This window comes from Lissotriton helveticus, chromosome 6 (assembly GCF_964261635.1).
Source record: "Lissotriton helveticus chromosome 6, aLisHel1.1, whole genome shotgun sequence".
Classification (NCBI taxonomy): Eukaryota; Metazoa; Chordata; class Amphibia; order Caudata; family Salamandridae; genus Lissotriton; species Lissotriton helveticus.
The window spans coordinates 1,512,434,213-1,512,506,301 of NC_136067.1; positions in this window are offsets into that span (position 1 = coordinate 1,512,434,213).

Here is a 72,089-nt window from a genome sequence, read left to right on the forward strand (position 1 = left end):
TCATCAGCAGGGATTAGGCTGTGTTCTGGAGTTGCCGGTGGCTGCCAAATATTGCCAGATTTAGTACCACTCAGGCGCGCAGGTGCGGGGTCCCAGGCTCGTCAGCCAACTGCTCGTGGGAGCTTTAACATTACAAATGGGGGTAGGGTTGCAGACTACTCACACACCAGCGGGATCGCCCCTAAGGACTGTGGTAAGTGTAGTTCGTGTTCCGCGATGCATCTTCTTTCGATTCTCTGCTATCTTCGCTATCTTCGCCATCCCTGGACACGTGTTTCGGGGTATTTACCCCTCATCAGCAGGGATTAGGCCGTGTTCTGGGGTTGCCGGTGGCTGCCAAATATTGCCAGGTTTAGTACCACTCAGGCGCACAGGTGTGGGGTCCCAGGCTCGTCAGCCAACTGCTCGAGGGAGCTTTAACATTACAAATGGGGGTGGGGTCGCACACTACTTACACACCAGCGGGATCGCCCCTAAGGACTGTGGTAAGTGTAGTTCGTGTTCCGCGATGCATCTTCTTTCGATTCTCTGCTATCTTTGCTATCTTCGCCATCCCTGGACACGTGTTTCGGGGTATTTACCCCTCATCAGCAGGGATTAGGCCGTGTTCTGGGGTTGCCGGTGGCTGCCAAATATTGCCAGGTTTAGTACCACTCAGGCGCGCAGGTGCAGGGTCCCAGGCTCGTCAGCCAACTGATCGAGGGAGCTTTAACATTACAAATGGGGGTGGGGTCGCACACTGCTCACACACCAGCGGGATCGCCCCTAAGGACTGTGGTAAGTGTAGTTCGTGTTCTGCGATGCATCTTCTTTCGATTCTCTGCTATCTTCCCTATCTTCGTCATCCCTAGACACGTGTTTCGGGGTATTTACCCCTCATCAGCAGGGATTAGGCCGTGTTCTGGGGTTGCCGGTGGCTGCCAAATATTGCCAGGTTTAGTACCACTCAGGCGCGCAGGTGTGGGGTCCCAGGCTCGTCAGCCAACTGCTCGAGGGAGCTTTAACATTACAAATGGGGGTGGGGTCGCACACTACTGACACACCAGCGGGATTGCCCCTAAGGACTGTGGTAAGTGTAGTTCGTGTTCCGCGATGCATCTTCTTTCGATTCTCTGCTATCTTCGCTATCTTCGCCATCCCGGGACACGTGTTTCGGGGTATTTACCCCTCATCAGCAGGGATTAGGCCGTGTTCTGGGGTTGCCGGTGGCTGCCAAATATTGCCAGGTTTAGTACCACTCAGGCGCGCAGGTGCGGGGTCCCAGGCTCATCAGCCAACTGCTCGAGGGAGCATTAACATTACAAATGGGGGTGGGGTCGCACACTGCTCACACACCAGCGGGATCGCCCCTAAGGACTGTGGTAAGTGTAGTTCGTGTTCTGCGATGCATCTTCTTTCGATTCTCTGCTATCTTCCCTATCTTCGTCATCCCTAGACACGTGTTTCGGGGTATTTACCCCTCATCAGCAGGGATTAGGCCGTGTTCTGGGGTTGCCGGTGGCTGCCAAATATTGCCAGGTTTAGTACCACTCAGGCGCGCAGGTGTGGGGTCCCAGGCTCGTCAGCCAACTGCTCGAGGGAGCTTTAACATTACAAATGGGGGTGGGGTCGCACACTACTGACACACCAGCGGGATTGCCCCTAAGGACTGTGGTAAGTGTAGTTCGTGTTCCGCGATGCATCTTCTTTCGATTCTCTGCTATCTTCGCTATCTTCGCCATCCCTGGACACGTGTGTCGGGGTAATTACCCCTCATCAGCAGGGATTAGGCCGTGTTCTGGGGTTGCCGGTGGCTGCCAAATATTGCCAGGTTTAGTACCACTCAGGCGCGCAGGTGCGGGGTCCCAGGCTCATCAGCCAACTGCTCGAGGGAGCATTAACATTACAAATGGGGGTAGGGTTGCAGACTACTCACACACCAGCGGGATCGCCCCTAAAGACTGTGGTAAGTGTAGTTCGCGTTCCGCGATGCATCTTCTTTCGATTCTCTGCTATCTTCGCCATCCCTGGACAGGTGTTTCGGGGTATTTACCCCTCATCAGCAGGGATTAGGCCGTGTTCTGGGGTTGCCAGTGGCTGCCAAATATTGCCAGTTTTAGTACCACTCAGGCGCTCAGATGCGGGGTCCCAGGCTCGTCAGCCAACTGCTCAAGGGAGCTTTAACATTACAAATGGGGGTGGGGTCGCACACTACTCACACACCAGCAGGATCGCCCCTAAGGACTGTGGTAAGTGTAGTTCGTGTTCCGCGATGCATCTTCTTTCGATTCTCTGCTATCTTTGCTATCTTCGCCATCCCTGGACACGTGTTTCGGGGTATTTACCCCTCATCAGCAGGGATTAGGCCGTGTTCTGGGGTTGCCGGTGGCTGCCAAATATTGCCAGGTTTAGTACCACTCAGGCGCGCAGGTGCGGGGTCCCAGGCTCGTCAGCCAACTGCTCGAGGGAGCTTTAACATTACAAATGGGGGTGGGGTCGCACACTATTCACACACCAGCGGGATCGCCCCTAAGAACTGTGGTGAGTGTAGTTTGTGTTCCGCGATGCATCTTCTTTCGATTCTCTGCTATCTTTGCTATCTTCGCCATCCCTGGACAAGTGTTTCGGGGTATTTACCCCTCATCAGCAGGGATTAGGCCGTGTTCTGGGGTTGCCGGTGGCTGCCAAATATTGCCAGGTTTAGTACCACTCAGGCGCGCAGGTGCGGGGTCCCAGGCTCGTCAGCCAACTGCTCGAGGGAGCTTTAACATTACAAATGGGGGTGGGGTTGCAGACTACTCACACACCAGCGGGATCGCCCCTAAGGACTGTGGTAAGTGTAGTTCGTGTTCCGCGATGCATCTTCTTTCGATTCTCTGCTATCTTCGCTATCTTCGCCATCCCTGGACACGTGTGTGGGGGTATTTTCCCCTCATCAGCAGGGATTAGGCCGTGTTCTGGGGTTGCCGGAGGCTGCCAAATATTGCCAGGTTTAGTACCACTCAGGCGCGCAGGTGCGGGGTCCCAGGCTCGTCAGCCAACTGCTCGAGGGAGCATTAACATTACAAATGGGGGTAGGGTTGCAGACTACTCACACACCAGCGGGATCGCCCCTAAGGACTGTGGTAAGTATAGTTCGTGTTCCGCGATGCATCTTCTTTCGATTCTCTGCTATCTTCGCTATCTTCGCCATCCCTGGACACGTGTTTCGGGGTATTTACCCATCATCAGCAGGGATTAGGCCGTGTTCTGGGATTGCCGGTGGCTGCCAAATATTGCCAGTTTTAGTACCACTCAGGCGCGCAGGTGCGGGGTCCCAGGCTCGTCAGCCAACTGCTCGAGGGAGCTTTAACATTACAAATGGGGGTGGGGTCGCACACTACTCACACACCAGCGGGATCGCCCCTAAGGACTGTGGTAAGTGTAGTTCGTGTTCCGCGATGCATCTTCTTTCGATTCTCTGCTATCTTTGCTATCTTCGCCATCCCTGGACACGTGTTTCGGGGTATTTACCCCTCATTAGCAGGGATTAGGCCGTGTTCTGGGGTTGCCAGTGGCTGCCAAATATTGCCAGGTTTAGTACCACTCAGGCGCGCAGGTGCGGGGTCCCAGGCTCGTCAGCCAACTGCTCGAGGGAGCTTTAACATTACAAATGGGGGTGGGGTCGCACACTATTCACACACCAGCGGGATCGCCCCTAAGGACTGTGGTGAGTGTAGTTTGTGTTCCGCGATGCATCTTCTTTCGATTCTCTGCTATCTTTGCTATCTTCGCCATCCCTGGACACGTGTTTCGGCGTATTTACCCCTCATCAGCAGGGATTAGGCCGTGTTCTGGGGTTGCCGGTGGCTGCCAAACATTGCCAGGTTTAGTACCACTCAGGCGCGCAGGTGCGGGGTCCCAGGCTCGTCAGCCAACGGCTCGAGGGAGCTTTAACATTACAAATGGGGGTGGGGTCGCACACTTCTCACACACCAGCGGGATCGCCCCAAGGACTGTGGTAAGTGTAGTTCGTGTTCCGCGATGCATCTTCTTTCGATTCTCTGCTATCTTCGCTATCTTCACCATCCCTGGACACGTGTGTCGGGGTATTTACCCCTCATCAGCAGGGATTAGGCCGTGTTCTGGGGTTGCCGGTGGCTGCCAAATATTGCCAGGTTTAGTACCACTCAGGCGCGCAGGTGTGGGGTCCCAGGCTCATCAGCCAACTGCTCGAGGGAGCAGTAACATTACAAATGGGGGTAGGGTTGCAGACTACTCACACACCAGCGGGATCGCCCCTAAGGACTGTGGTAAGTGTAGTTCGTGTTCCGCGATGCATCTTCTTTCGATTCTCTGCTATCTTCGCCATCCCTGGACACGTGTTTCGGGGTATTTACCCCTCATCAGCAGGGATTAGGCCATGTTCTGGGGTTGCCGGTGACTGCCAAATATTGCCAGTTTTAGTACCACTCAGGCGCGCAGGTGCGGGGTCCCAGGCTCATCAGCCAACTGCTCAAGGGAGCTTTAACATTACAAATGGGGGTGGGGTCGCACACTACTCACACACCAGCGGGATCGCCCCTAAGGACTGTGGTAAGTGTAGTTCGTGTTCCGCGATGCATCTTCTTTCGATTCTCTGCTATCTTTGCTATCTTCGCCATCCCTGGACACGTGTTTTCGGGTATTTACCCCTCATCAGCAGGGATTAGGCCGTGTTCTGGGGTTGCCGGTGGCTGCCAAATATTGCCAGGTTTTGTACCACTCAGGCGCGCAGGTGCGGGGTCCCAGGCTCGTCAGCCAACTGCTCGAGGGAGCTTTAACATTACAAATGGGGGTGGGGTCGCACACTACTGACACACCAGCGGGATTGCCCCTAAGGACTGTGGTAAGTGTAGTTCGTGTTCCGCGATGCATCTTCTTTCGATTCTCTGCTATCTTCGCTATCTTCGCCATCCCTGGACACGTGTGTCGGGGTAATTACCCCTCATCAGCAGGGATTAGGCCGTGTTCTGGGGTTGCCGGTGGCTGCCAAATATTGCCAGGTTTAGTACCACTCAGGCGCGCAGGTGCGGGGTCCCAGGCTCATCAGCCAACTGCTCGAGGGAGCATTAACATTACAAATGGGGGTAGGGTTGCAGACTACTCACACACCAGCGGGATCGCCCCTAAAGACTGTGGTAAGTGTAGTTCGCGTTCCGCGATGCATCTTCTTTCGATTCTCTGCTATCTTCGCCATCCCTGGACAGGTGTTTCGGGGTATTTACCCCTCATCAGCAGGGATTAGGCCGTGTTCTGGGGTTGCCAGTGGCTGCCAAATATTGCCAGTTTTAGTACCACTCAGGCGCTCAGATGCGGGGTCCCAGGCTCGTCAGCCAACTGCTCAAGGGAGCTTTAACATTACAAATGGGGGTGGGGTCGCACACTACTCACACACCAGCAGGATCGCCCCTAAGGACTGTGGTAAGTGTAGTTCGTGTTCCGCGATGCATCTTCTTTCGATTCTCTGCTATCTTTGCTATCTTCGCCATCCCTGGACACGTGTTTCGGGGTATTTACCCCTCATCAGCAGGGATTAGGCCGTGTTCTGGGGTTGCCGGTGGCTGCCAAATATTGCCAGGTTTAGTACCACTCAGGCGCGCAGGTGCGGGGTCCCAGGCTCGTCAGCCAACTGCTCGAGGGAGCTTTAACATTACAAATGGGGGTGGGGTCGCACACTATTCACACACCAGCGGGATCGCCCCTAAGAACTGTGGTGAGTGTAGTTTGTGTTCCGCGATGCATCTTCTTTCGATTCTCTGCTATCTTTGCTATCTTCGCCATCCCTGGACAAGTGTTTCGGGGTATTTACCCCTCATCAGCAGGGATTAGGCCGTGTTCTGGGGTTGCCGGTGGCTGCCAAATATTGCCAGGTTTAGTACCACTCAGGCGCGCAGGTGCGGGGTCCCAGGCTCGTCAGCCAACTGCTCGAGGGAGCTTTAACATTACAAATGGGGGTGGGGTTGCAGACTACTCACACACCAGCGGGATCGCCCCTAAGGACTGTGGTAAGTGTAGTTCGTGTTCCGCGATGCATCTTCTTTCGATTCTCTGCTATCTTCGCTATCTTCGCCATCCCTGGACACGTGTGTGGGGGTATTTTCCCCTCATCAGCAGGGATTAGGCCGTGTTCTGGGGTTGCCGGAGGCTGCCAAATATTGCCAGGTTTAGTACCACTCAGGCGCGCAGGTGCGGGGTCCCAGGCTCGTCAGCCAACTGCTCGAGGGAGCATTAACATTACAAATGGGGGTAGGGTTGCAGACTACTCACACACCAGCGGGATCGCCCCTAAGGACTGTGGTAAGTATAGTTCGTGTTCCGCGATGCATCTTCTTTCGATTCTCTGCTATCTTCGCTATCTTCGCCATCCCTGGACACGTGTTTCGGGGTATTTACCCATCATCAGCAGGGATTAGGCCGTGTTCTGGGGTTGCCGGTGGCTGCCAAATATTGCCAGTTTTAGTACCACTCAGGCGCGCAGGTGCGGGGTCCCAGGCTCGTCAGCCAACTGCTCGAGGGAGCTTTAACATTACAAATGGGGGTGGGGTCGCACACTACTCACACACCAGCGGGATCGCCCCTAAGGACTGTGGTAAGTGTAGTTCGTGTTCCGCGATGCATCTTCTTTCGATTCTCTGCTATCTTTGCTATCTTCGCCATCCCTGGACACGTGTTTCGGGGTATTTACCCCTCATTAGCAGGGATTAGGCCGTGTTCTGGGGTTGCCAGTGGCTGCCAAATATTGCCAGGTTTAGTACCACTCAGGCGCGCAGGTGCGGGGTCCCAGGCTCGTCAGCCAACTGCTCGAGGGAGCTTTAACATTACAAATGGGGGTGGGGTCGCACACTATTCACACACCAGCGGGATCGCCCCTAAGGACTGTGGTGAGTGTAGTTTGTGTTCCGCGATGCATCTTCTTTCGATTCTCTGCTATCTTTGCTATCTTCGCCATCCCTGGACACGTGTTTCGGCGTATTTACCCCTCATCAGCAGGGATTAGGCCGTGTTCTGGGGTTGCCGGTGGCTGCCAAACATTGCCAGGTTTAGTACCACTCAGGCGCGCAGGTGCGGGGTCCCAGGCTCGTCAGCCAACGGCTCGAGGGAGCTTTAACATTACAAATGGGGGTGGGGTCGCACACTTCTCACACACCAGCGGGATCGCCCCAAGGACTGTGGTAAGTGTAGTTCGTGTTCCGCGATGCATCTTCTTTCGATTCTCTGCTATCTTCGCTATCTTCACCATCCCTGGACACGTGTGTCGGGGTATTTACCCCTCATCAGCAGGGATTAGGCCGTGTTCTGGGGTTGCCGGTGGCTGCCAAATATTGCCAGGTTTAGTACCACTCAGGCGCGCAGGTGTGGGGTCCCAGGCTCATCAGCCAACTGCTCGAGGGAGCAGTAACATTACAAATGGGGGTAGGGTTGCAGACTACTCACACACCAGCGGGATCGCCCCTAAGGACTGTGGTAAGTGTAGTTCGTGTTCCGCGATGCATCTTCTTTCGATTCTCTGCTATCTTCGCCATCCCTGGACACGTGTTTCGGGGTATTTACCCCTCATCAGCAGGGATTAGGCCATGTTCTGGGGTTGCCGGTGACTGCCAAATATTGCCAGTTTTAGTACCACTCAGGCGCGCAGGTGCGGGGTCCCAGGCTCATCAGCCAACTGCTCAAGGGAGCTTTAACATTACAAATGGGGGTGGGGTCGCACACTACTCACACACCAGCGGGATCGCCCCTAAGGACTGTGGTAAGTGTAGTTCGTGTTCCGCGATGCATCTTCTTTCGATTCTCTGCTATCTTTGCTATCTTCGCCATCCCTGGACACGTGTTTTCGGGTATTTACCCCTCATCAGCAGGGATTAGGCCGTGTTCTGGGGTTGCCGGTGGCTGCCAAATATTGCCAGGTTTTGTACCACTCAGGCGCGCAGGTGCGGGGTCCCAGGCTCGTCAGCCAACTGCTCGAGGGAGCTTTAACATTACAAATGGGGGTGGGGTCGCACACTATTCACACACCAGCGGGATCGCCCCTAAGGACTGTGGTGAGTGTAGTTTGTGTTCCGCGATGCATCTTCTTTCGATTCTCTGCTATCTTTGCTATCTTCGCCATCCCTGGACACGTGTTTCGGCGTATTTACCCATCATCAGCAGGGATTAGGCCGTGTTCTGGGGTTGCCGTTGGCTGCCAAACATTACCAGGTTTAGTACCACTCAGGTGCGCAGGTGCGGGGTCCCAGGCTCGTCAGCCACCTGCTCGAGGGAGCTTTAACATTACAAATGGGGGTGGGGTCGCACACTTCTCACACACCAGCGGGATCGCCCCAAGGACTGTGGTAAGTGTAGTTCGTGTTCCGCGATGCATCTTCTTTCGATTCTCTGCTATCTTCGCTATCTTCGCCATCCCTGGACAAGTGTTTCGGGGTATTTACCCCTCATCAGCAGGGATTAGGCCGTGTTCTGGGGTTGCCGGTGGCTGCCAAATATTGCCAGGTTTAGTACCACTCAGGCGCGCAGGTGCGGGGTCCCAGGCTCGTCAGCCAACTGCTCGAGGGAGCTTTAACATTACAAATGGGGGTGGGGTCGCACACTATTCACACACCAGCGGGATCGCCCCTAAGAACTGTGGTGAGTGTAGTTTGTGTTCCGCGATGCATCTTCTTTCGATTCTCTGCTATCTTTGCTATCTTCGCCATCCCTGGACAAGTGTTTCGGGGTATTTACCCCTCATCAGCAGGGATTAGGCCGTGTTCTGGGGTTGCCGGTGGCTGCCAAATATTGCCAGGTTTAGTACCACTCAGGCGCGCAGGTGCGGGGTCCCAGGCTCGTCAGCCAACTGCTCGAGGGAGCTTTAACATTACAAATGGGGGTGGGGTTGCAGACTACTCACACACCAGCGGGATCGCCCCTAAGGACTGTGGTAAGTGTAGTTCGTGTTCCGCGATGCATCTTCTTTCGATTCTCTGCTATCTTCGCTATCTTCGCCATCCCTGGACACGTGTGTGGGGGTATTTTCCCCTCATCAGCAGGGATTAGGCCGTGTTCTGGGGTTGCCGGAGGCTGCCAAATATTGCCAGGTTTAGTACCACTCAGGCGCGCAGGTGCGGGGTCCCAGGCTCGTCAGCCAACTGCTCGAGGGAGCATTAACATTACAAATGGGGGTAGGGTTGCAGACTACTCACACACCAGCGGGATCGCCCCTAAGGACTGTGGTAAGTATAGTTCGTGTTCCGCGATGCATCTTCTTTCGATTCTCTGCTATCTTCGCTATCTTCGCCATCCCTGGACACGTGTTTCGGGGTATTTACCCATCATCAGCAGGGATTAGGCCGTGTTCTGGGGTTGCCGGTGGCTGCCAAATATTGCCAGTTTTAGTACCACTCAGGCGCGCAGGTGCGGGGTCCCAGGCTCGTCAGCCAACTGCTCGAGGGAGCTTTAACATTACAAATGGGGGTGGGGTCGCACACTACTCACACACCAGCGGGATCGCCCCTAAGGACTGTGGTAAGTGTAGTTCGTGTTCCGCGATGCATCTTCTTTCGATTCTCTGCTATCTTTGCTATCTTCGCCATCCCTGGACACGTGTTTCGGGGTATTTACCCCTCATTAGCAGGGATTAGGCCGTGTTCTGGGGTTGCCAGTGGCTGCCAAATATTGCCAGGTTTAGTACCACTCAGGCGCGCAGGTGCGGGGTCCCAGGCTCGTCAGCCAACTGCTCGAGGGAGCTTTAACATTACAAATGGGGGTGGGGTCGCACACTATTCACACACCAGCGGGATCGCCCCTAAGGACTGTGGTGAGTGTAGTTTGTGTTCCGCGATGCATCTTCTTTCGATTCTCTGCTATCTTTGCTATCTTCGCCATCCCTGGACACGTGTTTCGGCGTATTTACCCCTCATCAGCAGGGATTAGGCCGTGTTCTGGGGTTGCCGGTGGCTGCCAAACATTGCCAGGTTTAGTACCACTCAGGCGCGCAGGTGCGGGGTCCCAGGCTCGTCAGCCAACGGCTCGAGGGAGCTTTAACATTACAAATGGGGGTGGGGTCGCACACTTCTCACACACCAGCGGGATCGCCCCAAGGACTGTGGTAAGTGTAGTTCGTGTTCCGCGATGCATCTTCTTTCGATTCTCTGCTATCTTCGCTATCTTCACCATCCCTGGACACGTGTGTCGGGGTATTTACCCCTCATCAGCAGGGATTAGGCCGTGTTCTGGGGTTGCCGGTGGCTGCCAAATATTGCCAGGTTTAGTACCACTCAGGCGCGCAGGTGTGGGGTCCCAGGCTCATCAGCCAACTGCTCGAGGGAGCAGTAACATTACAAATGGGGGTAGGGTTGCAGACTACTCACACACCAGCGGGATCGCCCCTAAGGACTGTGGTAAGTGTAGTTCGTGTTCCGCGATGCATCTTCTTTCGATTCTCTGCTATCTTCGCCATCCCTGGACACGTGTTTCGGGGTATTTACCCCTCATCAGCAGGGATTAGGCCATGTTCTGGGGTTGCCGGTGACTGCCAAATATTGCCAGTTTTAGTACCACTCAGGCGCGCAGGTGCGGGGTCCCAGGCTCATCAGCCAACTGCTCAAGGGAGCTTTAACATTACAAATGGGGGTGGGGTCGCACACTACTCACACACCAGCGGGATCGCCCCTAAGGACTGTGGTAAGTGTAGTTCGTGTTCCGCGATGCATCTTCTTTCGATTCTCTGCTATCTTTGCTATCTTCGCCATCCCTGGACACGTGTTTTCGGGTATTTACCCCTCATCAGCAGGGATTAGGCCGTGTTCTGGGGTTGCCGGTGGCTGCCAAATATTGCCAGGTTTTGTACCACTCAGGCGCGCAGGTGCGGGGTCCCAGGCTCGTCAGCCAACTGCTCGAGGGAGCTTTAACATTACAAATGGGGGTGGGGTCGCACACTATTCACACACCAGCGGGATCGCCCCTAAGGACTGTGGTGAGTGTAGTTTGTGTTCCGCGATGCATCTTCTTTCGATTCTCTGCTATCTTTGCTATCTTCGCCATCCCTGGACACGTGTTTCGGCGTATTTACCCATCATCAGCAGGGATTAGGCCGTGTTCTGGGGTTGCCGTTGGCTGCCAAACATTACCAGGTTTAGTACCACTCAGGTGCGCAGGTGCGGGGTCCCAGGCTCGTCAGCCACCTGCTCGAGGGAGCTTTAACATTACAAATGGGGGTGGGGTCGCACACTTCTCACACACCAGCGGGATCGCCCCAAGGACTGTGGTAAGTGTAGTTCGTGTTCCGCGATGCATCTTCTTTCGATTCTCTGCTATCTTCGCTATCTTCGCCATCCCTGGACAAGTGTTTCGGGGTATTTACCCCTCATCAGCAGGGATTAGGCCGTGTTCTGGGGTTGCCGGTGGCTGCCAAATATTGCCAGGTTTAGTACCACTCAGGCGCGCAGGTGCGGGGTCCCAGGCTCGTCAGCCAACTGCTCGAGGGAGCTTTAACATTACAAATGGGGGTGGGGTTGCAGACTACTCACACACCAGCGGGATCGCCCCTAAGGACTGTGGTAAGTGTAGTTCGTGTTCCGCGATGCATTTTCTTTCGATTCTCTGCTATCTTCGCTATCTTCGCCATCCCTGGACACGTGTGTGGGGGTATTTTCCCCTCATCAGCAGGGATTAGGCTGTGTTCTGGGGTTGCCGGTGGCTGCCAAATATTGCCAGGTTTAGTACCACTCAGGCGCGCAGGTGCGGGGTCCCAGGCTCGTCAGCCAACTGCTCGAGGGAGCATTAACATTACAAATGGGGGTAGGGTTGCAGACTACTCACACACCAGCGGGATCGCCCCTAAGGACTGTGGTAAGTATAGTTCGTGTTCCGCGATGCATCTTCTTTCGATTCTCTGCTATCTTTGCTATCTTCGCCATCCCTGGACACGTGTTTCGGGGTATTTACCCCTCATCAGCAGGGATTAGGCCGTGTTCTGGGGTTGCCGGTGGCTGCCAAATATTGCCAGTTTTAGTACCACTCAGGCGCGCAGGTGCGGGGTCCCAGGCTTGTCAGCCAACTGCTCGAGGGAGCTTTAACATTACAAATGGGGGTGGGGTCGCACACTACTCACACACCAGCGGGATCGCCCCTAAGGACTGTGGTAAGTGCAGTTCGTGTTCCGCGATGCATCTTCTTTCGATTCTATGCTATCTTTGCTATCTTCGCCATCCCTGGACACGTGTTTCGGGGTATTTACCCCTCATCAGCAGGGATTAGGCCGTGTTCTGGGGTTGCCGGTGGCTGCCAAATATTGCCAGGTTTAGTACCACTCAGGCGCGCAGGTGCTGGGTCCCAGGCTCTCCAGCCAACTGCTCGAGGGAGCTTTAACATTACAAATGGGGGTGGGGTCGCACACTACTCACACACCAGCGGGATCGCCCCAAAGGACTGTGGTAAGTGTAGTTCGTGTTCCGCGATGCATCTTCTTTCGATTCTCTGCTATCTTCGCTATCTTCGCCATCCCTGGACACGTGTTTCGGGGTATTTACCCCTCATCAGCAGGGATTAGGCCGTGTTCTGGGGTTGCCGGTGGCTGCCAAATATTGCCAAGTTTAGTACCACTCAGGCGCGCAGGTGCGGGGTCCCAGGCTCGTCAGCCAACTGCTCGAGGGAGCTTTAACATTACAAATGGGGGTGGGGTCGCACACTTCTCACACACCAGCGGGATCGCCCCTAAGGACAGTGGTAAGTGTAGTTCGTGTTCCGCGATGCATTTCTTTCGATTCTCTGCTATCTTCGCTATCTTCGCCATCCCTGGACAAGTGTTTCGGGGTATTTACCCCTCATCAGCAGGGATTAGGCTGTGTTCTGGAGTTGCCGGTGGCTGCCAAATATTGCCAGATTTAGTACCACTCAGGCGCGCAGGTGCGGGGTCCCAGGCTCGTCAGCCAACTGCTCGTGGGAGCTTTAACATTACAAATGGGGGTAGGGTTGCAGACTACTCACACACCAGCGGGATCGCCCCTAAGGACTGTGGTAAGTGTAGTTCGTGTTCCGCGATGCATCTTCTTTCGATTCTCTGCTATCTTCGCTATCTTCGCCATCCCTGGACACGTGTTTCGGGGTATTTACCCCTCATCAGCAGGGATTAGGCCATGTTCTGGGGTTGCCGGTGGCTGCCAAATATTGCCAGGTTTAGTACCACTCAGGCGCGCAGGTGTGGGGTCCCAGGCTCGTCAGCCAACTGCTCGAGGGAGCTTTAACATTACAAATGGGGGTGGGGTCGCACACTGCTCACACACCAGCGGGATCGCCCCTAAGGACTGTGGTAAGTGTAGTTCGTGTTCTGCGATGCATCTTCTTTCGATTCTCTGCTATCTTCCCTATCTTCGTCATCCCTAGACACGTGTTTCGGGGTATTTACCCCTCATCAGCAGGGATTAGGCCGTGTTCTGGGGTTGCCGGTGGCTGCCAAATATTGCCAGGTTTAGTACCACTCAGGCGCGCAGGTGTGGGGTCCCAGGCTCGTCAGCCAACTGCTCGAGGGAGCTTTAACATTACAAATGGGGGTGGGGTCGCACACTACTGACACACCAGCGGGATTGCCCCTAAGGACTGTGGTAAGTGTAGTTCGTGTTCCGCGATGCATCTTCTTTCGATTCTCTGCTATCTTCGCTATCTTCGCCATCCCTGGACACGTGTGTCGGGGTAATTACCCCTCATCAGCAGGGATTAGGCCGTGTTCTGGGGTTGCCGGTGGCTGCCAAATATTGCCAGGTTTAGTACCACTCAGGCGCGCAGGTGCGGGGTCCCAGGCTCGTCAGCCAACTGCTCGAGGGAGCATTAACATTACAAATGGGGGTAGGGTTGCAGACTACTCACACACCAGCGGGATCGCCCCTAAAGACTGTGGTAAGTGTAGTTCGCGTTCCGCGATGCATCTTCTTTCGATTCTCTGCTATCTTCGCTATCTTCGCCATCCCTGGACAGGTGTTTCGGGGTATTTACCCCTCATCAGCAGGGATTAGGCCGTGTTCTGGGGTTGCCGGTGGCTGCCAAATATTGCCAGTTTTAGTACCACTCAGGCGCTCAGATGCGGGGTCCCAGGCTCATCAGCCAACTGCTCAAGGGAGCTTTAACATTACAAATGGGGGTGGGGTCGCACACTACTCACACACCAGCAGGATCGCCCCTAAGGACTGTGGTAAGTGTAGTTCGTGTTCCGCGATGCATCTTCTTTCGATTCTCTGCTATCTTTGCTATCTTCGCCATCCCTGGACACGTGTTTCGGGGTATTTACCCCTCATCAGCAGGGATTAGGCCGTGTTCTGGGGTTGCCGGTGGCTGCCAAATATTGCCAGGTTTAGTACCACTCAGGCGCGCAGGTGCGGGGTCCCAGGCTTGTCAGCCAACTGCTCGAGGGAGCTTTAACATTACAAATGGGGGTGGGGTCGCACACTATTCACACACCAGCGGGATCGCCCCTAAGAACTGTGGTGAGTGTAGTTTGTGTTCCGCGATGCATCTTCTTTCGATTCTCTGCTATCTTTGCTATCTTCGCCATCCCTGGACACGTGTTTCGGCGTATTTACCCCTCATCAGCAGGGATTAGGCCGTGTTCTGGGGTTGCCGGTGGCTGCCAAATATTGCCAGGTTTAGTATCACTCAGGCGCGCAGGTGCGGGGTCCCAGGCTCGTCAGCCAACTGCTCGAGGGAGCATTAACATTACAAATAGGGGTAGGGTTGCAGACTACTCACACACCAGCGGGATCGCCCCTAAGGACTGTGGTAAGTATAGTTCGTGTTCCGCGATGCATCTTCTTTCGATTCTCTGCTATCTTTGCTATCTTCGCCATCCCTGGACACGTGTTTCGGGGTATTTACCCCTCATCAGCAGGGATTAGGCCGTGTTCTGGGGTTGCCGGTGGCTGCCAAATATTGCCAGTTTTAGTACCACTCAGGCGCGCAGGTGCGGGGTCCCAGGCTTGTCAGCCAACTGCTCGAGGGAGCTTTAACATTACAAATGGGGGTGGGGTCACACACTACTCACACACCAGCGGGATCGCCCCTAAGGACTGTGGTAAGTGCAGTTCGTGTTCCGCGATGCATCTTCTTTCGATTCTATGCTATCTTTGCTATCTTCGCCATCCCTGGACACGTGTTTCGGGGTATTTACCCCTCATCAGCAGGGATTAGGCCGTGTTCTGGGGTTGCCGGTGGCTGCCAAATATTGCCAGGTTTAGTACCACTCAGGCGCGCAGGTGCTGGGTCCCAGGCTCTCCAGCCAACTGCTCGAGGGAGCTTTAACATTACAAATGGGGGTGGGGTCGCACACTACTCACACACCAGCGGGATCGCCCCAAAGGACTGTGGTAAGTGTAGTTCGTGTTCCGCGATGCATCTTCTTTCGATTCTCTGCTATCTTCGCTATCTTCGCCATCCCTGGACACGTGTTTCGGGGTATTTACCCCTCATCAGCAGGGATTAGGCCGTGTTCTGGGGTTGCCGGTGGCTGCCAAATATTGCCAAGTTTAGTACCACTCAGGCGCGCAGGTGCGGGGTCCCAGGCTCGTCAGCCAACTGCTCGAGGGAGCTTTACCATTACAAATGGGGGTGGGGTCGCACACTTCTCACACACCAGCGGGATCGCCCCTAAGGACAGTGGTAAGTGTAGTTCGTGTTCCGCGATGCATTTCTTTCGATTCTCTGCTATCTTCGCTATCTTCGCCATCCCTGGACAAGTGTTTCGGGGTATTTACCCCTCATCAGCAGGGATTAGGCTGTGTTCTGGAGTTGCCGGTGGCTGCCAAATATTGCCAGATTTAGTACCACTCAGGCGCGCAGGTGCGGGGTCCCAGGCTCGTCAGCCAACTGCTCGTGGGAGCTTTAACATTACAAATGGGGGTAGGGTTGCAGACTACTCACACACCAGCGGGATCGCCCCTAAGGACTGTGGTAAGTGTAGTTCGTGTTCCGCGATGCATCTTCTTTCGATTCTCTGCTATCTTCGCTATCTTCGCCATCCCTGGACACGTGTTTCGGGGTATTTACCCCTCATCAGCAGGGATTAGGCCATGTTCTGGGGTTGCCGGTGGCTGCCAAATATTGCCAGGTTTAGTACCACTCAGGCGCGCAGGTGTGGGGTCCCAGGCTCGTCAGCCAACTGCTCGAGGGAGCTTTAACATTACAAATGGGGGTGGGGTCGCACACTACTCACACACCAGCGGGATCGCCCCTAAGGACTGTGGTAAGTGTAGTTCGTGTTCCGCAATGCATCTTCTTTCGATTCTCTGCTATCTTTGCTATCTTCGCCATCCCTGGACACGTGTTTCGGGGTATTTACCCCTCATCAGCAGGGATTAGGCCGTGTTCTGGGGTTGCCGGTGGCTGCCAAATATTGCCAGGTTTAGTACCACTCAGGCGCGCAGGTGCAGGGTCCCAGGCTCGTCAGCCAACTGATCGAGGGAGCTTTAACATTACAAATGGGGGTGGGGTCGCACACTGCTCACACACCAGCGGGATCGCCCCTAAGGACTGTGGTAAGTGTAGTTCGTGTTCTGCGATGCATCTTCTTTCGATTCTCTACTATCTTCCCTATCTTCGTCATCCCTAGACACGTGTTTCGGGGTATTTACCCCTCATCAGCAGGGATTAGGCCGTGTTCTGGGGTTGCCGGTGGCTGCCAAATATTGCCAGGTTTAGTACCACTCAGGCGCGCAGGTGTGGGGTCCCAGGCTCGTCAGCCAACTGCTCGAGGGAGCTTTAACATTACAAATGGGGGTGGGGTCGCACACTACTGACACACCAGCGGGATTGCCCCTAAGGACTGTGGTAAGTGTAGTTCGTGTTCCGCGATGCATCTTCTTTCGATTCTCTGCTATCTTCGCTATCTTCGCCATCCCTGGACACGTGTGTCGGGGTAATTACCCCTCATCAGCAGGGATTAGGCCGTGTTCTGGGGTTGCCGGTGGCTGCCAAATATTGCCAGGTTTAGTACCACTCAGGCGCGCAGGTGCGGGGTCCCAGGCTCGTCAGCCAACTGCTCGAGGGAGCATTAACATTACAAATGGGGGTAGGGTTGCAGACTACTCACACACCAGCGGGATCGCCCCTAAAGACTGTGGTAAGTGTAGTTCGCGTTCCGCGATGCATCTTCTTTCGATTCTCTGCTATCTTCGCTATCTTCGCCATCCCTGGACAGGTGTTTCGGGGTATTTACCCCTCATCAGCAGGGATTAGGCCGTGTTCTGGGGTTGCCGGTGGCTGCCAAATATTGCCAGTTTTAGTACCACTCAGGCGCTCAGATGCGGGGTCCCAGGCTCGTCAGCCAACTGCTCAAGGGAGCTTTAACATTACAAATGGGGGTGGGGTCGCACACTACTCACACACCAGCAGGATCGCCCCTAAGGACTGTGGTAAGTGTAGTTCGTGTTCCGCGATGCATCTTCTTTCGATTCTCTGCTATCTTTGCTATCTTCGCCATCCCTGGACACGTGTTTCGGGGTATTTACCCCTCATCAGCAGGGATTAGGCCGTGTTCTGGGGTTGCCGGTGGCTGCCAAATATTGCCAGGTTTAGTACCACTCAGGCGCGCAGGTGCGGGGTCCCAGGCTCGTCAGCCAACTGCTCGAGGGAGCTTTAACATTACAAATGGGGGTGGGGTCGCACACTATTCACACACCAGCGGGATCGCCCCTAAGAACTGTGGTGAGTGTAGTTTGTGTTCCGCGATGCATCTTCTTTCGATTCTCTGCTATCTTTGCTATCTTCGCCATCCCTGGACACGTGTTTCGGCGTATTTACCCCTCATCAGCAGGGATTAGGCCGTGTTCTGGGGTTGCCGGTGGCTGCCAAACATTGCCAGGTTTAGTACCACGCAGGTGCGCAGGTGCGGGGTCCCAGGCTCGTCAGCCAACTGCTCGAGGGAGCTTTAACATTACAAATGGGGGTGGGGTCGCACACTTCTCACACACCAGCGGGATCGCCCCAAGGACTGTGGTAAGTGTAGTTCGTGTTCCGCGATGCATCTTCTTTCGATTCTCTGCTATCTTCGCTATCTTCGCCATCCCTGGACAAGTGTTTCGGGGTATTTACCCCTCATCAGCAGGGATTAGGCCGTGTTCTGGGGTTGCCGGTGGCTGCCAAATCTTGCCAGGTTTAGTACCACTCAGGCGCGCAGGTGCGGGGTCCCAGGCTCGTCAGCCAACTGCTCGAGGGAGCTTTAACATTACAAATGGGGGTGGGGTTGCAGACTACTCACACACCAGCGGGATCGCCCCTAAGGACTGTGGTAAGTATAGTTCGTGTTCCGCGATGCATCTTCTTTCGATTCTCTGCTATCTTTGCTATCTTCGCCATCCCTGGACACGTGTTTCGGGGTATTTACCCCTCATCAGCAGGGATTAGGCCGTGTTCTGGGGTTGCCGGTGGCTGCCAAATATTGCCAGTTTTAGTACCACTCAGGCGCGCAGGTGCGGGGTCCCAGGCTTGTCAGCCAACTGCTCGAGGGAGCTTTAACATTACAAATGGGGGTGGGGTCGCACACTACTCACACACCAGCGGGATCACCCCTAAGGACTGTGGTAAGTGTAGTTCGTGTTCCGCGATGCATCTTCATTCGATTCTATGCTATCTTTGCTATCTTCGCCATCCCTGGACACGTGTTTCGGGGTATTTACCCCTCATCAGCAGTGATTAGGCCGTGTTCTGGGGTTGCCGGTGGCTGCCAAATATTGCCAGGTTTAGTACCACTCAGGCGCGCAGGTGCTGGGTCCCAGGCACTCCAGCCAACTGCTCGAGGGAGCTTTAACATTACAAATGCGGGTGGGGTCGCACACTACTCACACACCAGCGGGATCGCCCCTAAGGACTGTGGTAAGTGTAGTTCGTGTTCCGCGATGCATCTTCTTTCCATTCTCTGCTATCTTCGCTATCTTCGCCATCCCTGGACACGTGTTTCGGGGTATTTACCCCTCATCAGCAGGGATTAGGCCGTGTTCTGGGGTTGCCGGTGGCTGCCAAATATTGCCAAGTTTAGTACCACTCAGGCGCGCAGGTGCGGGGTCCCAGGCTCGTCAGCCAACTGCTCGAGGGAGCTTTAACATTAAAAATGGGGGTGGGGTCGCACACTTCTCACACACCAGCGGGATCGCCCCTAAGGACAGTGGTAAGTGTAGCTCGTGTTCCGCGATGCATCTTCTTTCGATTCTCTGCTATCTTCGCTATCTTCGCCATCCCTGGACAAGTGTTTCGGGGTATTTACCCCTCATCAGCAGGGATTAGGCTGTGTTCTGGAGTTGCCGGTGGCTGCCAAATATTGCCAGATTTAGTACCACTCAGGCGCGCAGGTGCGGGGTCCCAGGCTCGTCAGCCAACTGCTCGTGGGAGCTTTAACATTACAAATAGGGGTAGGGTTGCAGACTACTCACACACCAGCGGGATCGCCCCTAAGGACTGTGGTAAGTGTAGTTCGTGTTCCGCGATGCATCTTCTTTCGATTCTCTGCTATCTTCGCTATCTTCGCCATCCCTGGACACGTGTTTCGGGGTATTTACCCCTCATCAGCAGGGATTAGGCCGTGTTCTGGGGTTGCCGGTGGCTGCCAAATATTGCCAGGTTTAGTACCACTCAGGCGCGCAGGTGTGGGGTCCCAGGCTCGTCAGCCAACTGCTCGAGGGAGCTTTAACATTACAAATGGGGGTGGGGTCGCACACTACTCACACACCAGCGGGATCGCCCCTAAGGACTGTGGTAAGTGTAGTTCGTGTTCCGCGATGCATCTTCTTTCGATTCTCTGCTATCTTTGCTATCTTCGCCATCCCTGGACACGTGTTTCGGGGTATTTACCCCTCATCAGCAGGGATTAGGCCGTGTTCTGGGGTTGCCGGTGGCTGCCAAATATTGCCAGGTTTAGTACCACTCAGGCGCGCAGGTGCAGGGTCCCAGGCTCGTCAGCCAACTGATCGAGGGAGCTTTAACATTACAAATGGGGGTGGGGTCGCACACTGCTCACACACCAGCGGGATCGCCCCTAAGGACTGTGGTAAGTGTAGTTCGTGTTCTGCGATGCATCTTCTTTCGATTCTCTGCTATCTTCCCTATCTTCGTCATCCCTAGACACGTGTTTCGGGGTATTTACCCCTCATCAGCAGGGATTAGGCCGTGTTCTGGGGTTGCCGGTGGCTGCCAAATATTGACAGGTTTAGTACCACTCAGGCGCGCAGGTGTGGGGTCCCAGGCTCGTCAGCCAACTGCTCGAGGGAGCTTTAACATTACAAATGGGGGTGGGGTCGCACACTACTGACACACCAGCGGGATTGCCCCTAAGGACTGTGGTAAGTGTAGTTCGTGTTCCGCGATGCATCTTCTTTCGATTCTCTGCTATCTTCGCTATCTTCGCCATCCCTGGACACGTGTGTCGGGGTAATTACCCCTCATCAGCAGGGATTAGGCCGTGTTCTGGGGTTGCCGGTGGCTGCCAAATATTGCCAGGTTTAGTACCACTCAGGCGCGCAGGTGCGGGGTCCCAGGCTCGTCAGCCAACTGCTCGAGGGAGCATTAACATTACAAATGGGGGTAGGGTTGCAGACTACTCACACACCAGCGGGATCGCCCCTAAAGACTGTGGTAAGTGTAGTTCGCGTTCCGCGATGCTTCTTCTTTCGATTCTCTGCTATCTTCGCTATCTTCGCCATCCCTGGACAGGTGTTTCGGGGTATTTACCCCTCATCAGCAGGGATTAGGCCGTGTTCTGGGGTTGCCAGTGGCTGCCAAATATTGCCAGTTTTAGTACCACTCAGGCGCTCAGATGCGGGGTCCCAGGCTCGTCAGCCAACTGCTCAAGGGAGCTTTAACATTACAAATGGGGGTGGGGTCGCACACTACTAACACACCAGCAGGATCGCCCCTAAGGACTGTGGTAAGTGTAGTTCGTGTTCCGCGATGCATCTTCTTTCGATTCTCTGCTATCTTTGCTATCTTCGCCATCCCTGGACACGTGTTTCGGGGTATTTACCCCTCATCAGCAGGGATTAGGCCGTGTTCTGGGGTTGCCGGTGGCTGCCAAATATTGCCAGGTTTAGTACCACTCAGGCGCGCAGGTGCGGGGTCCCAGGCTCGTCAGCCAACTGCTCGAGGGAGCTTTAACATTACAAATGGGGGTGGGGTCGCACACTATTCACACACCAGCGGGATCGCCCCTAAGAACTGTGGTGAGTGTAGTTTGTGTTCCGCGATGCATCTTCTTTCGATTCTCTGCTATCTTTGCTATCTTCGCCATCCCTGGACACGTGTTTCGGCGTATTTACCCCTCATCAGCAGGGATTAGGCCGTGTTCTGGGGTTGCCGGTGGCTGCCAAACATTGCCAGGTTTAGTACCACGCAGGCGCGCAGGTGCGGGGTCCCAAGCTCGTCAGCCAACTGCTCGAGGGAGCTTTAACATTACAAATGGGGGTGGGGTCGCACACTTCTCACACACCAGCGGGATCGCCCCAAGGACTGTGGTAAGTGTAGTTCGTGTTCCGCGATGCATCTTCTTTCGATTCTCTGCTATCTTCGCTATCTTCGCCATCCCTGGACAAGTGTTTCGGGGTATTTACCCCTCATCAGCAGGGATTAGGCCGTGTTCTGGGGTTGCCGGTGGCTGCCAAATATTGCCAGGTTTAGTACCACTCAGGCGCGCAGGTGCGGGGTCCCAGGCTCGTCAGCCAACTGCTCGAGGGAGCTTTAACATTACAAATGGGGGTGGGGTTGCAGACTACTCACACACCAGCGGGATCGCCCCTAAGGACTGTGGTAAGTGTAGTTCGTGTTCCGCGATGCATCTTCTTTCGATTCTCTGCTATCTTCGCTATCTTCGCCATCCCTGGACACGTGTGTGGGGGTATTTTCCCCTCATCAGCAGGGATTAGGCCGTGTTCTGGGGTTGCCGGAGGCTGCCAAATATTGCCAGGTTTAGTACCACTCAGGCGCGCAGGTGCGGGGTCCCAGGCTCGTCAGCCAACTGCTCGAGGGAGCATTAACATTACAAATGGGGGTAGGGTTGCAGACTACTCACACACCAGCGGGATCGCCCCTAAGGACTGTGGTAAGTATAGTTCGTGTTCCGCGATGCATCTTCTTTCGATTCTCTGCTATCTTCGCTATCTTCGCCATCCCTGGACACGTGTTTCGGGGTATTTACCCCTCATCAGCAGGGATTAGGCCGTGTTCTGGGGTTGCCGGTGGCTGCCAAATATTGCCAGTTTTAGTACCACTCAGGCGCGCAGGTGCGGGGTCCCAGGCTCGTCAGCCAACTGCTCGAGGGAGCTTTAACATTACAAATGGGGGTGGGGTCGCACACTACTCACACACCAGCGGGATCGCCCCTAAGTAATGTGGTAAGTGTAGTTCGTGTTCCGCGATGCATCTTCTTTCGATTCTCTGCTATCTTTGCTATCTTCGCCATCCCTGGACACGTGTTTCGGGGTATTTACCCCTCATCAGCAGGGATTAGGCCGTGTTCTGGGGTTGCCGGTGGCTGCCAAATATGGCCAGGTTTAGTACCACTCAGGCGCACAGGTGCGGGGTCCCAGGCTCGTCAGCCAACTGCTCGAGGGAGCTTTAACATTACAAATGGGGGTGGGGTCGCACACTATTCACACACCAGCGGGATCGCCCCTAAGGACTGTGGTGAGAGTAGTTTGTGTTCCGCGATGCATCTTCTTTCGATTCTCTGCTATCTTTGCTATCTTCGCCATCCCTGGACACGTGTTTCGGCGTATTTACCCCTCATCAGCAGGGATTAGGCCGTGTTCTGGGGTTGCCGGTGGCTGCCAAACATTGCCAGGTTTAGTACCACTCAGGCGCGCAGGTGCGGGGTCCCAGGCTCGTCAGCCAACTGCTCGAGGGAGCTTTAACATTACAAATGGGGGTGGGGTCGCACACTTCTCACACACCAGCGGGATCGCCCCAAGGACTGTGGTAAGTGTAGTTCGTGTTCCGCGATGCATCTTCTTTCGATTCTCTGCTATCTTCACTATCTTCGCCATCCCTGGACAAGTGTTTCGGGGTATTTACCCCTCATCAGCAGGGATTAGGCCGTGTTCTGGGGTTGCCGGTGGCTGCCAAATATTGCCAGGTTTAGTACCACTGAGGCGCGCAGGTGCGGGGTCCCAGGCTCGTCAGCCAACTGCTCGAGGGAGCTTTAACATTACAAATGGGGGTGGGGTTGCAGACTACTCACACACCAGCGGGATCGCCCCTAAGGACTGTGGTAAGTGTAGGTCGTGTTCCGCGATGCATCTTCTTTCGATTCTCTGCTATCTTCGCTATCATCAGCAGTGGATTGCGGGTGCGCGAGTTATAGTTAGTACAACTAACTATAGTGGGGGAATTTCAATGGTTTTATACAAGTGAAATGTCCAGCTAACTATAACACCCCTGAAACCTATGTTTTTTTCAATGAATTTCTAAGGTTTTTTCAATGCTAATTCCTAACTAAAACTTATCTGAAACCCATGTTTTTTTTAGTGAATATGTATATATATATATATATATATATATATATTGATCACCAATTGTCCGAAAGCTGTTTCGGAGGGTCACTCTGCCAAAGGATCACCATCTGGTTTAGCTTTTCCTGCTCCCAACCGCGTTCTTGAATTTTTGTCTGCCTTACGCGCTTCGATGCACCTCGCATCTCATCAGAGGCTTGCTGTCACAATTCAGAGGAAGAGGCTCTCTTTTATTTCCATTAAGAAACTGGCTTGATTGGTTCAGCCCTCCCCCCACATAGCATGCTGGGAGTGGTAGTTCCTTGAAAGATTGCCTCATTATTTTCACTCAGTGGGTACCTTCTGAAGTTGTGTGATTGTCTGCTTAAATTTCGGGCAATTGGTGATCAACATATCAAACGGCGGCCCGCGTCGTGGAGGGAGCACCTTCTCTTAGAAACAAATTGATCGTCCCCCTGATGGTCAACTGAGAAGCGGCACCACAAGACTAACTCATGGAAGGCAGCGCCGAAGGACCGAAGTACGGTGTCTCTCCAGCTCGGGACTGATCCTACTAAGGAAATTTAAGCAGACAATCACACAACTTCGAAACGCGTAAGGCAGACAAAATTCAAGAACGCGGTGGGGAGCAGGAAAAGCTAAACCAGATGGTGATCCTTTGGCAGAGTGACCCTCCGAAACAGCTTTCGGGCAATTGGTGATCAATATATATATATATATATATATATATATATATATATATATATATATATATATATATATATATATATATATATATATATATATATATATATATATATATATATATATATATATATATATATATATATATATATATATATATTTAGTCCAAAGGCTCAGCTTTCAAAGGATCACTCGGCAGCAGGTCAGTTAAAAACTGTGATTTATTGCATTCCAGGATGAATACCAGTCTCCGTCATTTCTTACAGTCCGCCCAACGCGTTTCAGTGCACTTCGCACTTTCCTCAGGGGCAATTGGCAAAACAGTGTTAGAGGCAGTTCTAGCTAACATTTAAGTAATGCAGCTTGGGCGCTTTGTAGCACGTGATCCCCAAACACTTATGGGAGTTGTAGTCATTGCTGCCATTTAGTGAAACCCACAGTGGGTCCTGTTAGTCCAAAGCAATTTAAAGACCTTCACAGCGCTATTTAATGTTCATGCGCTGTGTTTTAAAAGCACTTCAGTGTGCTCCGGTTTCTGGATTCTCCTGCATTGGTAGCAGTCTGTTGTCGCCATTTTCATCAGGGATAGTACCTGCAGACCGGCCCCTCTACCTTCCTGAGGCGGTGCTCCTTTCACGACGCAGCTGTTATGGTAAGAAGTTATGTCTCTGTACTACACTTATCCTCAAGGCCAAATCGTGTACGAGCCATTAGAACTTCTTGAAATTCCTCAGAGCACATCCCGAGATTCTTTCCCTAAAATGTTGGTTTTAAAAACACCAGGTAAGAGTTTTTAAGGTCATACGGCAATTTTTTTTTGAAAATTAAAACAGAATCATTGCAGAACGACCAGCCATTTCTACACTTTAAATAAGCTGTATAATGTCCTGATGTTATTGAAGGACCATCATGATATATAATTGCTACAGTTACAAAAGTCCTTCCTGACAACTGTGAAGCCACAACATTTTTTATTAAAGTTGTCAATTTTGTACCATCAGGCCTACATCGTTGGAACATTAAAATGACATACTGGCCATATGTTCGTATAAATAATGTGGACATCATTTCAGATTTACATTGGCTACACTCCATGTTGTGATCAGCTGCTTTTACTAGCTTATTAAAAGAGACTGATTTACTGTCTGGCAAAGTTAAATATATAAATCTTTCTGAGTCTACACTAGTAGTACTTGATACCCTACAGTTCTCGCAGTCATGCTGCCATTGATAAGAAATCCCAAACAGGTGATCTACATCTACACCTTCATCATGCAATACATCAAGCATATACATTAAAAACTCCTGACAATCTTGCTGACTATTTTGAGAGAATTGTGTTTGGCCTGAACATCTGTCTAACAGATTTCGAATTTCAGACACACTTTCTATGTTTGTTCTATCAGTGCTACATTTCTCTAACACAGAATTTAACAAACTGCAAAATCTTTGATCAGAATTGACCACAATCTCTTCTTTTACATTTTCTAGAGAAAACAAAACATTAACCACTACATTAGCATAGCAGTTGACACCAGAACTGTTTTCAAATTGAAAACCAACAACATCTTCAACAGAATCCTTTTTGTTTCTGCTTATAATTTCAGGTTCATCGACTTTTCGTCGTTTTGCTACAACCTCCCCAGTATTGGTCACATTTCTTCGTTTCCGGCCTACCACACGTTTCTCAAACAAAGGATACTGAGGCAAATGTGGCGCATACTCTCTTCTTAACCTATTGTATTCCTTAACACAATCTAGATCCGCACAAATGTTTGTGACATCACACTCAATCAAGTACAATCCCGATAAAGTTCTAACTCGTGACAATGCCACATATGCCATACCCTCCTTGAACACAGAACTGCCAATATTCACCAATGCACAGTCTACACTTAAACCTTGCGATTTATGGATTGTCACCGCATATGCCAAGCAAACAGGAAACTGCTTACGACGAACATATAAGTCTATTACAAGCAAAAATCTAGCAGAACAACGAGCAATTAGCTGTACTTCCTCAATGCCATCAAATTTAATTTTTAAAAATTCAATTCCATCTCTATTTCTGTATTTCACAAAATCAACAACATTACCCATTGATCCATTTACCAGACCTCTTTCAACATGTAAATTCCTTCTTAAAATTATACGGCAGTTCAAGCACACATTCAGAGTCTTTTCAAAACCCGCAGTTTTAGATATACTCTTCTCTAATGAATCCAATTTTGTTTTCAGATTCTCAGACAAAATAATTGTTGATCCCATATGCTCTACTCTGTCAATAGCTTCCAGTTTCACAATCTCTTGCTTTTCTAAATGCAACATTTTGTTGTTGAATTTGGCACATTCTGCAAGAGTTGGCATCAAACATATTCCAGATTTTTTCTCAGTAACTTTCTGAAAAATATTCTCAGGCACAACATCTTCGTCTGGATATAAATTTGTCAGTAATCGTGCATGTAAAGCTTCTTTCCCATGCTCGGTCACTTTTCCAATTCTAACATCTTGTAGAATAGTCTTGTAAACTTCATCCTTTGCCTGACGCATATTTTCATGCAGTTCAGCATAATTGAAGTTTAACCATATATTGACGTTGCCAATGCTCCCTAAGCACTTCCTGGTATCTTCATGCGTGAGCATTTTGAACACAGGTTGCCCTTTCACTGGTGTCAGCTGCAGAAGATCACCGAAAACAATGATGTGTTTCACACCAAATAACACATCATACTCTGTTTTGAGAACTTCTTGCATTCTCAAATGCACAAAGGCAAGCATGACATTGGAAACCATGCTTACTTCGTCAATGATAAGAAGTTTAATTTTCCTCAAGACTCTTGAAACTTCAAAACAAGCATCTCCAGATAGCTTGTGATATTCTAATTTGTTGTCATGCTCCACTGGCAGCATCAGTAAACGATGTAAAGTAATCCCTTTAATGTTATGTGCTGCCAGTCCAGTTGGAGCGGTGACAACACAAGACAGCGATGACTCTGTCCTTTCCTGCAAATAACATGAAATTGCTTTAATAAGGAAACTTTTTCCAGTTCCTGCTTCTCCACTCACATACAGTCGGACAGGCTTCAACGACGTATATGAGCACTCTTTCTTGTCATGACTTAATCCATGATCAATTTGCATGGTAAGTTCGTCATATATTTTCCTCTGCTCAACGTTGAGTTGTCTTTCCAACTCTTCTAAGTTAACCGCATCCTCCTGAGCATGTGCCATGGCTCTTTCCACTTCATTCATAGCAGTGGCAGCTTCATTTTCGATAAGAGGTCCTCCTAGTGGATCCTGACTCAATGAAGCAGAACTCTGACTGTCCTGAGAACTGTCTCTGGCAATCTCGGCTGCAATCGTTGCTTCCTGCTCAATTTCCACATTCAACATTTCTACATATTTGGGAAAAGCAGGACATTCTATGGTCTCCTTGGCAGCATTGAATGAGTCTTCGTAACAAAGGAAATCTCCAAGCAGTTCCTCTTCTGCACGCCATGGCTTAAAAAGTTGCAAAAGTGCTAAATAGAAAAACTCCTTTTTTTCAGGAGATTCGCCACTCAATTTTCGATGGTTTATCAAGTGGCATTTTCTTTGCTTGACCAGACATCCCTCACTTCCTATTACAGCATACACTCCTTTCTCAGTATCTTCTTTGATGTTCCTCTTGAATATGTAATTTTGCAGAACCTCATACAGACAAACATTCTCGAGGTGACTGCTTCGATTTGGATAATATGTATCCAACATGTTGCTCTTCAAAATGTCGGTACTGTTTGGCTCCTTTTCCGCCAAATACTCAATTTCCCGCACAGGTTTCAGAACTCGATTACGCGTTGCAGCAAGACCAACACTCGCCCAAACGATACTCCTGGACTTGGCATAGAGACTTGCTGAAGACAACCGGTCAGAACATTCGTAAGCTCCGATTTCTAGATGCGACAACATGTTCAGACTGAAACTGTACAACTTCTTGCTGAGGCTCTTTTCATGGGAAATGTTCTCCCACATATCCTTCAATTCTGTCTTCTCTTTTTTGGTGATGTAAGATGTCACATACCGAGCCACAGCCATACAGTTATCAGCCACAAACTGTATATCCATGTTAGCATTCCACATGGACAAAATCACCGGGTTGTAGTCGTTGATGTACTTGGACTCTTCGTTCCTCTTCAAATTGTATGTGTTTTTAGGTGATTTCTTCATCACATTATGTCGCAGCAAAGACATCAAACTGTTTACTCTTCCTTTAGAAATCACCAGTCGTGGAAAGCCGAAACGACATTTGGTGTAGAACTTGTCCTTGTTTCGGAATTTACGACGGCAGTACTTTCCACATCGATGGCTTTGGAAACGCAGAACTTTTTCTCTTAGGCTTTTCTTCTCCTTTGCGTTTGGAACAGCACACGTAGAATACTGTTGGATGAAACTCATCACTGAGTCTTCTGGATCCGTTCCAAATTTAGGTGCATCCTTGATCCACAACAACATATGTATATGAGGAGCACCTCTTGCTTGGTACTCCTTTCTCCAGAAGAAATCCAACACCTCTCCAAGAGGTGGATTCTTCTTATTCATGATGAAAGACATCATAGCTTCAAATCTATGATTGAAGTACCTACATACATTGACTGGATCCAAAGAGCACAGTTCTCCGGGTGTCTTGAATTCGATGTTATCTACGTTAGCATTTGCCTCTCGTAGAAATTCAAGTAAGTCTTCCCAGCCATACTCGGCACAGCTCAGAGTGAGGAACCATGTGGGAGTACCTAAGTTCCTCAGCATACATTTTAAATCACCATGACGACGGTACCAGTACTCATTAGTACCACGCTGACACGCCATGAGATTAATCAGGTGAGAATCCAAAATACTGTCTTGGACATTGACTTTATCCATAAAGTCACTTGCCGAGATGTTTTGCATGTGTATACCACTTTTCAAGATGTGGTTCACTGCATATGACAGTCCAGACAGATCGCTTTCAAACAGGAGATGAAACAAATAAGGAATGCATTGTCGAAACCTAGCATCTCCTGCATACAATCGCAAAGTCCGGTATTCAGAAGCAGGAATTTGATGAGGTCGCTCATCATATCTTCCTCCCTGACCTGTTGGAAAAAGCTGTGGGAAACACCGAGCTTCCAAACTTTCCTCCCAAACACTAATGGGACTCCCTTTGGCTTGTTTCTTTTGAAACAACTCAATAGCATTCCCCATGACTTCCTTGGAATGCAAAGGATGAACACTATAATGTTCATATATTTCTTCACTAGTAGAGGGTTCTACTTTCTCAATTTGACCAGCACACAAATCGCTATCCTCTTCCTCACTTACTTCCTCTTCTGCAACATATACATTCTTATAGAATTTATTATTTTTTTTCAAATACAATGTTGCCTTTTTAACTTTCCTAACATCTACTAAATCTTGCCATATTTTCTTATTCTTTGTCGGAACCCCATTAACTAAGATAACCAGAGGTTCCTCGTCCACTTTTTCTACTCCAATTGTGTTAATGTTTTTCTTCAAATCTAGAGGCAAATAAACAACTCTTCCCTTTAATCCTCTCTGTAAATCTGATGGAGGCAATTTCCCTGTCTTTGGCTCCATACGTACAATAGCCTGAAAGGGATGGATACTTTGAATCAAAATAGATTCATAAGTATTTAAATCCTTCAATTCAGAAGGAATCTCAATCAATTCCAGATTATTATGAACTGCTCTAGCAGGCATCTGGTTTTGATTTAATTTGTTACAACAATAAGTATACACACGTTGATCCAATCCCAAATCAAAACAATTTTCTACCATCAAGTATGTTGTGAAATCCTTCCATTCACTATTATTTTCCCTTTCACTTTTTGCATATAAATCCACTAACTTAGTCTGATTCTTATAATAAGTGCGTCGACAACACACACAAGTGAAATTTGGCCTCTCACTTGATTTGACCTGAAACGTCGCAATTTCCCTCTGGAAATTATCTGTACTGGAAACCTGTACACTATCTTCCACATTACCCGCTTCTTCTTGGTCAATTTCAACATTCTCCTCTTTACTTCCAAAGTAACAAAACTCAATTTCTTCACATATATTCTTCACATCTATTTCAGAACCATGCAAAAGAGCAGCGCATAATTGTTTAAGCATAACTGCTGGACTCTTAGCATAATACAACATTCTAACTAATTTCCTCACTTTATTATGATGCACTGCTAGCATCCTGAAATGATGAAAAACACTCTGGCATACTCTCCTGGAAAGACAAGCCAGTGAATGACCATGCAAACCTGTCACTTCTCTCACTCTGCAAGGATCTAATTCTTGCAACAACATCATTTTCTGCTTCAAACTTTTCTTATTAAATGACCGTACAAAATCACAAAGCAAATTGATGGAATCCTGTCGCACACTACAAATACTACTACACTTCCAGGTGTACACAGGACCCTTAGCACGTCTTCCTAAAACCTCATTACCTAACACCTCTTCTGCCTCTGTTGTCACAAGTTTTTCTTTTTCAACTGGACAACCATCTTTCACTTCATAAGCACGACCACTGGTGTCAACTGCATGCACCAAATCATTATCCTGGAAATAACTCTCCTCATTAAAAAATGCCTCAGAGCTTGAACTATGCATCCATTCTCCAGAAAAAACTTCACAAAAATTACTACGATTAACTATTCTCTTCCATCTACTATTTCTTTTGAAATCATAAATTGCCTTCTTTAGCTTCCTAATTCTATTGATTATCAAAATAAATAACTTACGTTTAATTTCAAATGCCTGATCAATAACTTTCTCAACTTTTTTTTTTCTCTTATAAAAAACCACTTTCTGTTGACCTTTCTTAATATTTTTTAACAAATTGCCAATTATCCTGTTGCGGAACATTCGTTTACGAATGTCCCTAAACTGTTGTTTCCTTCTACTATCATGCACAGAGTTATCTCTTGCTCTAGCAGTAAAATTTTTGATTGGCCTTTCCTTTCCATTTGAATTGCTTCTCTTTTTATGGACTGAAACATTTTCTGTAGTAATAGTTTTTTTTACTACACATATTTCTTATGAATGTTTTTGTACTCTTACCCGGTGCTTTCTTCATGACTTGACAAATCTTTTTGTTAGAGGACTGCTGCTTCTTTTGATTGGCCTGCTGTCTTTGACGTTTTGCAGCCTTTCTCTCTCTTTCTTTCGTTGGCATGGTGAAATGTTGAAATGATCTGCAGATGAATCTGTGGTAAAATATATTAAAACATTTTATTAACCACTATTACCAAACAGTAAATCAATAACAGTGATCAAAAACTTAACACACTACTTGACATTTTAAATAGAAGATTTTTTAGTCCTTGGCAAATTTACAATACAGAAATAGCAGAAAAGAAATGGAATTTATATTCATGTTACCTGTGCTATTTTATATGTGAATCTGATCTAATTTTATGAGCATATTTTAATATTTTATTGAAGACACTACACATAACCTGTTTTTGAAGGTGTCTTTATTTTTAAATTAAACGGTTTACACTTTTACTTTTTATTTATAATACATTTTAAAAATAAATGTTTATAGTTCCATAGGCTCAAGCAGGTCAGCTTCCCACCCTATGTCATATAATTCGGACAAATCTGCATCCTCATCACGCTCTTCTTCATCCTCAGGATTTAAATCATCCAAGGGATCAACATCCACTGATGTTTCAATTACAAGTTCAACGATGAGGTCAAAATCAACTGATTGCAGATTGTCGCTCATGTTGATGTTGTCTTTATCTTTAAAGAAAGATAACAACAATGAGATGTTGCAGAGTAAGAGACAAATCTCAGAGATTATAATAGTAAAATTGTTTAACAAGAGTAACATTATGCAGCTATTATTTAGCCATGTCCAGCGATGCTGAGCAGGTGAAGCCTATGTCTAATTTTTCAGTGAACAGGACTCATCTCTTCTTAACCTTGGATAAGCCTCACCAACTCTGTGTCCCCTGCACATACTTAAATGTAAAGGGGCAGATTTATGTTAAATGGCACATCCCCAGGCATGCACCAGTTAACGTGCACCGCTGCTCTGCCACCCATGGTGTGCCGTATTTACAATCAGATAGGAGAAAGCTGCGTCAAAACCCTGCGCCTGCTTTAAGCAGGCATAGGTCTTGATGCAACATTGTGGAGATGGGGCACCCCTGAGCCTTGCTTGAGCTGCATCGCACTTGCGATACAATTCCAGCAATGCGCCACCTTTACAGCACAGATACGTCACGCATCTGTGCCATTTTTGCCCCATGCTGTGCCGCATTGTAAATGCAGCACACCATGGGTGGCGGAACAGCGGCGCAAGATGACTGGCACATCCCTGGTGATGCGCCAGTCATCATAAATCTATCCCTAAGCTTCTTATCTTGTTACAGATGAACCGCCATATGTACCATCAAACTATTTTGCATTTCCTAAATAGCGAATTTTAAGGAATAAATAGCAATTCTTTACCATTCCTAATTTGCAATGAGCAAATTGCTAATTGCAAATTACCCATTCATTTCCATGGGCTAGGAGGCTCTTAGGAATGAAGGTGCAATTTGCGATTAGCAATTAGCTCATCGCAAATTAGGAATTTTTCCAAGGGTGCATGGGTGTCTCAAGAACACCCTGCTGCACCCCTGAAAAAGAAATTTGGGGGCATATGGCGCACATACATGCCCTAAGGGCATGTATTGGCGTCATGTGGCACCTTTTGTTTTTTTTAAAAAAAATCTTTTTGAAAAGAATTCGCAAATTACCACAAACTAGAAGTTGGTGGTAGTTTCCAAATCCTTAATGTCATTTTTTACATATTTTTTGTTTGATACATTGCATTTAAGAAATCGCAAAATTTGCAAATCCTTCAGTGCAATCGCAAAATAAGGAATAGCAAATTTTGAATTAAGGACATTTTAAGTCATTTCCACATGTGCAGTGTTTTGAAATTATGATTTGAAAATCGTTTTTGGGGAAAAGGAATGGTTTGCAAATTTATGACAAGGACATAATGGTGTATGCTTCTCTATAAGGCATTTCACTGTCTCTGATGTCATTTTTCCCATATTACATTATAAGACCTTTCCCCATGGAGCACATTCCTTGTAAATATGCTCCCACCTGTGCATGGTGAATTTAGATTTTGACTGTTTGAGTCACATAGCCATGTTAAAAGTGACCCAAAAAAATTGCAAACGCTTTAAAAAAACACATTCATGTGTCTTAAGCACATTTTAAGTCATTTCCCCGTGGACAGTGTTTTGTAAGTGGCGCAAAAGAGGCATACACCTATCATAAATCTGTCCCTAGCATTTTAAATGATTAATTCATGATGACGATAAGGTGTGGCCTATCCAGAGGTTTGTTTAAGGTGAGGCCTACTCAGGATTGCAGATTAAAGTTACGCTTGATGAAGAATACAGAGGACATAATACATGTAAAGCTCTACCAATGAAGTAAGTAATGTCCACTTCATTGCGCCAGTCATCATAAATGTATCCCTAAGCTTCTTATCTTGTTAGACATCAACCGGCATATGTATCATATAACTATTTTGCATTTCCAAAATAGCAAATTTTAAGGAATAAATAGCAATTCTTTACCATTCCTAATTTGCAATGAGCAAATTGCTAATTGCAAATTACCCATTCATTTCCATGGGCTAGGAGGCTCATAGGAATGAAGGTGCAATTTGCGATTAGCAATTAGCTCATCGCAAATTAGGAATTTTTCCAAGGGTGCATGTGTGTCTCAAGAACACCCTGCTGCGCCCCTGAAAAAGAAATTTGGGGGCATATGGCGCACATACATATTAACAACATTCCATTACCTCAAAAACGATTTTCAATTCATAATTTGAAAACACTGCCCACAGGGAAATTACTTAAAATGTTCTTAAGACACATGAAAGTGTTTTTTGAAAGCCTTTGCAATTTTTTTGGGTCACTTTTAACATGGTTATGTAACTCAAACAGTAAAAACCAAAATTAACATGCACAAGTGTGACCATATTTACAATGAATGTGGCCCACGGAGAAAGGTCTTTTAATATAATATGGGAAAAATGACATCAGAGACACAGAAATGCCTTATAAAGAAGCATACACCATTATATCCTTGTCATAAATTTACAAACCATTCCTTTTCCCCAAAAACGATTTTCAAATCATAATTTGAAAACACTGCACATGAGGAAATGACTTAAAATGTCCTTAAGACACATGAAAGTGTTTTTTGATTGCCTTTCCAGCATGGTTAGGTCACTTTTAACATGGCTATTTAACACAAACATTCAAAATCTAAATTTGCCATGCACAGGTGGGAGCATATTTACAAGCAATTTGCGCCACAGAGAAAGGTCTTACATTAAAATGGGAAAAATAACATCAGAGACAGTCAATTGCCTTATAAAAAAGCATACACCATTATGTCCTTGTTATTAATTTTAAAAACAATTCCTTTTCCCCCAAAAACGATTTTCAAATCATAATTTCAAAACACTGCACATGGGAAAATTACTTTAAATGTCCTTAAGACACATAAAAGCGTTTTTGATTGCCTTTGCAGCATGTTTGTATCACTTTTAACATGGCTATGTAACACAAACATTCAAAATCTAAATTTGCCATGCACAGGTGGGAGCATATTTACAAGCAATTTGCGCCACAGAGAAAGGTCTTACATTAAAATGGGAAAAATAACATCAGAGACAGTCAATTGCCTTATAAAAAAGCATACACCATTATGTCCTTGTTATTAATTTTAAAAACAATTCCTTTTCCCCAAAAACGATTTTCAAATCATAATTTCAAAACACTGAACATGGGAAAATTACTTTAAATGTCCTTAAGACACATAAAAGCGTTTTTTGATTGCCTTTGCAGCATGTTTGTATCACTTTTAACATGGCTATGTAACACAAACATTCAAAATCTAAATTTACCATGCACAGGTGGGAGCATATTTACAAGCAATTTGCGCCACAGAGAAAGGTCTTACATTAAAATGGGAAAAATAACATCAGAGACATTCAATTGCATTATAAAGAAGCATACACCATTATGTCCTTGTCAGAAATATTATAACCATTCATCTTCCTCAAAAACGATTCTCAAGTCATAATTTGAAAAGACTCCACAGCTCCTATGCAGAAAAACACCCTGTCAGTACTAATACTTCACATTTTCTCCAATTACATTTTCTCAAAGAAACAAAATCTATTTGTAAAACACTTGAGACAAAGCAACATTTGAAAAACACAACTTTCTTCATAATTTTCTCCTTAAAGCACACTATTCTCTATCTAAATTAAAGAAATATTTTCTCACCTTAGCAAATACTTTGAGTTTGAAAACAGTCTCAGAAACACACCAATTTGTCTTCAGCAGAGCAAAAGGTATGCACTCCAGAGTCTGCAGCTATCAAAAGCACAGAAATGCTGTAATTCTTCACACATATCTCTCATGTCACCCAATCAAAACTCTTCCCTCACTTTTTTTCAAATGAAAACCCTTCCCCCCTCTGCCATTTCATGCCTTTTCTGCATAGCAACCACCTCTTGCAAGACCTCTGGTGTTTGCAAGTTCACACAACAATGTTGCAATTGAACTCTGAACTCCCAGTGCACCTGCGTATCCACTGCAATCTTTCATTTAATGATTATTTATTGACCATTCAAAATACATCTTTCAAAGAACTCACCCATGCACCCTAACTTTCTGTTTTCAGCAATCAAAATCCACCAATCACTGTTACTGCTTCATTAACACAGAAACTCCACAGTTTTTTTCATTTTAAACTCTCATTTTTTCAACTGCCATTTCATTGCCACACTTCATCTGACTGCAGCAGAACCTTCTCTCACCATGTTTTCTGTCTGGATTGTTGGACATAGTTATATCCACTGGGCTCACAGGTATGCTGAGAACAGAAAATTACCTAACCTCAATTTACAAGATTGTGGAGAAGTGTGGCTCAGGGGTTAGAGGCGGCAGACCCGGAAGCTGAGATCGGCCCTGGACCAGGGTTCAATTCCCTGCCTCGGCGGGTCTTGGGCTCATAAAAATTCCACGGACTCGATAATTCTCGCTCCGGTGCCTTCTCGACTCACGGGTTCACACTCTGCGACTCTGGGCAATAGCTTGCTTAATCTCCACAACGGCCCCTCGCGGCGGGATGCCTGGCTTTCACCTTGTGGATACCCTGCCGGGGTTATCTCACAGGGGAATACCAGGACGGGTTCCCTAAGCAAGCGCTTAGATACCGACCTCGGTCAGTGATTTGCGCTATATAAATACATGTACATTTACATTTACATTTACAAGATGTGGAAATTAAGTGGTTTGGCCACAGAGGATTAAAATGTCACCAATTGATACCATTGGTGAAAACCTTTATGCATTTGCCCAAACCTGACCTGTTAATTGTGCACTGTGGAGGTAATGATTTGGGCACTTTGACTGGGGTAGGTCTGGAAATGCTTTTAAAGGACACCTTTGAGCAATTGATGGCACTTTTTCCTCAGACTGCCTTGGTATATTCAAATATATGCCAAAGACAGAAATGGAGGTGGTCAAACCAATTTTGTCCACAAATTGAGAAGTCGAGGAAGCATGTAAACAAATCTGTTTCAGCTTACATGAGAGACCATGGAATGGGCTCCCTGTACAACAATAACTTGCGTTACTACATGCAAGATATCTACAGAGGAGATGGAGTTCACTTCTCAGATGAGGGCAACAGAATTTTCATTCTGAATTTAAGAATGTGCATTGGTACCTACTTATAAGTACCTAAATGTACCATAAACCCAAAAGCTCTTCTCAGAGCTACCCTACATCTGATCACTCACAATTATTATTTTACTCTAACTTTTTTCACTAATTTTCAACAAAGTACGCTCCCCGGGGCGCTACCCGGTACGCGAACCGGGAGCTAACCTCGCAAAATTTTTAAAAAAAATGTTTTTTTTCGCACATATAAGCCTCCTCAGCCATCCTCACAAAACCTAGGGGGTCAAGATAAGTCTACCGTGCCCCCTTCTACCCATTCTGAACATTATTTGCCCTCCATTTTGTATCTTAATTCGACTGAAACACAAAATGGTGGACTCCCGTAACGCTTAAGGTTCGCGGACCGGGCGCTACCCACGCAAAAAAAACAAAAAAAAAATTATTTTTTTTGCCCCGCGGGGCCCTTTTAAAACCTCCACATTAAACCTAGGGGGTCAGGGAGGATCTACTATGCCCCCTTATGGTTATTTCCCCTTTGTTTTGGCCTCCTCTTGTCTCTCAATCCTACCGAGAGACAAGATGGCGGCCGCTACGGACTGTTTCGAATGTTGACAGACTCCCGTAACGCTTAAGGTTCGCGGACCGGGCGCTACCCACGCAAAAAAAACAAAAAAAAATTATTTTTTTTTTGTCCCGCGGGGCCCTTTTAAAACCACATTAAACCTAGGGGGTCAGGGAGGATCTACTATGCCCCCTTATGGTTATTTCCCCCTTTGTTTTGGCCTCCTCTTGTCTCTCAATCCTACCGAGAGACAAGATGGCGGCCGCTACGGACTGTTTGGAATGTTGACAGACGCCGGAGAACCAATCAGCTTCGCTTCACAAAGCTCCGTTGCGCGAAAAGTCCGCGAACCGGAGCGCTGCCCGGTCCGCTGTTACAGATATATATCTTTTTTTAAACGTTAATTTCTCAAAATCCACTGGAGCACATATATTGAGACCTACAAAAGGCACATCGGGCTACCAGTCCCTACAATTTTGCCAAGTTTCGTGCAAATCCATTCAGCCGTTCGGGCTAAAAGTGAGGCCAACCGCCCTATGGAAAACTCAATGTTAAAAACACGTTTTGGGACCCCCCTTTTTTCTCGGCTTCCCCTTGACGAACCCCCCCCAAATTTTCAGGGGCTGCTCAGAAACAAAATGTTCCATTTTCCTGAAAATTTCAGCCAATTCCGTCCACAAACGCCAAAGTTATTAGACATAGAATTTTCAAAAATCCCATAGAGAAAAAATCCTAACTATATATACCTACTGGCGACCGCCAGTAGGTAATATATATATATATATATATGTTAGCACTCAGTGCCGGTAATCCGGAGCTCTAGCAATGCGGCGGTCCCTCCCAAAAAAACGGCGTTTTTTACCAAAATTATTTCAGCAAACTTCCTGCGCACCATCCAGTCACAGAAAAGGTAGGAACACTCCAGGATGCTTCAAATTCATTTAATGCAGCAACAGTTACAAAAGCCGACGCGTTTCGCCATTAGGCTTGGCGCGTTTTAGTTTGGGGAATTAATTCCTCTTCAATCCTGAGGTCCCCTGTGAGCCAACTAGCCCACCAGGTACCTCCAGTTTGCGCCAGGGAGCTGCGTTGCAGAGAGGTTTTCAAAGGGCACGTCCCCTTTTGGTTTACATTGTTTACAGTGCTGCCACTCTTTCTCAGAAGGGATATACTGTAACCATTCTCCAGCATCAGATCCCAGCTCTAACATAGCCAAAATTGTAAAACAAACATAGCACTTCCAGCAGGCTTGCTGGTTGTCAAACTCATTTTCTAGCATGTCAACCCATCTTCATAAAGGCAAGTAGAGAACTTTGTTGCAACATAGTCTCCCTGGAGGCTTTATTCCCTATTCAGGCAAGCCTATCTCTGAAGGATCTGGGTGAGGTCTGGGTGATGAGAAATGTATGCTGCTGGTGGTATTTACAGACTTCATTCCTCTTTACCCCAATAGTCGCCCCTAGATCTGCCTTTGCACATAGTGCTTTTGGATTAATTACTGGTCAACTACATTTTGCACATATGTGATTTTCAAGGCACTCTAAATGCAAGTGAAACTTTCATTTACGCAATTATTCACAATGTCTACTTCCAACAGCCCTGAATGTACTTCTGCCATGGAGAACGCAAAACGAATAGGGACTTTCTCCAAATCTAATAGACTGGCCAATATTATTGAGATAAATGGCTCTAATAAGGAGAGTGTTACTATAGAATAAATGCATTTGCCAATTAATAACAACATCCTTGCACCCACATGGACAGTCAAAATGCACATTGCATACTTAGTTCTACCCACTATCTAGACATGCAACACATCAGCTTTAAAAGGAAGTATTGCCCCAAATTCCATAACAGAGCACTGCCCTTCAGAAGAATGCAAAATACTCATGCTAAGTAAACATAGAATATTTCAAACCAAAGAAATGTCACTAAACAAGAGAGCTTTTCAATAAGCGTGATTATTGAAAAGAAACTTCAATCTAATGAAAGCCTGAAGAGGTAGGAATAGCCCAAAGATAACACCAACATCTTGCCTATGATCAAATATTCAGTTTAATTATTGGATCTTGATGATGACATCCATGAAATCGAAATCCAGAGGTGTAACAAACTAAATTTGGGGTTTGGAAAACATCTCCACAGGCTTTTAATATCTCCAACCTACACTCTGCCTCTGAGGTGGATTTTACAGAGAAAAGAACAGTTTAAAGAAAAAGGTCTGAAATGAATTTCCATCATTGTGATGAACTTGCTTTTTTAAGTTTAAAAAGCTTTATTTAGAACAAAAAACAATTACAAAATAGTAAGCCAAATAAAATGTCTTTGAGTAAGTAACAACAGATGAGAAGGACACACTGAAGAAAGTAGAAAGTTGTTTACAGTTTTACATTATCAAAGGGAGGAAAGGGGTAAAGGATGTAATATAAATCACCAACTGAAGATCAAGTAACAATGAGTAATAAAAATAAATGAAGAAGTAATTAACATACCAAAAAATAGTATTATAATAATAACTAATAATCAGTAAAGGTAGAGAAATAACATCTTACGGAGGTCTTACATTTTCAGAATGTATGGAAGATATAACTTCTTTTTTTTTGTTATTATTAAACAACTCCAATTATTACATATAGAAAAATAGAGATATATGTCAGTAAATAAATATATAAATATCTTCATGATTCATAAATCTAGCAAAAAGGCACTAAGTCTAGGATTTTACAATTCTAGAGAAAAGCACAGACAATTAAAAAAAAAAATAAGAAAGAATACACAATTCATTACATTAATTCATTACATTACAAGACATCAATAATATACATATTATAGAGGGAACGATTTTTCTTATACCCTTCTTACATCCCTACTCCAGGCCGTGATTGGAGACCAGATCTTACTGCCACGTATTCTAGAATGTCTCCTCTAGTGGAGTAGATGTTTTTTTCCTGGTTATACACCCCCAAAAATCGTGCTAGCCACATTTGAAAACTTGGAGGATTCACGTCCTTCCAGCGAGCTGCAAGTATTATTCTATAAACTGCAGTCCCCACAAAAAGAAATGATTCCTCCCCCAGACTAAGCCCCAGAGTGCTATCATAGCCAAGAATATGAAGAGTAGGTGATTCCGCCACCTTATGCACGAACACCTCCTCCCAAAATTCTGATAGCATCTTTTTAAGTGATGTTAATTTAACACATTCATAAAACATATGTGATAGGGTGGCTGGGCCCGCTCCTCATAGTTTATTCTTTTACCCCATGCATACAGCTTAGCAGGGGTATAGCACAAATTAAAGATGCTCTTATACAACTGGGCTTTTAGGTTAGAAGATAAGAGTAAACGTGATGTTAAAAATAGGTTCATGTCAATATCAACATTGGGCTTAGCAAGTTTACCAGCCCATGATGACTCTGTATGTTCCAAAACGGTACAAAAGGGGGGTAGTGATGGACGGAGCATCTGAACCAATCAAACACTCACACCTAGTAAAAAGATCTGGGTTTGATCCATCGCCGTTCTTTAGCCCACTCTGCCACCCCAGTTCAGACATGGCCATATGCAAATCAGTCTGACCCTGTGCCTCATGGGAACAGTCCAGCCCGAACTGCCAAGCCAAGCCTTCCCTGGACCGGAAAAAAGCTTCCGAGGACCGGTTTCTGGCATTCCAGCCGTCTTCAGCCCGGCTTGCTTGAATCCAGTGGCAAAGTGAGCAAGGGACTCACGTCTGAGCATACTCTGCCACACTTATTGCAGCCAAAACGGTACAAAAGGGGGGTGGTGGTGGACGGAGCATCCGAACCAATCAAACACTCACACCCAGTCAAAAGATCTGGGTTTGATCCATCACCGTTCTTTAGCCCACTCTGCCACCCCAGTTCAGACATGGCCATATGCAAATCAGTCTGACCCTGTGCCTCATTGGAACAGTCCAGCCTGAACCGCCAAGCCTTCCCTGGACCGGAAACAAGCTTCCGAGGACCGGTTTCTGGCATTCCAGCCGTCTTCAGCCCGGCTTGCTTGAATCCAGTGGCAAAGTGAGCAAGGTACTCACGTCTGAGCATACCCTGCCACACTTATGGAGGCCAAAACGGTTCAAAAGGGGGGTGGTGATGGACGGAGCATCTGAACCAATCAAACACTCACACCCAGTCAAAAGATCTGGGTTTGATCCATCACCGTTCTTTAGCCCACTCTGCCACCCCAGTTCAGACATGGCCATATGCAAATCAGTCTGACCCTGTGCCTCATGGGAACAGTGCAGCCCGAACTGCCAAGCCAAGCCTTCCCTGGACCGGAAACAAGCTTCCGAGGACCGGTTTCTGGTATTCCAGCCGTCTTCAGCCGGCTTGCTTGAATCCAGTGGCAAAGTGAGCAAGGGACTCACGTCTGAGCATACCCTGCCACACTTATGGCGGCCAAAATGGTACAAAAGGGGGGTGGTGATGGACGGAGCATCTGAACCAATCAAACACTCACACCCAGTCAAAAGATCTGGGTTTGATCCATCACTGTTCTTTAGCCCACTCTGCCACCCCAGTTCAGACATGGCCATATGCAAATCAGTCTGACCCTGTGCCTCATGGGAACAGTCCAGCCCGAACTGCCAAGCCAAGCCTTCCCTGGACCGGAAACAAGCTTCCGAGTACCGGTTTCTGGCATTCCAGCCGTCTTCAGCCCGGCTTGCTTGAATCCAGTGGCAAAGTGAGCAAGGGACTCACGTCTGAGCATACCCTGCCACACTTATGGCGGCCAAAACGGTACAAAAGGGGGGTGGTGATGGACGGAGCATCTGAACCAATCAAACACTCACACCCAGTCAAAAGATCTGGGTTTGATACATCACCGTTCTTTAGCCCACTCTGCCACCCCAGTTCAGACATGGCCATATGCAAATCAGTCTGACCCTGTGCCTCCTGGGAACAGTCCAGCCCGAACTGCCAAGCCAAGCCTTCCCTGGACCGGAAACAAGCTTCCGAGGACCGGTTTTGGCATTCCAGCCGTCTTCAGCCCGGCTTGCTTGAATCCAGTGGCAAAGTGAGCAAGGGACTCACGTCTGAGCATACCCTGCCACACTTATGGCGGCCAAAACGGTACAAAAGGGGGGTGGTGATGGACGGAGCATCTGAACCAATCAAACACTCACACCCAGTCTAAAGATGTGGGTTTGATCCATCACCGTTCTTTAGCCCACTCTGCCACCCCAGTTCAGACATGGCCATATGCAAATCATTCTGACCCTGTGCCTCATGGGAACAGTCCAGCCCGAACTGCCAAGCCAAGCCTTCCCTGGACCGAAAACAAGCTTCCGAGGACCGGTTTCTGGCATTCCAGGCGTCTTCAGCCCGGCTTGCTTGAATCCAGTGGCAAAGTGTGCAAGGGACTCACGTTTGAGCATACCCTGACACACTTATGGCGGCCAAAACGGTACAAAAGGGGGGTGGTGATGGACGGAGCATCTGAACCAATCAAACACTCACACCCAGTCAAAAGATCTGGGTTTGATCCATCACCGTTCTTTAGCCCACTCTGCCACCCCATTTCAGACATGGCCATATGCAAATCAGTCTGACCCTGTGCCTCATGGGAACAGTCCAGCCCGAACTGCCAAGCCAAGCCTTCCCTGGACCGGAAACAAGCTTCCGAGGACCGGTTTCTGGCATTCCAGCCGTCTTCAGTCCGGCTTGCTTGAATCCAGTGGCAAAGTGAGCAAGGGACTCACGTCTGAGCATACCCTGCCACACTTATGGCGGCCAAAAAGGTACAAAAGGGGGCTGGTGATGGACGGAGCATCTGAACTAATCAAACACTCACACCCAGTCAAAAGATCTGGGTTTGATCCATCACCGTTCTTTAGCCCAGTCTGCCACCCCAGTTCAGACATGGCCATATGCAAATCAGCTTCAAGTCATCTTGAAGTTTATCAAGAAGCAAGCCATATATTGTTCCAATTCTAGTTGAATGTTTACTTATAATATCAAGAATGGGATCTTTTCCAATGTCATTCTTGGAGTTTTTAAGTTAAGAATAGTATTAACTTGAATACATTTAAAATAGTCAATTTTAGAAATTTTAAAATTTCTCTGTAAACTCAAAAACATGGTAATTGATTCACTTCCCCAAAAGTCCCATATTGTTGTAATCCCCATGCTTTCCCATTTTTTAGCAATGTCATTGTTAGCCTGTACAGGCAATAGAGAAGAATGCCACAAAGGGGTATATCTATAAAATTTTGGGATTGCCATATATCTAGAAACCCTCCTCCAAATTTTCCAAGCACTACTGATAACTTTGAATTTAACTTTTTTATAGTAGCTTGGCTCTAGTTGTCTCAGCAGGAGCCCTTGAGCTTTATTTCCAATTGATAATTCATAGATAGATGGTATTTACATGACCTCTGTATTCTCAGTAGCAGCCGTGGTATTAAAGAGTGGTACCATTTGATGGAGAAGGGCAGCCCAATAGTATTTATTTATTTATTTATAAAGTTTTATATAGCGCGAACTTGATCCCGAAGTATATCAGAGCGCTTTACAATTTGATGCAAAGGTAACAAATCAGAACATTATATTATCATTAATTCTACAAAACACACAAAAAGGCATGAGTAGGGTGACAGGGCCAGCCAAAAGACGACACCCCATGCACAACAGTCCCAAGGGCCAGAGTGCAGAAGGGCGCCTCTCCCAACCTGCAAATTCTCTCCACCCGCGAAGCCCGCAAAGCCTCCCTTTACTTTAGGGGCGCCACCACCCTGATCTGACCTCTGCTTTATGACTGATTTATTCACTAATCCTGAATAATATCTGGTTGTGTTTAAATATTTCCTGAATTGTATTCTCAGCTTCATGCTGTTCCTTGATATAAAAGACTAATTGACTGGCTTTTACCCATTCTCTTTGCAGCCTGTGATGGTTGTAACCCTCAGTAAACCTTCACAATTGTATTACAGTATTTGTCCCATTTTTATTGTAAAGCTTATTGTGCTTTACAGCTCATATTATAATTTTGCTGACTAGATCTTGTTGAGGAGCAACAACATTATTGGTGGATTAACACTGCTCCCGTCAAAAGCGCTTTAAATTCACATAATAAAGAAAGCGCCATGCACTCCTCCTGCTCCTTAAGTCCAGATATTCCACCCAGCCTCAGCCCTGTCCTGCATCCCTCCTGGTGCTCCAGGCTACAGCTTCCACCCAGCCTCAGCCCTGGCCTGCATCCACCCAGCCTCAGCCCTGCATCCACCCAGCCTCAGCCCTGGCCTGCATCCACCCAGCCTCAGCCCTGGCCTGCATCCACCCAGCCTCAGCCCTGGCCTGCATCCACCCAGCCTCAGCCTGGCCTGCTTCTACCCAGCCTAGCCCTGGCCTGCTTCCACCCAGCCTAGCCCTGGCCTGCTTCCACCCAGCCTAGCCCTGGCCTGCTTCCACCCAGCCTAGCCCTGGCCTGCTTCCACCCAGCCTAGCCCTGGCCTGCTTCCACCCAGCCTAGCCCTGGCCTGCTTCCACCCAGCCTCAGCCATGCCGTCCAAGGTATTGATCTTGAGGTAGAGTTGGGTATCGTCTGCATACATGTGGAATTGCACGTTGGATGTTTGTAAAAGATCGGTGAGTGGTTCCATGAAGAGGTTGAAGAGTGTAGGGGATAATGAGGAACCTTGTGGGATTCCTAGCGTAACAGGAACTGGTTTGGACAGTGTGTTGTTGATTTTGAATTTTTGAGTCCGGTTTTGCAGAAAGGAGGTGAACCAGTCGAGTACTGGTCCTGAAAGACCCATTCTGTGTTTCAACAGATCTATCAAGTGTTCGTGTTTGACTGTGTTGAACGCTGAGGAAAGATCGAATAGGATGAGGAGACATGCTTCGTTACGATCAAGTAGTTGAAGTGCATCATCAATGATGTGTGTCATGGCTGATTCTGTGCTGTGATTTGCACGGAAGCCGGATTGGTGTTTGTTTAGGAGGTATCATATTGGGGATCGCTAGGCCACCCCTGTTTTGTGGTAAAGATAAATATTTCAGAGACCTCCTAATTTTTCCATATTGCCAGACAAAATTAGACATTTGTGATTCAAGTATTTTAATAATATCATCTTCTATAATTAAGAGAGTAGCTTGAAACAAATATAGTACCCTAGGGAGTACATTCATTTTTAGAAAGTTTCCCCTACCAATGATTGATAAATGCAAACTATTAACTCTTGTAAGATATTTTCTTATGTCCCTCATTAGGGGTTCATAGTTCAATTTGTTAATGTTTTCGACCCACGGGCTTAGACATACCCCAAGATACGTGGCTTTTTCTGCTTTTGTAGGATCATCATAGTCAATGTTATCGGTGCATAAAACAATTGTTTTATCTCTATTAAGAGAGTATCCAGAGTAATAATCTCTATTTCTGCAATTGCCTCAGTGGGGTTTGGTCTTAATACTGCCACATCATCGGCATAAGCGAGTATTTTTGTTTCATACGCACCAACAGTGATTGGTTTTATTTCCTGGGTCTGTAATAGTTTAATAATCAGAGGGTTGATGTACAGAGCAAACAATTTCAGGGAGCAGGGGCATCCCTGCCTTGTTCCTCTCAATATAATAATTGGACGAGATTCAATACCCATTACTTGGAACCTAGCTCTTGGTTCTTGATACATTGCTCTGATAAGTCCAGGCCCAAAATTATTGGACTAAAGCACACCCCAGAGAAATTCCCATGACACCCGATCGAAAGCTTTCTCAGCACCTAGGAGGATCATAGACATCTGCCCCCCTGTCCCGGACATGATATCGAAGAGCGAGATAACTCTACGGATATGATCCGTTGTACCCTTACCAGGGATGAAACCATGTTGCCAGGGGATGACCAGATGTTCGATGACCCTTCCGAGCCGATTAGCCAAGATCTTTGTGTAAAGCTTAGAGTCAGAATTGATCAGCGAAATAGGACGGTACGATGATGGAAGCTTGGCAGGTTTGCCCTTTTTAGGAAAAATAATTATATTAGTCTCTTTCCACGATTCTGGCGGAGTGCCGCTCCATTGTATCCCAACAAACAGATCCAATATGAAAGGTAGTATTTGTTCTCCTAGTATTTTATGAAGTTCTAAGGGGATTTTGTCGAGCCAGCTGATTTCCCAGAAGCCAGACCAGATAGGGCTAATTGCAGCTCTGTAATACTGATCTCTTTTTCCAAGTCCTCTCTAGTTATAGTATCTATGACCTTACTCCACCCAGTGTCAGTTACAAATTCCCTTAGAAATTTTCTAATTTCATCTGAATCAGCTATAGTATCACTTTGGTAGAGCTTTTGGTAGGAATGTTGAAATACTTCGACAATATCCCCTGGTTTTGTATATTCCTGACCTTTTGCTTTAATAGAAGTTATCATGTTATTTGAAATCTTCTGTTGAGTGCGCAAAGCCAACTGCTTACCCACCCTCTCTCCATTTTCATAGATACTACTTTGGTGCGACTGAAAGGTCTCTGCATCTTTCTGGGTCAGCCCGCTGTTTAGGTCTGGTTTTAGAACCAGCATTCGGCGCATGGTATGTATTCCATCTTCACCGTGAGCTATTGATGCAACATGTTATTCCTCTGCTCTAACCAGATCTTGCATCAATAGATAATTTTCCCTATCATTCTGTTTTTTTAATTCTAGCCACATAGCTAATTGTCTCCCCCCTAAGGGCAGCTTTAAAACAGTCGCAAACAACCCCCCTGGGAGCGCTAAACTGATTCATATTGAAATAGCCTTGGGCCCAAGCAGTTATAAAGTTTATATAATCTCTATTTACCAAAAGTTTCCTTTCGAATGTCCATTTTGGGCGTTGTCTGGTAAAATTGATTATGTTCATTGTAAGAATTAGGGAATTATGGTCTTAAATTATTTTAGGACATTTAATAACTTCTGCTTGGTTAGCCAGGTCCCTTGTCACTAATATATAATCTATTCTGACATATTTGTTGTGAGGGTGTGAAAAGTACGTGTACCCAGGATCTAATTGATTTTTAGCATCCCAAATATCCACAAGATCATAACTATCTCTAAGTTGGCTGATAGCTCTAAATACCCTTGGTTTACGGCCTGAATATCTTTCCAATTCAATCAATTCAATTTTTTATTTGTTAAGCGCACATACGCCCGAGGGCTTCTTGGCGCTGGAGAGAGTCAAACATAACAGTATATAAAAGACACAAGTCGCTACTTACAGTAAACCTGAGAAAAAAGAAGAGTTTTAAATGTCTTCCTAAAGGTGAGGAGGTCCCTGCTGTGTCGCAAAGTCAGGGGGAGTGAATTCCACAGCGAGGCAGCTAAGAATTGAAAACTGCTGCCTCCCTGCCGTTTCCTTTTAAAACGGGGGACCTCAAGTAGGTCTTTGTGGGCAGATCTCAGGCTGCGTGAAGGTTGATATCTACGCAGCAGTAGTCTAAGAAACATGGGACCCTTGCCCTCCAAAGCCTTAAACACAATGCAACCCACCTTAAACATTACTCTCTGCTCCACAGGCAGCCAGTGCAAGGTCTGCAGTCCATGTCTAATCGATTCCCACTTCGGGACTTTACAGATAAGTCTCGCTGCTTGATTTTGCAAATATTGCAATCTTTTCAACTGGCCAACAGGAGCCCCCAAATAGAGGCCATTTGAAAAGTCAATGTGGGAAAGGACGAGAGCACTGACTGTTTGAATTAAAGCCAAACCTGTGAGGAGATGTGCTATTTTCTTGATCTTCCTCAGTTGGAAAAACCCCGTAGAGACCACTGTTCCAACTTGGGTTTCCAAGGAGAGATCCTGACTGAGAGTCACTCCCAAACTTTTAGTTGTACGGGATTTTTTAGGAGGCGAGCCCATGTCCGATGGCCAAAAACAAGGGTTCCAACTGACCTCACTCTTCCCAGGTAGAATGAGCTCCGTTTTTCCCGGGTTTAGCTTAAGGTGGTTTAAGGACATCCACCTTTGAATAAAAGACATGGTTCCAGACTCTGTTTCCTAAATGCAGAACCCAAGGAAATATTGAGATCACCACACAAAAACAGCGATCTTGACCAAGAGACAAGCTTCAATTCAAGATCCTCAAATATTTGTGGGCCGTCTTGGTTTGAACCGTAAACTGAACAAATAGTTATACCTGATGACAATTCTATGATAACCCACCTCCCTAGGGTGTCCACTGCCTTATGTATAGCTTGTCTTAATGGTATTTTGGCTAGAATAGCTACCCCACGAGTATTCGACGTTTGTGTGGTACAGGCAAGCAAATTGTAGCCACCAACCTTTAACAAATCTTTTTTTTCCCAGGGCAAATGTGTCTCTTTCATTATTTTGCTTAGACGGGTTCTCTTACTTCTATCATTAAGGCCTGCCATGTTCCATGAGCAAATTGTTATCTTCCCCATTACAGTTTATTAGTTAGTTTCGGAGAGCCTGCCACCCCAATCCCAAAACCCTGACAGGCTTTCCAGACATCTCGTGCCTTTTGTGTATCTTTTAGCAATATTATCCATTGAATTGTATCGGTTACTATATCAGTATTATTATTGGAGTTGGTTTTTTTTCTGCTTTTACCCCCTGCCCTCCCACCACCATTCCCCCACCCTTCACAACATCACCCCCGCACCCATTGTGAGGCATACAGACTCCATTAGAGTCTGTTTGTGATGAGCATGCAACACATGACCAGAGCTCAGTCAAACGTCTTACATATATATATACATACAAATACCGAACTACTCATATATATACATACACATACCGAGCTACACAGTTTCCTATATAATTTCTCATGTCTCATTTTTTGTTTTATGTCTTTTCTTTCTTCATCTTTTTTCACTTCCATATTTGTTAGTCTAAGCTTAATCTAGCTTAACCCTTCGAGATATTCTTTGGCCTTTATTTTGGAGAGTAAGAATTTAGTTTGACCCCCATAAATCACTTTAAGCTGAGCGGGGTTGTTAAGATAGGCCTGCACTTTTTTGTCTTGAAATGGCTTAATTAGCTGGCGCAGCTTCCACCGCCTTTCGACGGTGGAGTGGCAAAAATCTGGGTGCACAAAATAAGAAACCCCATTTCTGGTGCGCTTAGACTCAGGTCTGGCTTTTTCAAAAACCGCCTGACGGAGTAGAAAAATGCCAAAAAACACAAGAATGGCACGGGGATATGCCCCGGGTTTCGTTGGTTGTTTTAGAGTGAAGGGCACGCTGAACTTCAGCAGCCCAATTCCAGCCAGAAAGTTCCGGCAAAGAGTCACGAAGAAGGTCTACCACATATGAGAGAATGTCTTCCCCCTCCACCGCCTCGAGTACCCCTAAAATGCGTAAGTTATTCCTCGCTGGCGATTTTTGAACTCCTCTAGTTTCCATCTGACATCTGCCAGCTCAGCTTCATGAGATTCAACCCGTTCTTGGTTCATAGGGATCACTGATTCATTAGAAACAATTCCTGATTCCAGTTCAGTCGGTCCCCAAATGTACTACAGGTCCTGGTCAATTTACGCACCACCCCTTGTACCTTACGTAGGGCCGCTTGAGCTTTGCGCCCAGCCTGAGATGTTTCCTCGCGATGTGATGGCTTGGAGAATAGTATCCAGGGTTGGAGCAGCTGGATCTAAGTGTACCGGTGATCAGGTTGTTGTACTGAGTTTGCCAAAAAAGAGGAGTTAGTAAGCTGGTTAGTCGGGGTTTAGTCCCAGGTCAAATCCATTCCCCATGGTGGATCTTCTAGCTTTTCAAAACAGTTTTTAGTTTCAGCCCAGGATCTTCTATTTTTTACCCACTTCCACTCTCATCAGTCAAAAAAGAAGCAGTATCATCGGACCATTCAGCTTCATCAGAGAAGGAAAAAAAGTCACTGGGGTCCTTCTCTAGCTCCAAGTCAATGTTATTCGTATTAATCTCATTATCATGACCAGTGTTTATTACTGTATTAGGGTCATTAATTACTAATTGAGGTGTTTGGGGTTTGTGAGCTGGACTACATAAAGTATGTGACTGAGCAGCCCCCCCCGGATTTAGTGCCAATATCCATGCTTGACACCCCCACAGCGTCTCCCCGGCCGGCGTCAATGTCTATCATCAGGGGGTAAAATGGTGGAAGCATACCTTCATTTTACAGTCTTGCAAAGGTCCCTCGCACTTAAATCTGACATTGTTAACGAGCCGCTGTCTTCTCCGACCCCTGCCGGGGTCAACGTTCCAGGGACATCAGTACCATCGGGTAGCGTGCCCAAAACACCAGGGCACTTGTCCACAGTCAGCACGGCCACAGCGGTAGTTACTCCATCGATGTCTCCAGTCTTGCTCTTCCCTTCCTGACCCGGAAGCAATCTCGCCGGGGTCTTCCGCAATAGATCTGCCACTGAAGGGCCGGTCATACTCACCTTCCATGCAGCAGCGCCTCCACGTTTTGGTGTCTTGGAGTCAGACGCGGCCCCCTCCGCAGCTCCTCAACTTGTCTTGTTTCCCGGCTCGATGATCTCTCGCTGAGCCAGCCTCGCTGCCCTTGCCTTGGCAGCCGCCGATGCTGCAGCAATCTTAGGAGCCATGAATAGGTCAGCCCCAGCACAAACCCCAAAGTGAGTTCTAGTACCAGCTCCTTCTTTTGCTTTGGGATACCCCTTCCACAGGTAGCGAAGAACAGCGAGGCCAATTATGGTGCCTAATGTTACTAATTGGCTTCTAGCCGGTTTTACTTCTTCCAGGCAGTGTTCCATTATCATTTCCTCTCCTCTGCTCTGCTCTGTTTTCTTCTTTCTCGTTGTGGCTTAAGTTTTTTAACTTTTAGCCCAGCATTATTGGCACATTTGTTTTTTCCTTGAGAGCTCTGGTCAGCGTGTGCACTGCGGTTTCACACAACCGCCATCTTGCCTCCTCCCCCCATGATATATAACTTATTTTTTTGCAACTTTGTTTGAATAATTAGTTAATGGTAACCAATATAAGTCTCTATTGGCAAGTGGATTGTGTGAGGAGGCAAGCGCAATGTCTAATTTATGATAATGGCAAATATTATTCCACCATAATTTAACTGAGAGTTTAGTTGAACATTTCCAGTATAATGTGATTTGCTGAAAGGCTAAAGCCAACATAAGATCAAGTAATCTTTTTTCATGCGGGGATAAAACCAAAGACTCTATTAAACTACCTGCAAAAAGGGTATCATTGGCCAGGGGTATATGTAAGTTAAAGATTTTAGATATGAGAGATCCGATATCCACCGAGAAGGAGGCTACATTGGGACATAAAAATAAAAGATGCAACAAATCAGCTGAAGGGAAGTTGCAAGACCAGCAAGAGTCATTAATCATGTGAGAAAATGTAGCTATTGATAAGGGAGTGAAATATAGTCTATGATATAGAAAAAACATAAATTGAGTAATAGAAGCAGACCTAGAGATTTTTAATGATCTTGCCTAGATCTTACTCCAGAAATCAAAGCTCCATGCACAACCCAAATCTGCTTCCCAAGCAAGCTCCAAATTTGTTTTAGAGTGAGTAGGATCTGGCGTGGAGAGGTGTTTATAGATCTAGGAAGCCTTTGGGAATAGCAGCAGTAATTAAAAAAAATAATCAGTTAAAGGTGGAGAAACATCAGAGGGAAAGGAGTAGAAGAGAACACGAATAATTCCCTTTAGAATCGAGAATGTCTGCCAAAAAGAGCGTGGGCAATTTAAAGAAGTTTGAAAATGAGGAAAAGAACAAGGGGTCATACCATCAAACATGTCTCGGACCCACGATACCTCGAAGTCTCCAAGATTTCCAATATAGAGGTCTATTATTAATAGTATTAAGTCGATTATACCATAAGGGAGATTGCAGAAAAGATTCCCCTATAGACATTTTTAGTTGGCAATAAGGTCTTAGCAAAGAACAAGTGTGACAAAATAGTGGGAAAGACTTAACGGTTGCCTTTTCAGCAAAGAAAAGAACTTCCTTTATGGAGAAAGGAGCGATTAAGGATCGTTCTATTTTAATTTCAAATGTTTTTATTGAGGATCGTTCTATTTTAACCCATAAAGGTGTGTGAGGTGTGTCAACTGTAAGAAGCCATTTGGAAGCATGTTTAAGGCAAAAAGCTGTATGATAGAGTCAAAAGTCAGAAAACCTTACACCTCCACTAGCTTTTGTTATTTTGAGAAGTTTCAGGGAAATTCTAGGTTTTTTATCATGCCATAGAAATTTGGAGAGAAGGGAATCAAATCTTTTGAAATATATAGAAGGAATACGGATGGGTATCATTAAGAGAACATATAGTAAGATAGGAATAATCATCATTTTGATAGAATCAAGACTGGCCAACCATGAGAGGAAAAGAGGATTCCAGGAAGAAAGAAATTTAGAGAGGTGGTCAAGAGTCTCCTTCATATTGAGTTTAACGGAGTTTAAGATTGAATTGTTAAACCAAATTCCTACGTATTTATATATTAAAATTTGGTGATGGGCTAGATTTTTGTCTTATCAGAGTTGATTTTGTATCCAGAAGTCAAAGAAAAATCTAAAAATTGTTGCAAAAGAGAAGGAATAGAGGTTTCAGGATTGGAAACAAAAAGCAAAATGAATATCATCTGCGTAGGCTGACAATTTCAAATGGGAGTCTCCTTAAGAAAAAACAGTAATAGAAGAATTTTGACGAATACGAGACCAAAAGGGTTCAATGGATAGAACAAATAAAAGAGGGGACAAGGGGCATCCTTGACGAACCCCCCGTTGCAAAGGAAAAAATTGGGAGATAAGGCCATTATCTAAAACAGAGGCGATCGGGTACAAATAAAGTAAAGAAATAAGGGAAATAAATTTGGGGCCAAAACCATGCCAGTTTAAAGTTTTGAATAAAGATGACCAGTCAACTCTGTTGTAAGCCTTCTCCTCATCAATAGTAATTGCAGCAAGAGAGTAAGAGAGAGTGGAGGATTTATTCAGGACATTAAAAAAAATTCAGGAGTTATGAGAAATTAATCCTACTTTAACTAGGCCACATTGTTCTGGATCGATTAGAGCAGGCAAAAGAGGTTTGAGACGTAAGGCAAGCAATTTAGCAACATTTTTATAATCCATGTTTACGAGGAAGATCTGGTGATAATTCTTACAAAACTTTGGATCTCGACCTTCCTTATGGATTATACACATTGTAGCTTCTTAAAACGCACCTTCTGCTTTGCCATTGTTACAAAAGGGTTGGAAGAGGTGTAGGAGTTTAGGGAGTAACAAGCTTGAGAAGTAAAAATAAAATTCTACCATGAATCCATCTGAACCCAGAGTTTTCTCTTTTTGTGTGAATTTAGAGATTTAGATATTTCTATTCTTGAAAGCTCTGATTCTAGAGCGTCAAATCAAGATTTCCACAGGGAGAAGGGGTAATTTGGGCAAGGTAAGTATCAATCATTGAAGGGATTCCAGTGTATATAAGGAGTTATAGAATTTCACAAATTCTTCTAATATATCCTGTTCTTTAAAAATATGTTTTCCCTCTGGAGTTTTAATGGAATCGATTTACATATGTTCTTTTCGAGCTTTAAGGTAGTTAGCCAGAGGCTTACCTACTTTTTGTCCGCCATAGTAGCAGGCACTACTACGTAGAAGAATAGACGAAGCATTACCAGTGGTTAATTCGTTGAACTCTAATTTTGCACAAACAAGCTCTTGTAAATTAGACCAAGAAGAGGAATAATAAAATTGATGTTCTAGTCATTTAATGTTAGCTAATAAAATCTTATGTTGAGCATGTGATTTCTTCTTTTTCTTGTAGATGAAATTTATAATAAAACCACGGGCAGTAGCCTTAAATGTATACCACATCAATGAAGGAGAAGAATTTGGATGCTCATGCAATAGAAAAAATTCTTCAGAAAAAGAGATGAAGGCAGAGGAAAAACTTGGGTCTTGTAAGAGAAAATTGTTGAATCTCCTTCAAGAAGATCTGGGTTGTGGTCGGAACAAATACAAATCTGCAATCACTGGGGCGTGATCAGAAATCACAATAGGTTCAACTGAAGAATAAATACGAATTTCAGATAGGTGTTTAGAGATGAAAATGTAATCTAACCGTGTAAGAGAGCCATGAGGAGGGGAGGAAAAAAGAAAATTCTGTTACATCTGGGTTGCATAAATGCCAGACATCAATAAGGTGTGACTGAGAAATGGTGTTATGAAATTGTTTATGAGTTTTATGGGGAATAAAACGAACTTGGGAATTGTGGTCTGTAAATGGATCTGTAATCTGGTTGCAATCACCTCCTAGAATAAAAAAATAATCTTTACCTTGGATACATTTTTTTGTAATATTAGGAGGAATAGTCCTATTGAGTTGGACCATAAACAGTAAAAACAGTCAATGAAATATTATTAACAAGTAACTTAACTAATAACCATCTATCTTCCGAGTCCATGTCTGGAGAAACAACAGAACAATGTAACCTTTAGTGACATAGGATAATTACACAATTTTTCCTATTGGAGTTAGGAGAAACAAGGACTAAGCCAACCCAACTCCGTTTGAGCTTTAAATTCTCCACTTCCATCAAATGGGCCTCCTGTAAAGAACTAAATCTGGGTCATAGGAGGCTAGATGAGAAAGTATTCACTACCTTTTTATGGCGTTAATAAAACCTTTCACATTACAGGAAATAACTCTGAATGAAAATAAATTGAACAGTATATGAAACAACACGACCAACCATAGTAAATGAGGAGAGGTAGAAAATTAAAAAGGTGAAGAGAGTAGAAAAAAGGAAAATAGTAAAAAAGTAGGAGAGGAAAAAGGAAGGGATGATAGAGAAGACAATACGAGAATACAGTAAATGTCAATCACTGAAAAGGAAGAGATATATAATTATAATGAGAGTAAAGAAAAAGGACTGAAGACTGTATTACGTACCTTTAGTGGAGAACATGAAGAAAAATACAAGGAGTGGTGACACACAAGTAAAGACGGCACATCCAATCAGGAAGAATGCACCACAACAGAGAAGCATATAAAACGAGCAGGAAACAGATAAGTAAGGATATTCCAAAGACAAATTCCGTAAGAATCTGAAGTGGAAGAGAAAAATAATAATAACATGTTATAAAACAGATATCAACAAACAAACTGCAAGACAAAAACAGCAAATTAATTTTCATAGATCAAACAGGGTTACAATAAGAAAAAGACAAGTCAAGGTATAGAAGTTGCAGAAGAAGGACCAGCACTTTCCATTGACATTGTGGAATGTGAGTGAATGAATTTCCTCAAGTCTATCGGGTCTTCAAAGATGGAAGTTTTGTTTTGAAAAGTGACCTTAAATAAGCATGGATGAAATAACCCATATCTGGAGCCCAATGTGCATGGAGCAGAACGAAGGTCAAGAAATTCCTTCCGACATTTGGCAGTGGCTGAAGAAATGTCTTTTGAGATGAATGATTTAGAGCCAGACCATATAAGTTGTTTTTTTTACTTTAGCTGCATTCAAAACTTTAAGACTGTCAGTAAATTCCAGAAAAAGAAAAATCACACCCCGTGGCTTTGAAGGAGCTAATGTAGAGGTCAAACGAGGGCCCAGTCTATGAGCCAGTTGGATACTTAGGTTTGTTGTTGGAGGATGGTCTAGAAGCTTTGGAAGAAAGGTAGTGAAGAAATGAACGAGGTCATCACCTTCCAAGCCTTCTGGAAAGCCATATAAACAGAGAAGAATATTGCATCTGTTTCTATTCTCAAGATTTTCAGCGGATTTCTTTAACAGGAGGACCTCCTTCTCTAAGGTAACAACCTTGACAGACATGTCTTGTAACTCTCCAACATGTTGTTCCACCACAGAAATACGAGATTCCATAGAAAACCATTTATTATCCAAGACTTGCAGATGAGAATTTGTTACCTCAATAAATGGACATTAGACTCATATTTCACCCAGAACAGTGTCCAAAGATACAGGAGAGACAGACTTCGGTGGAGAAGGAGGATTCTGTTCAAGACGTTTGTTGGCAGAAGATGGAGTTTGCAGTTTGATTGAAGAAGTTGGCGAAGCCACTGGTCGCGGAGAACTAGATTGTGCCATCTTGCAGGTATTATGTAATGAGTAATAAGTATGAGAAGAGCAGAATTCAGGAGCGCTAACAGTAGACTGCTTATTAATAAAAAGCTGTTTTTACTCCTTCCCATAAGTAAATAATAGAGAAAAAACCAGAAGAGTATAGGAATTAAGGAGTAGACTTTCTCACAATGTATAATCATTTTTGTAAGTTGCGCTTCAAGAGAAAAAAGGCACAAGATTAGTGCTGAGAATTATAACTGCTTAGAAACCGACAAATTAAACAAACTCAGAATCCACTGTTCCAAAATGCAAGAAGATAGGTAAGCAAACAACTATTTATGCAAGAAAAAACATGGTATGCAGAATTATACTGAAAGTCTCTTCAAACATAATACTGTTGAGGAGAAAAATGCCATCGCGGGAAAACCAAAATGGTGGCCGAATATGAGGAGTTATGGCTTCTTTAAAATATCTCAGAACAGGAGAGCAAATGAGTCATACCAACATTTTTTCCATCTCTTCAGATCCTGTGATATCAAATTGTCTTATATCAATGGAAAAGACATTACACCGCTCACCACAAATAGAATGGGTAGTGTAATGTCTTTCCTCTAATCAGGCCCAATCAAGTCAAGCCATCTGAGGAATATTTCCATCGATGGGGCCAATGGGGGGTCCATCAATGAAACAATCAAGGTCCACCACCTCTAAATGAGGCGGAGGGAACAATGGTTTGGCAGCAGTGTAACCTGTTCTATAGAATGAATTAGCTACAAAATTTGAAAAGCACCCTTTCTGACGAAAGTCTACTGTCATTTCAAGTTTAGTGTAAATCTTTCCATGCTTTTGGTTGTAACTGTATTCAAATATTCAGAAATGAGTTAAAACGGGAAAACAATAGGAGCATTTCTAAACTTTAATTACAGGTTGGTGACTGAAGGACACACATATATGTATGCCATTGCAGAGACAATAAATGTGGTATTAATTTCTAGAGTGCAAAGGTAAAATTCAAATTTATTTCTGCAATACTGTAAAACTGACATGAGAAAAACACTGTTTACTGCCTCACAGACAGCATGACAAAATACACAGGGAAACAACTCTCCTGATAGACACAAGGTCACCAATATGATTTTACCATAGTACACAAAATTAACCCCTTGCATCCTGGTTTCAGTTAAATACCTTTTGTTAAAACATGTACACATGCATGAAAATACACAATGGCATAAATCATATATTGTTAGGTGCAGAGAATAATTTTCTATGTATTATCATTGTTTAGGGAGGGGGGCACCACAGCTCACTTGAGGCTAGTAAATAGCATACTACACTCTACACTCTAAACATCTGCATACAAGGTATATATATACCGAAACGCGTCATCTCGTCCTTCTTTTGCGCTGATGAAAAACATAAAATAAAGAATTACTGCAGTCAGCAGTGAATTGAATTGCAAAGTGTCCGTTTGCTCTGTGTGGTGGATCTTAGCACCTGGAGCGGTAATTGGATATATATATATCGGTGAGCAAGGCTACCGGGATCGCCGAAACGCGTTTGTTAGAGGGCACAGCAAAGCACTGTTTAAATGATTCAAAAATAAAATTACCAGTGGCTGCTGCTGATTTGAAGAGTCCGTCTCTCTCGTCTTCTTTGGCATGGGGATCACTGCGCAGAGAGTGGAAATTGGATATATATATATACATATACTCATGAACACACAAGACAGCACTCTCACGACACAGAAATGAACGCACTCTCAGGACACAGAAACATTGCAGTATGTATTTCTAATCCATCATGTCACTACTTTTTTCGATTGCCATGCAGTCTTGATCACTTGAGATACTCCACCAATACTATGCATATACATATCTATATGTGAAAACATCTACAAAGGACACTTCAAACAAGAGACAAGATCAATCCCAGCATCCCCACTTGACCAAATTGTGTGATCATAGGCAATTATTTTATTTCACTTTACCTCCTTTTTCTTCATTACAACATGTGAGAGCACCTTGAAATAAATGAGTTCTGGATGGTGTTGTACCAAACTTTCTCTTGCATTTCATTTAAAATTCTAATCTAATACTATAATATTGTTTCAATTATAATAGCAATGTAAGCCACACAAAGGGTGCACCTTACAAATGACATGCCTCCTGGTTCACTAATGGCGTTGTTGTCAAGATGGGGTGGCATCAATGTTTATAAATTCATGTTTGAAAATTATCACTTCTAATAAATGCCTCTCAATGCAGTGATTTAACCTGATGTGCTAAGGTGAAACGCTTTAGCATGTTAATGAAATGCACTTTAAAATTTGAAGAGATTTTCTCATATTTTTGCATGATTAGTGCAAGATGTCTTTAAAAATCAAGGCGGTTTTAAAGTAAGTTCTGCAGGACACATTTATTTTCTGTTTCTTTAGTTAAGGTGCAAATAAACGTTTGCCTGTTTAATAGCTTTTATGAATATTCATACTCTGTCAAGTAAACAGCAGCCCAGAGCTGCTGCTCACCAAGTGACCACATATATGGGAGGGGCCCCATGCGCTCCAAGGCCGTACTTTGAGTATCTCTGCTCTAAGACATCAGTTGGTGTTCTTTTATAATGATAGCCTTTATCAGAGCATGTAAACACTTATCTGACTCTATAGTAAGAATCATTCTGCATACCATAGGTCTCTACGGACCCAGCATGATGGCTTATGTTTATGATCCAACATAGCAACCAATAGAATTGTAATTGCATGTATATAGCGTTTACTAAACTGGGTGAGGCATTAAAGCACTTTACCCCGAGCATCACCAAAGGTTAGTGGTAAAACCAGTATTGGGATTAGTTTTGTGTTCCCAAAGAAAACATTTCATGCATTCCTTCCACCTTTTTGTGGTAGATTACATAGGGATTAGGAGGCATCATTAGTGGGGTCTGTGTGAGTTGATGCAAATGAATGGTGGGATTAATTGGCTAGAGGAGATTACATATTGTTAGGTTGCAGGGGTATACTTAAAAAAAATATAGAGTAATTGGGTGTGGGTGATGTTCAGAAAAAATTGAGCATAATCCCATATCCACATTATTTATAGCAGGCTGTACTCAGAGAATGACATATGCAGTGGATGGAGAGTATGGTAAGGGTTATTCAACAGAAAAAGAGGAGAAGCAACTATCACAAGATTCAAGTCAAGGTCACTTTTTAGTGCAGGTTTTTAGGAATATAGAGGTGGCTAAGTGAGCGCTCACTGACTGTAAAACCAAGAGCTTCATCTATCTTCCCATATGCCCATGTGGCTGTGGATATGTGGGAGAGACTGAAAGAAGTCTCTCCTCTCGCCTCAAAGAGCACAGACTGGCAGTTAAAACAGAGAAATTAAATGCTCACTTGGCCAAACATTATGTGGAAAAGGGACATAAACCAGAAGAAATCAGATGGATGATCCTGGAAAAGATTGAAACCAAAGAAGGTGTGGATTCAGTTGAGACAAGAAAATGTGGAGAAGTATTTTGGATTTTCACACTGGAAACACATATGCAGGGTTTAAACATGGAAATACCATGGAAGAAGTCCATCCGATATAACCACTAATAGACCCATGGGTTCAGTGTTTAACAACAGCTTAAAAGTGGACATATCACATCATATTTTTGGAATACGACCCAAATTAATAAACCATTTCCAGTTGGAGACATTTGTAAAACATGGTAGGCCAGAGTATGCTGCTCTACCACTAATTTCTGTCACTTGCCACACATTGATGATAAGCAAAATCTTCACTATTCCTAGTTACAGGAGAAATATATTGCGTTCATGCTGTCTGTGAAACCACGTTGAGGAGAATTTCTGACAGAAGAATCTCCTGGCTACTCATTCCCAGCATTTCTTTTTGCCTAGTATTCAATTTATTATTAAGCGCCAGGCCTGAGAATGAGATAGTTCACCTTACCCAAGATGACCGTGGGGGGGGAGACTTAACACTGACACCTGTTCCAATCTATACACAGAAGAAAGTGCCATCATGTTGACCATGTGACGGTAGTCGATCGATTTATACACACATGTGTTCTGTGTCCTAATTTGCCAAAGATATGAGAAGTTGGCGGAGAAGAGGACATTATGAGGTTCCTTGTTTGGGAACCTATCCTGGCCTTTAAGGTAAGTTATGAGGAAGTAGATATCATCATAGGCCCATGGGTTTGATTTTGCCTAGTCTTCACGTCCCCACACAACCAAGTAGTAATTGTACACTTTAGAGCACTAAGATTGGCTGCACACTTTTTTGCATTAGATGCACTGTTAGAAATAGATGTTGTGTCCGGCCCCATTATAGCCAGTGAGCACAGGCTTAACCACCAACAAAGAAAGAGGTCATACTATTTCATAATACAGCTGTCCACTATGGTTCAGTGGGTACTGTATGTATATTTATCTTCAGTAAGAGCAGATTGTTAGTATGATAATTAAGCCAGGGTGGAGTTTGTGGAGTTCTGCTACGAGAAACTTATGCGAAGTGCAAAAATAACCTCTGCCGCGTGTATTTCCACAAGCGGCGGAGTGCATTGGATAAATGCTGTTCGCAGTGATTTTCAGTGCCAGGTGCTTGTCTGCACTGTGCAATCATCGTGAACGGCACCATGTACAGCTCAAGTGGGCGCTTCTTCCTTTCTGCCGCTTGAGTAGATTTTTACTTGGGCAGCCGCTTTCTCAATGCAAATGGACAGTTTCTCAGAGCGATGAGAATTCTGGCTACCTGCATTGACAAATCTCGCTGGGAGGTTGATTTTCCTCGTTCGCGCTCACCAACTTGACGTTGATGAACTCCAGCCAGAAAAAAAACACCGCTCCGCTATGTAAAGCAGAGTTTTTTACAACTCCATAAGCTCCGCGTAATGCAAAATCGCAAAGTCCACGAGCAGAGCGGAGTTCATTGCCCAGACTTAATGACAATAGACATACTATCCCTCGTGAACTATAGGAAAAGGCACCCTGCAAAGGAATTTGTTATTCTGACAGGGCGGCCCTTGCATTTCAGTAATTAGACCTGGATTTGCGCAATGCACAGTGGCGGAGTGTGAAGAGAAGGTATGGTGGTTGGCAACACACTCACACAGGGACAGAATGTAAGTGTGACAAGGTTGAAATCTCGTTTTGATATGGGTTGTTCTTTTTCAGCTCCACAGAGTGTCAGGCCTTTGACATAAACTCCCTCTTCAATTGTAAAGGATCCTAACCAAGGTAAAGAGATTGCTTGTCATACATACTCTTTCAGGTATTCTTACCTGAACTATTATTGTATATCGGCACTTCTCTGGGACATGTTTCTCCTTCTTTTTCTTCTTTCTTCTTTTGCCTATACTGGTCTCCAACATTTCTTTTGGATCTCCAGTTAGTCGAGGGCCCTGGATCTGCAGTTAGAGATGTACTTCCCCCATTTTTGCATATCTTAATTTTAATTTGTATCTTCGCTTTGGCATCCCCAGGAAAGCTGAAGGGTAGGTGTACGCAGAGATCAATAGAGTTGTGACCAACAAATAGCATGATGAGTGCATACACAATAGGGATATTTTATTGAGAAGCATGTCTAGAGACTGCACTGGGAGGTTGGTGTTTAAGTTTTTGGTAGTTCGGACTGGACTGTTCCCATGAGGCACAGGGTCAGAGCTGATTTGCATATAGCCAGTGTCTAACCCAGGGTGGTGTGGAGTGCAAAAAACGATGGATTTAAGCCCAGATCCTTGTACTGGGGTGAATGTATGACATTGTTCTACATTCTGTCCATCAACTGTGTTTTTTGCAATTTTCACCCCGAGTGGGCTGGGTATGCTCAGACGTGAGTCCCAGGCTCTCCACGCCACTGGAGTCAAGCTATCCAGGCTGAATGAAGGTTGATAGCCAGAAACCGGTCCTTGGATGCTTGATTCCGGTCTGGGAAAGACATGGCTTGGTAGTTCGGACTGGACTGTGCCCATGAGGCACAGGGTCAGAGCTGATTTGCATATAGCCAGTGTCTAACCCAGGGTGGTGTGGAGTGCAAAAAAACGATGGATTTAGGCCCAGATCCTTGTACTGGGGTGAATGTATGACATTGTTCTACATTCTGTCCATCAACTGTGTTTTTTGCAATTTTCACCCCGAGTGGGCTGGATATGCTCAGACGTGAGTCCCAGGCTCTCCACACCACTGGAGTCAAGCTATCCAGGCTGAATGAAGGCTGATAGCCAGAAACCGGTCCTTGGATGCTTGATTCCGGTCTGGGAAAGACATGGCTTGGTAGTTCAGACTGGACTGTTCCCATGAGGCACAGGGTCAGAGCTGATTTCCATATAGCCAGTGTCTAACCCAGGGTGGTGTGGAGTGCAAAAAAAACGATGGATTTAGGCCCAGATCCTTGTACTGGGGTGAATGTATGACATTGTTCTACATTCTGTCCATCAACTGTGTTTTTTGCAATTTTGGTGTTTAAGTTTTTAGTATGTCAATTGTTTGGTTGTAGCATTATGTTTCACTGGTGATGGTTTCCCATAAGATACTGATGTGCACTCCCACGGCGAGGGACGGAAACACAAGGAGATGATGGACGGAGCGCTGAAACATTTCCGACACTCACCTCCAGTCACAGATCTGGGGTGAATACATCATTGTTCTTTAGATCACTTCGCTACCCCAGTTCAGACCCAGCCATATGCAAATCAGTCTTGACAGTGTTCCTTTTCGGAACAGTACAGCCGGAACTGCCAAGTCAGGTCTTCCCTGGACCGGAAACAAGCATCCTGGTACAGGTTTTGGGGTAACACCCCTCATCAGCCAGGCTAACTTTCCAGTGTCAAAGTGAGCAAGGGACACATGTCTGGGCATATTCTGCCAACCTAGGGTGAACAAAGCAAACACAAGGAGACGATGGACAGAGCACTGAAGCCTTTCAGACACTCACCCCCAGTCACAGATCTGGGTTGAATGCATCATCGTTCTTCAGCTCACTTCGCCATCCCAGTTCAGAGCTAGCTATAGGCAAATCAGTCTTGACCCTGTTCCTATGGGAACAGTCCAGTCCGAACTGACAAGCCAGGTCTTCCCTGGACTGGAAACAATCATCCTGGGATTACAAGTGCATTATATCCTAATGCACATGTGATAAGGCAGATGGGATATTCACCTGCCAAACTTGGGAGTGCCCAACTGCATAACTCTAAATAAGTCCCTTAGCGTTTGGACAAAAGCAAACTAAACTGAATAAAGATAAAACTAAGGAATATCTAAAGGCTAAAGATGAAAAATTATTTTAGAAATTGAATCTCTACTTGGCAGAGATATGCACCTGTGCAATTAGGGACCCAAAATCCTAGTTAGGATAAGAAAGTTACCCACCAATGATAAACTGACTTCACCCCCTTGGCAGCTTGGCACACAGCAGTCAGGCTTATTCCCAGAGGTAATTTGTGAAGTATTTGTACACACCCACGAAGTAACACAGTAAAAAATCTACCAAAGTACTCCACACCAGTTTAGAAAAATAGTCTATATTTATCTGAGTAGAAGACCAAAATGAAAAAAATCTAACATACACAAGTTAAGATATGAATTATCAATATTAAATGCAGTTGTAGCACTTAGAAAACAATAGCACCAGCTGGGGCTCTTCTCGATGTGCTTGACAAAGTCGAATCCACAATTTCGAGTCGATGGTGGCTCAGGCTGGCTATGAAGTTGTGAAGACCCCGGTTACAATACCTGTGAAATGTTGAGAACCAAAGACGGTGCAAGGTACATAGGCAGGTGTGGTGTTGGTTCCTGATTTGTAGGTTGTTGGTGAGTCGGTGCTTAGGGATGGTGAGTTGTACAATGGAGGTGAGGCAACTCTGAAGCCAGTGAGGCATCTGTTCCTGGAGGCGATGCAAGGTATGGTTTCTTCTTTTTGTCACAGTAACTCCAATGGCCCTGTAATTGGATTTTGGCACTAGTTGGCCAAGTAGGGCTCTCAGCAGAGGAGCCCAGGAGCTGCAGGTTAAGTCTTTGATGGCCCTGAGACTTCCAGCAGGAGCCAAGCTCAACTCAAGCCCTTGGAGAAACTTTAGAAAGCAGGATGCAGAGACCAAAGTCCAGTCCTCTCACTTCCAGGACAGAAGCAGCTGGCCACCACAGCAAAGTAATCAGCAACGTGGCAATCCCACCTGGGAGCACAACAGCTCTTCTTCCTGGCAGAATGTTCTCCGTCCAGAAGTGTTCTGAGTATATGGTGTCAGAGGTCCAGTATTTACACCCATTTTAGCTTTTGAAGTAGGGAGACTTCAAAAAAAAGTCTTCATGGTGCATAAAACCCTGACCTTCTAGGCCCTGGCTCGGGACACACTACAGGGAGTGTAGGCAGCTCTTTGTGTCGGGACATGCACAGCCCTATCCAGGTGCAAGTGTCATCTCCTCCCACCACTCTGGCTTAGGAAGACCCATCAGCCTGGCGATGAGCCATCAGGATATGCAGGGCACACCTCAGCTCCCTTTGTGTGTGACTGTCTAGAGTGAATTCACAAAGTCCAACTGTCATCCAACCCAGAGGTGTACTTTAGGGGCAGGCAGAGGCACAGAATGGTTAAAACAAGAAAACACCAACTTTCTAAAAGTGGCATTTTCAGATCTACAATTCAAAAACCAACCTCACTAATATGTGTGTTTTTAAATTGTGAGTCCAGAGATACGAAGCTCCAATTTTCTATTTGTTCCAAATTGGAAGGTACACCTGTAAAGTGTTACAAGGCAGTTCCAATGCCAACCTATAGGAGATATAGGTCTTGCTGTAGTGAGGAACTTATTCAGTAATTTTCCACTACCAGGACATGTTAGACTTAAATGTACTTGTCCTACTTTTTAAATGCATTGCACCCTACTCATGAGGCTACCTAGGGCCTACCTTAGGGGTACCTTGCATGTAATAAAAGGGAAGGTTTAGGCCTGGCAAGTAGGATAACTTGCCAGGTTGAAATGGCAGTTTACAACTGCACACACAGGTTCTGCAAGGGCAGGTGTGGGGCAGGTTTGAAGGGGTACTCATGTGGGTGGCACAATCAGTGCTGCACGCCCACTATTAGCATTTGACTTAGCATTTGACTTAAGGCATCTTGGCACATGTTGTGCACTGTAGTAGGGACTTCTTAGTAAATTAAATATGCCAATCATGGGAACCCAAATGCCATCACATTTTAGACACAGGACACACACACTTTAGCACTGGTCAGCAGTGGCAAAATGTCCAGAGTCCTAAAACCAGCAAAAAAGAAGTTCAGCACACAGTCAAAGATAGGAGGTCAGAAGCAAAAAGACAGGGGAAACCATTCCAAAAGGTGGCAAGTCTAATAATTTGCTTAATAAAACATTACTTATAGAATGGTATAGAGGATCAAAATGTAAGGGTTAGGTAACAACATTAAATAAAATACAAGCAAAATAAAACAATTATAAAAACATTGAAAAAAGGTGATGTATATTTTGGGTAAAGGATATGGTGAATGTAGTGACAGTTTACATAATGGTAAAAATAATTATATGATTAGCTTGAGAATACAGTTGTAATCAATGTAGTGCCCTTTATCAGTAACCCACAGTCTAATGAGTAGGTGAGAAGGTACAATCAAGTAGGGGATATTAAAATACCTCCAAAGTTCCCTGTCAGCGGTAAAGGGTTAAGATCACAGTCCTATTAATAAAATGTCTATAAAGTACGAGGGAATCAAACAACTAGATACTAAGAGGAGATAACGAAAAATAGGCATAGAAAAGAAGTGAAATACCCAATTCGAACTGTGCATGTTAATCAATCCTAACTCAGGTGGAATTTTTGGCCTCCATCTGTCTCTCATACCCCACTTGGGGAGACTTGATGTTGATAGACCTGTGACTCATATACCCCTTATGAGGTAGGAATTCCAGTTAAACCAATACTGGTGGAATGCTTTTAATAGGGTGTCTGATGTCCCAGCTTTAGATTTCAAATTTATGTTTAAATAAAGGATGATTTATACCAGACAACATTTGCTTTTGCATAGTTCTTTCTATTCACACACTTCACTGCAATCCACAAGCACTGTCATGTCCGCATTTCCTAGCTGTCATCACACTGATTGTGGGCTGGAATGCTTTCTGAAATATACTGTTTAGTAAAATAAGAAAATTAAAACATTTGGGCCTAACTCAAAAAAGTAATTTTGCAGTACATAAAGTACTATTACTTTATGTACTCTAAAATGCCATTCATAAACATTCTGCGGAGTTCTCTGCCTCTCCTATCTTTTCTCTATGATTTCCACAAATTAAGGTATGGATGTTAGTCATAAATTGGGGAGGGACGAGAGGGAGTGGTGAAGAATTGGGATTCATTGCTAATAAATGGGTGAGGTTTCAGGAAATTAAAGGAGGGGCTTAGGGAGGGACATGCAACACAAAAACTCATCTGCAAAGAGTAAGACAAAATCCGAGTGTCCGATTATATTTTTAAACACAATTATTGTCTGTCTTTTTTTAAATATGCATTTTTAACTACTAAATTGGATTTTAATTTAATTTAAATGACAAAATATTTTTAAAATCATTAACATTAAACTTGATTCCAACCAGTTTTGTAATAGATTCAAAACACTTGGGGGCCGATTTATGTCGGACTTTTGCGTAGAGCTGCAACCTTTCCTGGAAGTACACCGGTCCCAGGTTTCTGGTGGCCCTAAATAGAAGGGTCAGAGATTTAAATTAGATCCTTCTAATTATAGGGAGCCGGTGAAGTGCCTCAAATGTGGCGAGATAGGGTGGCGCAAAGGAACCCTCCTGATTACTCTTGCTTCGGCATTCTGGATAAGTTGTGGCCGGCGCAGTAAATAAGAAGGAAACCCCAGATAATGGCTGTTTGCGTAGTCCAATGAGGACGTGACTAACGCATGGACTACTGTTTCCCTGTGAACTTCAGGCAGGAAACGCATGAATTTCCTAGTGGCCTTCATCTTCCAAAAAACAGTCAATAAGATATGACATATCTGGGCAAAAAAGGAGAGATCTTTGTCCAGCCTAATTCCCAGATTCCTGGCAGCCTCTGAGGGGGAGGTGGAGGATTCAGTTTTGGCAGCCACCACAGATTAGGCTGAGGAGGGGGCACCTGGCTGAAAAACAAGACCTCTGTTTTCTGAGTGTTCAGTTTCAGGCAGTTCTTATGCATTCAACCTACAATGTCTTTTGGGCATGCCTTAAAACTGTGATACGACTAGGATGAATGGTCTTTAAAGGCAAACACCAAAAACATAGGACAATATTTTCACACCCCAGGCTTTAATCTGCTTGCCAGAGGAGCTAGGTAGACGTTAAAAAGCAGCGGGCTGAGTACCCCACACCATAGTGATTTCGCAGATGCCACGAAAAGGCGCAGAAACACCTGCTGGGTTTGATTCCGCAGAAACAAAGCCAGGATAGTGCTGTGCCGCACACTCCAGCCTGGTGGTGTCTGTTGAGTAGTATGGAGTGTGACACTGTATCAAAAGCTGCTAAAAGGTCCCTCAGCACCAGCATAGCAGAGGCAGCTTTTTCCATGGACTCTCAAATTGATTCAGAGACTTCCAGTAGTGCTGTCTCGGTGCTGTGACCTGCTCTGAAGCCCGACTGTGATGCATGGAGGGGGCCATGGGTATCTATGTAAGTTGGCATCTGCATGCACCAGCCTCTCCGGGATCTTAGTGGGGGCCGGTAGCAGGGAGATAGGTCTGAAAGTCTCAAGAACTTCAGTATCTGCTGTTGGTTTCTTTAGGAGCGGGATTAGGGAGGCAGGTTTCAAAATCATTGGAAAGACGCCAGTCATCAAGGAGGTGTTCTAAATCTGGTTGAGTTTCGGATTTAGCCAGTGTGCCAGTGAGCTAAACAGGCAAGTGGGACAAGGGTCTCCAGAGAAGCCTGATTTGCATCTCAGTAATTCAGCTAAAGTTTCCTCAAGCGGAAGGGGAGAAAAAACAGACAGCTGGGCATATAACTTGGAGATGGCAGAGAGGAAGGAGGATCGAGAATTTTGGACTAAAAAAAGCCCAATAGGTTAGTACAAAGTGTGAGGGAAGGATGAACGGAACGGTCCATGGCAGTGGGATTGAGAAAAGATTGTGTGATGTTGAAAAAAGGCCCTGGTGGAATTAACTGCACTGTCTATACAGTTTTCAAAATATTCCCTCATCTTGCGGTGCTTGAGCCTGTGAAATTTTTTCAGACCTTCTCTTTACAGTTCCTTGTCCGTCTGGTTGTAGCACTTTCTCCAAGTCCATTCCAACTGCTTATATCCACTCTTTTACTTCCTTAGTTTATCGTAGAGCCAAGGGGCAGAGGGTTTAGCTCTTTTCCAGGGTGCTTGCTTTAAGGGTGAGAACATGTCTACCGCATCGGCTACCTATTTGTTGAAGCCAGTGGAGTCCTTATCAGGGTCGGCTGTCAGCAGTGGCAAATCATGGCTGACGACAGAAGAAGTTTCTAGACTGTTTTTGATGAAGTTACCCAATGCTTTTGGAATAGCATGCCCACGACTGACCAGTACAGATTTTCCTAAAGTACATTTATATTGAATCTGTCTTCTGATTCAGAATGTTTTTTTTCACAACTGGTGAGAACAGAAGTTTAAAGGCTTATTTTATTAAGTTTGCCTTCTGAATTCGGAATGGAGCATGCAAGACCATTGGCAATATACATTGCTGTGCTTCTTCATAGGGAAGCTGTTTTCTGAACCAGGAATGGTGCATGTTTCTAGACTTCCTTCGTGGTTCATCTGACTTCTGAATGTTTGTTGACTTTTGTGTTTCATTTGCTAACAATATACATTTCTGGGCTTCCTTTAGGATGAATCTGTCTTCTGAATATGTTTGTTGACTTTTAGGGTGAATCTTTCTTATGAATAGGGAATGGCTCAGGCACAACTGAACGAAAATTATGTCCCTAGACTTACTTTAAGGTGAAGCAGTCTTCTGAAACAGGAATTGTGCATTCATGACTGATGAGAGAAGTCTCTTGACAGGTTTTATGAAGCTGTCTTCTAAATCAGGAAGTACAGGTTAATCCAGATGAAAAGTCTCAGGATAGTGTTGCACCATTTGTGCTGAGTAAAAACACAAATGTACTGTTGCACAGCACAAATATTCTGTTCATTATGTTGCATTACATACAGAAATCCCGCTCCAGGGTCACAGAACTATACACACCGTCTTCAAGCTACCCAAGCATTGTGCAAACCTGCATCATCTGAACATGTCTGCTGTGCAGCGCACACTTGTGTGCCACACTGGGTGAGTTTTCTACATACCTGCCCTCTGTCAGCCAGCCAGAGGGTACAACCTACAGAGTGGCTCTATTGGTATCCACACCAGTTTTACTACGGCCTTGCTGGACTACACTGACCGAGGCAGCACCTTAGAGTACCTGCACAAACTCTCACAGTCCAATTTTACCATCAACCCAGGAGTGCCATACAAATTATTTCTAGGCCCATGATGCAAAGCTCCGACCAGGCTGCTGCATGAAAGCCATTGTCAAGTATACACTGTGCTCTTAATTAGCTAAGGAGCATGTTATTATGGGGTGTGCCTTTTATACTAATATGCCTGAATGGTGTTGAAGTGGGACATCATTTTCCGAGTGCAGAAGTGTTTTGTAAAACATTTGAGCATTTGTTATGAGTATAAGTAACAGGATTCGCAGGCTTGCACTGGTGCAATATCAGTCTTTCCAATCCGTATGAAAAGATATGAATCAAATGTGTATAGACACAGCAGCATAGCTAGGCCTTATGCTGCCAGTGGCAGCTGCAGCGTTTGCCACCCGCGGCGGCCAAATGACAGGGGGGGGCAATTCCTTCACCTGCCCCCAAAACGTGTGCCTCCTGGGACCCCCCCTTGCTACGCCACTGTATAGACACCATAAATAAATATTTTTCATATATAGTACGTTTGCAAGAGACCTCTCCTTAGAAGACACATAGGACATATGTACAAGCCCATAGCGCCACCCCAACGTTACTTATATTGACGTTGTGGTGGCGATAGGGGCTGCGCCTTATTTACAAGGCAGCGTTAAGCCACTTAATGTGGCTTAACGCTGCCTTGTAAATAAGGCCCCCTTTTCACGCTATGGTTAGCGTGAAAAGGGTGAGCAGTGGTGTTGCAGTGGGAGTTCCACTGCAAAACCCATTCATTTTGACGTTGCCCCCTATGTACAAGGTGGCGTACATAGGAGGCACAGCGAAAATTAAGACCAGGTAAAACCTGGTCTTAAGTTGGCAAAACAAGGAGAAATGCATTATTTCTCCTCGGTTTTGCTTTTTCCATGTGTGCTGCCTTGTGCAGCACCCATGGAAAAAGCAAAATGCCATGGTTTGTTTATGTACAGGAAGGTGTTCCTCCATGTACATAAACACACCTTTAAAAAAAAAATCCATTTTGTGATTTTCATGTCTGCTGCATGAAGAAGCACACATGGCAGTGACAGAATGGCATTTTAAGATTGTTTATGTGCAGGAAGGGACACCTTCCTATACATAAACAATCCTACCCTGCACGCAGAAACCGTTGCGCTGTGGTGCATGCGTGCCTGCGTTGACACTAAGTTGCTAAACTTAGCATCATCACAGGGGGAACGCAAGGGTGCACCACATTCTTGTAAATATGGTGCACCCTTGCGTTTCAGAAGTAGCGGAGAGAGGCGTTAAGCCAGGAAGGCTAACACTTCTCTCCACCACTTCCTTGTGCATATCCCCCGATAGACTGTATTTTAATGGTTGCCTGTCCCGTCATTACTTAACTGATAAAAGGCGGTGAATTAGTATTGATAAGGGATATTTTCACAGACTGCTCAGTAATGCCCACTTTACTGAACGCCTTTGCAGCGGGCGAGTAGCAGTGCACCAGGAAGGAAATATACGCCTCCATTTTGTGAGTTTTATTCCGAACTGGAAGCTCTTTTATACAGTGTTACCTTCAGAGCCTTCGGGGAGGCAGGTAATTCAGACGCAGAGCCTCGCGCTATCATAATGCTTCGAAGCAATGGCTTCACGCTCTATAATCTATCAAAGGTGTCAGATTTACAAAATGCAGATTTCTGTCACATTTGGGCCGCATAAGCACTGCAGCTTTTCAGTGAGGTGCTGACTACTGCTTTAATGAGGTCCTTTGGTAGCTGTAAAAAAAGCGAACGAAGAGGATTACAGGGGTTACCCTAGGTATTGTCTATTTGTCTTACAAATTTCACACTAACTACCAATTACATCGCCATAAACCTTTGGGCTACTTCAAGCTATATGCCATATAACACATAAAAAATATGCTGCGTTAACCTCTGCCGTATTATGCAAGTAGCGCGAGCCACTGATGCAAGTAACATATCTAATGAAGTCAATAACGAGGCTCTTTAAAAAGTAGTCTTGTTACAGGGATATTATTAAAGCAGCTCAGTTAAGGGCTTGGGTCCATTATGACACGCTTCCTGTACTCTGTGGTCCCAGGTTTGAAAAGATGCTGACACAATAATTCAAACTCAAGAGGGCATTAATCTTGCAACTTTGTGCTTGTCGTGCCTAATGGGAGGCTCTGCCTAGGTGATATGAACGTGATTTATGCAGGTAAACACAACCCAACGCAAGAA